We start from the raw sequence: 72,089 nt of genomic DNA on the forward strand, positions 1-72,089 counted from the left end.
AGCACAAACAATGAAAAAGTTAGATTTTTTTATATGTCCCCTTTAAACCAATAACAATAAACCAAAGTATTGGACAAAAGTTATGACCACGATGGCACTAAATGAAAAGTTAAGGGCTCAACAAAGTTATTACGATTCAGCCTGTGGGGACCACGAATGCCTAAATCCAAACGTCATGGCAATGTGTTTGTCCCAATCCGGTCGTTGAGACATTTCACTCAAAACCACAAATATTAACTTTAAGGTGGCCCAAGAGGAAAAGTCAGGGGATCATAAAAGTCACAAGGATACATCATCTGGAGACCATGAATGTCTTTTTGTGCTAATCCATACAATAGATGTTCAGACATTTTAATAAAGAAAAGTCAAGCTCATGGTGACGCTAGAGGAAAACTCAGGAGATTACCAAAGTCATCAGGGTTTATCCTCTGGCGACCATGAGTGTCTCTACAACATTTCTTGGCAATCCATCCAACAGTCGTTGAAATATTTCAATCTAGACCAAAGTGGTGGAACCACCAACATTGTCACCTTGTAAACTATGGCGCCAGCATGAGCAAAACTTTTTTTTTTAATCGTTTTTATCGTTTTAGAATGGTCTATAAGAAGGTCAGATCCACATCTATTTGTTGTCTTGAACGAGGCTTAATCAATATAGGCAAGTCTCTGACGGGTCCAAAAGTGGATCATAAATCAGACACAAGGTCTACAGCTCTGAAAAATCTTCTGTATGAATTCCAAACATGTACACAGTAAGTAGATCACCATGTCAAAACCTAAAACCAAGCCGCTTCGCCTTCTGGTTCCAATTACCCATCACATGACCTATCCATCCATCCTAATATCCATCCATTCATGCTCCTTCATTGCCTTGTGGCCCAGTCCTGCTATATCCCCCCTATCCCCGCCAAAAGACGACACATATGCAGCTCGTGATTAACTCCTTAGCACAGAGTTTCCACTGTTTTTCCCCTCATGAAAGGAGCTCTTGTGCCCCCATCCTGAAGGAGCCAAATGAACAGTTCCCTGGTTCCCTCAGGCTCTTTGAAGAACCGCTGTGACCGAGTGACTCTGGAGGACTCGCCGGTAGCCCGGAGTCACAGGAAAGGGTCAAATATCAATCAGCATTCGAATGAATCTGTTTGAAGAATACAATAAGAGATTTATGTGGTGTATTACCCAATACATCCCTTTTTATCATATTATTGTTCTAGCTGATTGTATGCTGGAATAAGACATTTGGAGAAGATGCCAAGGAGAGGTCATGCCCCAAATGTGGTCTTAGTGAATTATGATGACTTTGGAAAGCAATTAAATGAGGACGGATTTTTAAGTTCTGGTTTGACTAGGGCTACATGTATTGCTTTTTTATTCCAAAGAAGTAAATGAGGAAACACCAATTTAATGACCATACACAAATGGAAATCAAAGTTTCTAAAAAACAAACCACAAAAGACAAAAAATACCTTACAGTTGGTAACGGTTTTTGCAGCTTTTCAGGCCCTTCTTTACAAAAATGCACTGTACGCCTATAAAAACAGGCACGGGCCAGTCAGGTAAAAAAAAAGAAGAAAAAAAAAGAAATTGCCACTTCATAATTACACAATGTTATGGTTTTAAGTATATGCAATTGTTTCAACAGTGGTATCATAGTAGTATTGTACAATCCTTTCTGAATGAGTTAATCTTGTCTTTATGGGAGGCAATAATAACAACTGGACGGAGCAAGAAGGTTACAGATTTCCGGTGCAACTATTAATGCCATATAATTACACTCTGCGTCATGCAGTTAAGTGTTACACAAACAATAACATCAACAGAGAACAATTACAAAGCCAATGTAAACTTTACAAGATGGAAAGTACTCATACTGTAGGTTCGCTTCAGAGCTCAAAATAAGCAACGTATCAAAAAAAAAGCAAATACAACATGAAAGCCAGTTCATTGACACCGAGGAAAACAGAAGAACTAAAAAAGGTCATATAAGCACAGCTTACAAAGATAATAAAAAGTACACAATGTATACGAGTTGAAAAAATAACCAAAGAAATGAGTTGTACCTTGATAAAAACACATAAAACAGACTTTTTTTTTTCAAATTAGCTGTGTGAACGTAACATATTCTTCAGCACATACCAATGGCACATTAACATACATCATCCATTGTTCATAGCTCATGTTTTCAATGCTACTTTCAAAATAGCTATCCACCAATAAAAAGCTTTTTTTCCCTCCAGTTTAAGTATCCCACCCCACCACCCTTTTTGGTTTATTTCTTTTAGGATCAACACTTGAAATAAAGGTTGGCAACAACATTTAGGCAAACACGGCTTCTTTTGCTTAAACTGATCCACAGTTGAGGCACATCTTAACACTCGAGGCACGGTACCATTTAGCCTAAACAAATGAAATTAAAGCACCCTGTTAGTTCAGCATGACTCTACTAGCTTAAGATAATATGATCCTTAAGGCACAAAACATCCTTGACACAAGTTTTTTCCACACAATACCCCGATGGCATAAACAAATTCATGTGAAATGGGAGTAGCTCAGTTGGCGATATTGACCTAGTTTCTCGACTAAACTAGAAGAGCAGATAAAGACACATGGCAGTCTCCTTAGTCAGATCTGTAGAGAATCCTACCAACAGTCATTACCTTAACAAAACTATTTATTGCATCTGATTTACGGGGCTATGCAGTATGTTATTCTTAAACACGGCATAGGGAAATTGCAGATGTTGCTGTATTACAGGGAAAGTAAGTGAGTTTAAAGTGATTTATAAGCATGACATAAAGTGAGGCCATAGAATAGCTCGGGGTTTCATTTTTGGTTTAGTGGTTTAGCTGACTGAATAAAACGTACAGTAAGAGCACATTCTGGTGATTTGGTGTTAGCCGAAGTATGAAAGAGGTTTAAAGCAGCCCTTTTTACAGAAAGATCAAAGAGCTTGTTTGGGTTTTCGACAAACCATGTCTGACAGAGTCGGACAAAAGAGAGCTAAGACTTTAAATCCAAAAGTGTAACATTTCTGTAGGGAAGAGCCTCGAGACCAACGCTAAAGCTCAGTGAGGAATTAAAGGTGACTCACAGGCACAGAGGACAATTAAGCCCTAAATGTAGCGTAACTTGTGTACTCTGGGGTGTCAGATTTTGTGTTCCTTATAATGTGGTGTATCAACCTTAAACATGCCCTCGAGCAAAATAGAGGAGGAAAATAAAAAAGGTGCTTTCTTTGCTATAGAAGTTCTCCAATAAAAAAGTCTTGCTCCAAATTGACAATAATTAAGTAGACCGTCATCTGCAAAGAATAGCCTAGACATAAAGAATGAGGAGGGTGGCTTAAAGAGGACCTTTTATGCTTATTTTTATGTACATACTTGTAGTTCAGGTTTCTCCTAGAACATGTTTACATGCTTTAATATTAAAAAAAATGCTTTATTTTTCTCATACTGGCTGTGCTGCAGCATGTCTTTTCACCCTCTGTCGGAAACGCTCTGTTTGAGCTCCTGCCCCCCCTACCGAAAAGCTCAGTCTGCTCTGATAGGTCAGCTGGCCCACTGTTGTAATTGGTCAACCGAACAAACTCTTCGAACTCCGTTCCAGCTCCCCTCTAACTGGCTTTGTTTGAGGGCGTGCCAAACTAGCCGCTAGGGAGGTATTATAAAAAGAGAGTAACTCTCTTTGGCATGGACTTCGGGCTTTGTAACTTTGCAGAACTTTTATATGCACAAAAAAATATGTAATACTAAAAGAAAAGGAAAAGCACAAAAGCATAATAGGTCCTCTTTAAGGTATAGAACTGTATCTATGCATGTTGGTCCACAAACAAAACAAACAAAATAGCTTGGGATCCTCAGAGGATCTAATTTTCTTGTTATTTTTAGTACCCTTAGTACCTTTGGAGAGCGTACATAAAAACTAGCTATTTTTCCGACACCTGCAATGCAACTTACAGTAATGCAACCTCAAAAGCAATCCATATATAAATATAGTGGTGGACATACTGCAGAGGAATAGAGATGAATGAACTAGGGATTATGTCTGTGCACCATTGTTGTCACAGTTGTGTCCGGTTTAGCCACAGGTTGTGGTGTGAGCTTGATACATAGTCGTTACACAAAAAAAAGGGATTCTTGAAATGAAATACACTGGTGTATAGAGGTCATTACTGTATAATACAACTCACCAATACGACTCAACCGCGCCCTCCATTTTAAAGCATTTCTCACTCTTGACTGGTCCTGGAGTCGCAGCACACTCACACAGAAAATGTTAAAATTCCTTGATTGAAAAACTATGTGGTTCAAACAAATCCATTTTAGTCTCTTTGAAATCCATCACAAACTTTGGCCTTTTGTCTTTAAAAAAAACACTTATTTCACTACCTGTGGGGGCATAATGGCTGTCTTTTGCTGGGGTGTTTTAATTTCCGACGTATCCAAAGTACCTTCCTTGCCTTTCTTCCTGGGCGGCTTTTTTATGGGAGTCTTCTTTGGTGTAGCATCCAACATCGGGTCCCCTGCCCTTGAGCCGTTCAAGTCCTGCTTCTCCGGGCTCTTGGCTTCAGGGGTCCCGAGGTCGGTGGCGACGGGTGCCACCATCTTCTGGAGGCTGCTCGAGGTGGGCAGCATGGGCTTGGTGGAGCCCTGCTGGCTCAATCCACTGGAGGGGGTCCTCTTGGCTTTCTGCGGAGGTGTTGGCTTCTCCCGGTTTCCCTTGGGTGTGGAGAGACCATTGGTCTTCGTCAGACCCGTCCCCTCGTTCCTGTTGATGCTTTGGGTTTTCTCCTTGAGCTGAGCAGCCAGGAGCGTGGCAGCCTCAGAGTTCATGTGAGGGTGGATGACCTTGGGGCTCTTGGGTGGCTCCTTGGGGGTCTCCTTTGGACTGTCAGCGCTCTTCTTCTCAGACGAGGAGCTGTGGAAGTTACTTATCTTCTTGAGGGCATTCTGAACCACGCCATTGATGTGCTCCATGTGACTGGGGCTGCTGTGCTCGTCCCCAGACTTCTTACCTCGCAGAGGTTTGTGTTTGCTGGGGGAGCCATTGGCGTCTGCCTCCTTGACCTCTTGCTTCTTCTGTTGCTCACGACTCCTCTCCTTCATTTTCTGCCGCTCCTCGCTCTTGGCTGAGCCGTCGCTGGAGCTCCTCTTTTTCTCCTTCGGCACTGCGAGTGCCTTCATTCCCCCTTGCCCCTGTTGCTCTGGCTGCCCTGTAGTATTTCCGTGTATCCACGAAACTTTGGGCTTAGTGGACGGGTCTGGTGGCCGTGGTTTGGGCCTGCCAGGTGAAGGCGGTGGCTTTCCATTGCGCTTAACCTCTGGTGTAGGAGTGCGATCCCCATCCTCCTCCTTGGACTGCTTGGAGAGGCGGGCGATGCGAGCGTAGAGGGCCGCAGTAGTGGACTCGGAGCCACTGGTTGAGCCTTCGCTGTCGGAGGACTTGAGCAGGGGCTGCTCGCTGCCTTCTGGTTTTGTGATACTGGTGTCTTTCAGGGAGGTGTACTCCCCTGCATCATCCTCATTAGCGACAGCTTCTGGCTTCTCTGCTGCTGGGCTGGGGCTGCGCTTCTCTTTGCTCTCGTTCACAGATTCTGTGGATCATTGGAAGATCAACAGGTATTAGTCAAAGGGGTCAAATTAAAGGGGAGATATCATGTTCAGATTCATATTTGCATTTTGGGTTTCTAATAGAACATGTTTACATGCTTTAATGTTTAAAGAACACATTCTTTTTATCATGCTGTCTGTCTGAATGTACCTGTAATCAACCTCTGTCGGAAACGCTCTGTTTTAGTGCCTGTCTCCTTAAGAGCCTCTCCTGGAGCCAAATCTTTAAAATACATTTTAATTTAAACTAATATAAATAATGTAATAAACAGATAAGATCATTGAAATATCCATACACATTCTCAATTAAAGTGAGATTATGTAACTTATCATAGAAGAAGTATAGAAGAATCTTCTGAAACTTGTAAACAATGTGTTTTATCTGTGACCTTCACAAATAGCAGCAATTCATTGTTTTCACCTGAAGGAGACATTTTCTTATCTTCCCACCAGATAAGCACTAATGTTATTTAAAGACTGATATTTGTACCACTTCATTTGCTAATTTGTATACACATACTTGAGACTGGAGTGGCTCCAATGCAACAGATCCTATCGGCGCAACTGTAATTCAAAACCATTTTGTGATACGACAATTATTTTGCCCGAGGCTTTTTACTCAAAATCAATTGTTTCGAAGCCCTTGAACCATTCACGATAAGAATGAGAACTAGGAGAGCACTAAACACCAATCAATCACTCAGCACACACAAAAATCCCCCAAAACAAAACCTTGCACCGTCAGACTTCCAGAATAGAAACTGATGGAACGGGTGTTTTCCATCAGATTTCAAGGAGTTAGTCACTGTTTGGATTCGTGCCATGTGCTGACTTGACCATTCCATTTCCTGTTTATACTCTCCTTGTTCTCGAAGCAAAACCTGGGCCTAGATGGCATATGATAAAGAAACTATCTCCCTAATGAGATTTACACAAGTGGGTGAGTCATTCAACGGTCACACTGGGGATCTTAACTTCTTCAGAAACCTGTGCCTATCAGCATATGTGTGGATGACCGAAGGCTCCTACATGCCAAAGACAAATTAGGGATTTGCGTGCGTCATTCCAGATAGCTAAACTGTTTATTTATTCTGACGATGACTCACCTTCATGGGGCACACAGTAAACTGGCCCCTCGTCTCCGCTCTCAAAGGAAGAGAAGGACTCCTGGGACGACCAGGAGGAGGGGGAGGGCTGCTCGGCCACCGAGGGGGGCTCGATGAAGCTGCAGTTGAAGGTGTTCTCTGGGTCGTGGTGGGCTACTGAGAACAGAAAACAAACGCAGAAGCCAAAAAGGTCAGCCAGAGGGTATTGTACCGTGTTACAAGAACAACAGTCTGTTCTCACTCACTCTCACAACTGCTGCAGAGATGGAGAAAGTGTTGGTTTAAGTGAGTCTGCGGAATCATTTTTTTTTTTTGTTATTGGATTTGAATTTGAGTTAACAAAGGCTCCAACGTTATGGGGTTTTTGGAGGCGAATGAAGACATTTTTATGCATAAGCTGTTTTTATATTGTGTTGTCAAAAGCTGAAGTGATTCAGGTTTCCCCCAGAGTTTTATTATTCACAGGTTAAAAGACAAACAAGAAACAGCATTCTGACCGTCGGACGAGACAGAAATTCTCAAGCAACCCACGGCTGCCGGCGTTGTTTTTGGTGGGTCTGCAACTACTGGTTGACCCAAACAACTAAATAATTCATTCATTGATGAACGGATGAATTATTGAGGAGTATGTGAGCTATTATTTAGGTCTCAATCTATGAGATGCTAAATCATACATTCTAATTCAATGAGATGTAAGTGAAAATAAAGCAAAAACGCTTAAAAATATATCCTTTTTGGCTGGAATGCAGATGACCAGCTCTACAAAACGCAAAAGTCTGTCACCGAGTGATGAAGTTACACGATTGCTCGGCCAAGTGTTGGAGTTTTCTCATTGGCCGATGGGGAAACTGGGGACCAATCAGGTGCATTCAGCAATAGAGTACGTCACCGCTTGAACGGCCAGTTGAGTCAAAGTATAGAAGCAAAGCAACAAAACTCCGGTGTTTTTTTGACAACAGCAGATGCCGCCATTTTGGACGGAAATCGTCTATAATATTATTATTCAACACAGGCCATTTTGGTAGAATATGACAATAGGATAGAAATATTTTTTTTTACTTTTGTATGGTACTTTTTAGGCAGACATTTTACTGGCGTCCGGTAGTCGCTTTCAGTCAAAAAATGGCGGAAGCGTAGCATTGTTGCTGGGCGCTGATGTTGCAATGGAACAATTAATTGACTTTCATTTCTTGGCCATATACGTTCTTTGGTTGCGTGGAGCACCGCGTCTCCTAGTGTCCTGGACCTGGTGGACATGTACCGCTGGATTTAACATTATAGACATGACCACTGACTATATGTGTAACAATTTAGCCACAAATTCACAGACTGACCATACACGGTCCAGCCATATACTCGGCTTTGACCGAGTCTGCACACCTGCGAGCCTGTACACAATAAGCATATTTCCCAAAATGTGAAATATTCTTTTAAAATGTATAAAGCAATGTACGGTATAATATTGGATATATCACTAAAGTATTGACCCTAAGTAAAACTGTTGTGATGCTGATGTCATGCCATCTTTTTTTCTGGTCTTTCCTAGTAATAGGGTGTGAAGCAAATGGCTTCTTTCGTCATCTTCCACAGAATCCTCTCCCTTAACAATATGTAGGTCAAGTCATGTTCCTCTCTCACCGTCTCCCTCTCTCTCTCTAAGTCATCCTCTTCCTTCCTCCCCTTCACACTGCAGCTTTCTGCTGACCCTTCAGTTTTCAGGACAGCTGTGGTTTCTGAGGGACAGTTGCGGCTGATCTTCCCATCTGGCGTGAGTCTTGGCTTAAACCGTCCCGGGCGTTAACTCGACGTGACCGACCACATCAGATGCTCCTGTTTACATGCCTGATGACACATGGGGCCATCCATTGTTTAGACCTCCGATAAACCCTAAGTGGAAGAAATCCCCTAACTGTACCAGGACCCTGGCCAGGAGCAAATCTGAGCTCCCTAGCTGTTGTTGTTTGACTGTAACTAAAAAGATGAGCTACTTTAAGTGATCTATAGATGGATTTTTACAGACTTTGTGACTTGTAGAAGCACTTTCAGAGGAATTTACTGTATTTACATTTGCATAGTTTGTACTTCATCATGTAATTTTAGAGCATGGGGAGCTTATTTCGCACAGCTTTGTTTACATTCTCACTGCTTTAAAATGCTACAAAACAAGAAAATATTCATCTTAATAACATTCAAATACATACAACTTTATACAGATGATCTGTTTAGAGCTTCCTCTCACCATAACGTGTAAACTAAACATGTCTGGTTTATTTTTCATCTTAACCCGGTCTGATGTTTATGCTCATGTTTCCTGTGTCCATCTGCCTGCCTCGCACCATGTGACTCTCTGTTGTGCCTTCAACATTTTCTTTTTTTCAAACAACAACCAGATTTAGTCATGGTTCAAATCAGAACTGGCTCACAGGGGTGAGCGTGTGCGTGTGCCACAGATTTCATTTTTGTGTACTGACATGTTTGTACAAAGTAATATCAAGGACCCTGGTTTGCTTTTATGTAGTTTCCAAAATTATAGATTTGAACTCACCTCAGATCTGTTTAAATGTCTTGCTGACATGCTAAAACTCATTTGTGAATCTGTATTGCTAACTAGAATCATAGCTTTTCTTACATTTATCCAAACAAAGTCATCTAAACCTCTGACCTACATGTCAGAGTTTGGGAGTCTAATGCCTTTGTGTTGCTAACGTCAACACAGGTGCAACATGTCTACAATAAGCAAGTACAGATGTGTGTAAAAGGGCGGGAAAAAGACCAAAAATAACAAGCGTTATGATATGAAAGTAGAGGGGACTTCCATCCAAGGGCACCCATTTATGTGATTATATAAGGATATCCTGTTTACGAGAATAATGCCACCCTGCTCTCTCTACATGTGTAGTTAATGTTGGACTGTTGTGGCTACAAAAGTCTTACACGGCACTACTATTCTGATCGGATTAACTTTAAACAAAGAAATCAACTTTGTGTGGATGTGGTAGATTAATAATAATATACAGAACCCAGCAATTTATCCAGAGGTGTGGATGACAAAATAATATTTTTTCCCAAATTCAATGAGAGGAATAAATAAATGAACAAGACAGGGTGTGTTTTCTGTCTCCACTCCTGTTTGTATGCAGGGTCTTTACTGTGCAGCAGCAGCAGGCCGATAGGCAGAGACTCTGACTGAGGAATGTAGAGCAGCTAACCTATGCAAAGACTTCAGTTAAGTCAGTCAACAAGCTAACACATGGGTATTTCGCGACATTACTTGCATGCAGTGATGAACAACTGCTGCCCTTGAAAAGCTGCTCCCTCCAGACTGCGGGTGTAGTGGGGCAGATTGTTCTGCAGACTGGACGCCACTGTGATCCCTCCATACATGGAGGCCAACGCACAACAGGGCATTATTGACACATCCCAGCTGCACAGCTCCGCCACCACAGTTGCTCAGTGGGGGGATTGCGTTGACAGACCAGAGGTAGTCGAAAGGCTAGAAGGTTGCTAGTTCAAATGCCTGGTCCAGCTGTGGGAACCTGGGCATAGAATGGGGATTTCACTTGCCAATAATAAAAAAGAAACAATATGTTTCAGCCTGAAATAGCCTGTGTCAGGGTTACAGGACTGTCTACAAAATCTAAAACAGATAGAGTAAACTGAGTGGCATCTAACCAGTGTGCAACCTCTGGGTCAAGTGAAGTCAATGCAGAAGTGCCTTAAACTTGCATTCTTTCTAACAGCCAGCAGGGGGCGACTCCTCTGGTTGCAAAAATAAATCTGATTGTATAGAAGTCTATGAGAAAATGAGCCTACGTCTCACTTGATTTATTACCTCAGTAAACATTGTAAACATGAGTTTATGGTCTCAATCACTAGTTTCAAGTCTTCTTCAATACAGCATGATGTTCATTTAGTAAATTATAGTCCCATTTAGAGTCAAATAGATAGTTATAGTTGCAAAAAACCAAGATGCCAATGGCCAAAATGCTGAACTCGAGGCTTCAAAACCGTAGTCCACAAAGCAATGGGTGACGTCACGGTGACTACGTCCACTTCTTATATAGCATCTAACATGGCCAATTCAGAGCCTATTAACCAATAACTGATCACATTTATTTACTAATATTCCTAAATCTCAAGCTGCTCATTTCCCATTTCTTACATCTTATTTAATGCACTCAAGAGCGACTTCAGGGTGGGATAACGTTTTCTTTAGGCAGTTCACAACTGCATGGATGTAAAGTCGAGTGTTGCTGCAAACACATTTTGCAATCCCAGCCAACTTTCCCAGGAAAAATGACGATGAAAAAAGCAGGTGGCGCTGCTCTCAGCCCTCATCCGTGGGGAAGCATTTGGACACAGAGGATGCAAGGAATGCCGGACAGACGTGAATCTGTTGGGCGTGGAGTAAATATGCTTAGAATGGAATGCCAAAACTACAAGCAAACAGCTTTAGTTTTGCCAAGAGGCGAGTAGGTGACAGTGTGCTCACATTGCTATTTCTCTGAGGCTAACTATGCTAACAGAGGAGTAAATGTTGTCTTCCAAAACCTACTCCCCCCCTGTTCCTTTTTCATTTTGTCTTGCCACATCTGTTGCCACTGACCCTGGTGTGGATAAATCACAGTTCTGACACGGGCTGGGGTAAATTTGACCACTTCCTGTTTCCAGCCCCATTGGGCCCCCTCTGGAATGTGTGTGTGCGCAGGACTGTGTAGCCCCAGTCAGAGTTTGAGTTTCTAAATGTTGGCAGACCACGCTTCTGTGGGTAGCCCAACAGAAAGCAGAGTAGCAAACATTTGGATAGGACAAACCAGGAAGGACAAGAGAGACGCATACTAGTTGTAATGGGGAAGAGAGGTCTGTTCCAATGGTACATGGTAGTCTTATTTGTTGTCTGGGCATGTAGGAATCTTGATTGTAAAATAAAATATATGTTTCTGTCTTTGCTCAGACTGATCTCATGGGAAGGCGTATAAATAGCAAGACATTTTAAAGACATTCCGCGCGTCATAATGACGCATTTCAAGATTTTTTCGCACGTCATTTCACGCCACGGGGTTAAAGTTGTGAATTTTGCATGTCATTTAACGCCACGCAATTATTGTGAAACAGTTGTTAACGTAACATCAAAATAACTCAACAAGTTTGGGACATGAACACCGGTCTCCTGTTTGGAAGTCCTGTGTTTATTGGACCCATCCACCATAAGCAGTCTTTCTCACTTTTTATTCTACGGCTAGCTCTGAGCGCAGCATATTCACGTGGATGCATTAACATTGTAGTCAGTACAGACTACATGGTGTACACATGACACGCCAAAAGCAACAAAGGCATTGTCATTGCACGCAAAATGACTTTCAATTCAATTCAATATATTTTTATATAGCGTCAAATCATAACAGAAGTTATCTCAAGATGCTTTTCATAGAGCAGGTCTAGACCGTACTCTATAATCTAGAGACCCAACAAAAGAGCCCCCATGAGCATGCATTCTTATGCAACAGTAGCAAGAAAAAACTCCCCTTTAACGAGTAGAAACCTTGGGCAGAACCCGGCTCTGGGTGGGCGACCATCTGCCTCGACCTTACAAATTGCCGTGTCACTCATACGTCATGGCTAGACCGGGCTGCTTTGCTTACAGTGTTAACACATCCCAGTGTCTTTCTGTAAAGATGTGAAATAGATTATTTGTTTAAAAAAGGCATTTGGTTAAGATGACGTTGCTTTTTTATGCCTCCGGCACATTGCTTCACATGGTTAAGCCCTTCATAAACAAGCGTATTAATGTCCACCACTGTGATGACAAAGGCATCTCTGTCCAAGTGTTGTATTTTGACCGAGGCATAATAAAGACAGATTCTATCTCAAAGAATCTGCTGAATAGCTGAGGAGGCACATGCTGCTCCGACATGGAGAAAAAAACAGGTCATCACTGACTTCAGTAGAGGACTTTTAAAGAACCAAGTTACAGTGTTTCATAATGATGCTTAAGTTGAAGCATAGTTGGGAAACTGCTGTGCAACACCGCTGTGAATACATATATATTTTTTCAAACAATCAATCATTGAAACTATAAATGTCAGAAAATCGAGAAAGATTCCCAGAGCCGACTCCCATGGCTTGTTTTGTCAGACCAACAGTCCAAAGATTCACAATGACAAACGGGCAAAAGCAGCCAATTTGACAAGCTGGAGCCAAAGAATGTTTTTGTTTTTTTTGATGAATGACTTTTAACAATAAATCGATTAGTAAAATTGTTGTGCATTAACTTTCTGTCAGCGGACTAATTCATTAGTTGACTAATTGTTTTAGCACTACTGCAAATGTCACCTCTATATTCTGTCAATGTTGTTAGCTAAACATTATTAATCTCCTACTTCAATTATAAATAGAAACATTTGCATAATTAATACAAATGGGCTCCAATATATGTCTTGAAAATATTGGATATATAGAAGTTTGTGAAGTGCAAAGAAATATTGCTGTTCTGATATGCAGGAAATGAAAATACATTTACCCTGCAGCTGCATGTATTGTCGCAGTAGCCGTGTTTTCATTCAATTGTCAAGCAAATTTAAGTCAATTCAGCAAAAGCAAAACTACTTCAGCAAACTTTTGAAATGTTGCAAATGTTTAACAATGTTTAAAAGAAATGTGAATTAGGCATGTTTTAATCAACTGGTTTGGAGTGAATAAACTCGGGTATAGCATAGTTTGGCCAGAAATTGGCGCTATAGGCTACGCGTGACTGTAATCTACCAGTAAACAGAATAGAAGAAGTAAAGGTTGCAAATTGGAAACCGTAGTCTTGGCCATCTAACCAGCTACAAGAGAAAAATGGAGAGAGGTCTTTATTTTGTTTAAATTGGGCAAGTTTTAATTATTTTTCCATGTCAGCTAGTATTGGCCATGTTTCATGTTGTCGGAGACAAAGACAAGCATTCACACATTATGGGAATATCCAGTAAGACGCCGTAAATGTTTGCTACGTCAGAACTTATACAGCAAAGGCGTTTCAATCAGGTAGCAACCTCCGGGTCTGAAAAGTGAAGCCAATGCTGAAATGCCTTAAACTTTCATTCTTTCTAACAGCCAGCAGGGGGCGACTCCTCTGGTTGCAAAAAGAAGTCTGATTGTATAGAAGTCTGTGAGAAAATGAGCCTACTTCTCACTTGATTTATTACCTCAGTAAAATTGTAAACATGAGTTTATGGTCTCAATCGCTAGTTTCAAGTCTTCTTCAATACAGCATGATGTTCATTTAGTAAATTATGGTCCCATTTAGAGTCAAATAGACCATAAAGCAGGGTATGCTTTAGGGCGTGGCTACCTTGTGATTGACAGATCGCTACCACGGCGTTGTCTGGTCTGGGAGTTGTCCGTGTTTATGACGTAGAACTTTAACCCTTTCACAGTGTGTTTTCAGTTCATGAAAGTTAATTATAACCTTTTTGGTCGCCTAAAAATGTCTTATTCAGCATACGCTTGAACTTAGCTCCGCCCTCTTGTGTCCCTTCCGGTTGCAAAACAACCAAGATGGCAACAGCCAAAACGCCAAACTCAAGGCTTCAAAACGGCAGTCCATAAACCAATGGGTGACGTCATGGCGACTATGTCCACTTCTTATATACAGTCTATGGTTTCAATAACCCAATTACTGCATTTACTGTTTTTCGAAAAAGGAAAAAACCACCTCAATCGAGCGTAAAAACTATTTTTTTCACAACTGAGGAAGTTTTATTGAATTTTGCTGTTTCCATTCAGCTTTTCTATTGTGATACTTCAAGATGTGCATAAAATATATGAATGTAAACACAACTAGACGGCTATCTGCTTATACAAATACTTGAATTTGTAAAGAAATTCAGATGGCTAAGTGTGTATCTTTAAACTGTTCAACCCATTTTTGAATCCTAAACAAAAGCAGCCATGTTAAACTGTGTGTGGTGGAGTTTAAAAGATCATCATATCTCCTCTGTCTACTTAAAAAAAAAAAGACTGGGGTCACAGACAGATCTGTCGCAGACCACGAGACCTCCGCATGGAGCAGCAGAGCCACAGCGTCCACCCAAACAGTGTGGCCTTTGATAGCGCGTCACTCAGCACCACCCGGGGCCCCCCGACAACCACTGGCCTTCTTTTAATAACACAGCCTCCTCCTCAGCCCAAGAAAAATTTTACTTGGGGAAGAAGACGATGGAAACGGGTAAAGAAAATGGGAAGAAAAAAAAAAAAAAAGGCCCAGTTTAGGGTTGTAATAATATGAACACATGGCATTTGAGGGTGCCAAGAATAATAAGGGACTCTAAAACCAGCGCATTCCTTTCAAATGAAACCCCATACTCGCCTGGCAGCCGCCATACACTTTTCAACCCTATTCATCATCTAAGAGGAAGACTAAGGTAGCACTGAAGAAAAAACGCTCACTCATGTCATTCATCGCTGTCATTGTCCCTGATGTTTTAAGAGGAAGACATATAAAAGCACTGAGCTTTCAGATCATTTGACACCTCAATGTCAAAATCTGAATATCATTTGTGTATTAATGAAGCTATGAGTGAGACTGTGTTGTACGAGCACCAGAGAGGATGATTACATGAAACACAGCAGCTCCTGGCAGCACTGCGGTGGGATATGAGAAAAAGAGTTTTGGGGCTTACCGACTACTTTGGGCAGTTTCTGTCGCCTCAGTGGAATACGGGGAAGTTTTGTGCTGATTCGGCTGAATCGTCCACACAGGATCCGCTTGGCTTTTTTGCTGTTGGTATAGAGTTGTCTCGGTTAGGGTTGAGAAGGGATGACGCCATGGAAATCCAAATGAATCATTCAAAAAGAGGCATATTAAACCTGGCCCCGTGCCTCTTTTGAGGGCTCGGGGGCCGCTCACATTGCTGCACACGCTGTAATGTCAATATATAAAAAAGTACTTAAAATACTATTTAAATGCATTTATTCATTTAACAACCTGGTACCTGCGAGAGAGAGAGAGAGTAGAAAGAAAAACATTTTCCTCTATTTTCATAACCAGGGCAAGCCTCCTATACTAGGAGCCCCCCGTCACGGACCGTTAGAGGTGAAGACACCTATCTGTCACTCACTTGTGGTCGTCTTTGTGTCGACACAGGCAGCAGCAGCACAGCAGCGAGAGGAGGACGATCAGCAAAAAGGAGACCAGGGTTCCAGCCGCGATCACACCCATCCGCTGGTTGGGCTCTGAAAGACGAGACACAGGGAATTATGGGTGTGCCACATTAACGTAGTGTGCCAGTTTCAACAAATCTCTCTCTCTGTCATCGCTAACACTGGAGGACCTTGGCATATAGCAGATTATTATGATTTACTGCGCAAGTGAATGCAAATGACACAAGGAGAGGCCTTAGCTCACTGTATGTAATCTTTATTAATGTGATAGTTAGCTTTGATAATAAAGATGGAGCTCGACGTGAAGCATCTCTGAGGAATATTGCAACAGGCTGAAATTAAAGATTTCACTATTAATCTTATCTCCCTCAACGCGGGACCACTTGCGCTTTCATTGCTGATTTCCTGCAAGCAACTTCCCCTCTTTACTACACACACCCCCCCATCATAACTCATCGATGATTTATCAACACCCCTCCCTCCTTCAAGTGGGATCCACCCCAAAGATAATAAGTGCTGTAATTGCGTAAGCATGGACGGCCTTTTGGCGCTCGCAAGGACGGATGACACCGGAGGAGAGGCAAACCATCAGTTAAGGGGTAAGTAGCGGCGGCCCTTGGGTCTTTACACTATCACATCAGGCGGAGATGGATTGTTGGGCAGCCTGGGCGTGGCGTGTTGTCATTGCTCTGCGCTCACAGCTGGATAAAGATGATGTCCACTTGCCAAGATCCCTCCTACCTTTGTGTCCTAAACAACAATATTCTCCTCGCCTGCCTCCAAATGATCTCCTCTTTCCAAACACTTTTTCCTCCATTTGCTGTCTCCCTTCCAAGTACTCTTTTTCTCTCATATTTTCTCCCTCTTTATTTCTTCTTCTTCCTTCCTCTCTCTCTCTCTCTCTCTCTCTCTCTCTCTCTCTGGCTGGACAGGAACTTAGCCAACAAACACAGCCATAAAAAGGACACCGGTCTGGGTCTGGAAACACTATCAAGGCCTCGCTACGTTAACTCTCCCACTACACACACTGACCTGAATAGACGTGTTTGTTGTTACTTTGTGTGTACAGCCAACTATTAGACATTTAATACACAGGCAGCGCTAGTGGCATCTGGCTCTTTGGACAAACAGTTCAGAGGGTTATAAGTCTTTCTGGTATGTGCAGTTCGAGTAAGAAATAACTGTTTGTCTCTGAGAAGAATTATTTAGAAAAACACTAGTTTCTGACAAGTGCTGTTCACTTAAAACCCTTTAAAACATAACTACAAAGCATGTGCTTCAAAGAAAGAAGATTTGCTTACGGAGATAGCAAGCGCCAGACACGGGATCACAGTTCTTGTCATTGCAAGAGCAGGTTTGGTTGCAGTTCACTCCATACTGGCCGGGTTGACAGGTCATATTGCAGCTTGAGTACAGAAAAAAACAACATCTGTTTAATTTTCATTCCAAGTGACAGATGCATGAAATAGGACACAGAAGAAGGGAAAAGGCATAAATGGGATCAGGTTTTTTGTTCCAGGCAAAAAATGTTCCTCTAATGGAAGTTTGTAGGAATTTAACTTTTCTATTTCACGTGTTCAATTTGTTCAATTCCCAAGAAGTGTTTGACAAAAGTAATAAGAAAGCCATCAACCATTTTCACGGTGTATTATAAAGCATAAACATGAGTTTTTTTGTGAGGTGTCTCAAGACTTACTATGTGCCATAAAATCCCGGGTCACACAAGCACTCTCCGGTGACAACATGACAGATGCCGTTAAAACAGTGACTGCAGTTGTTCTCGCAGTTCTCCCCATATGTGCCGTTGGGGCAGCGCACCTCGCACCTATCGCACACAAGAGGAATGTCATGATTACAGTCATTTTTCAAGTTTAGCTGTATGAGTCACAGACATTATCACAGTATGGAAAATAGTACAGTAACTATTAGTTAAAGGCACAACTACTCTTTTTAAAGAGGACCTATTATGCTATTATTTTCAGGTTCATACTTGTATTTTGGGCTTCTACTAGAACATGTTTAAAAAACGCTTTATTTTTCTCATACCGGCTGTGCTGCAGCACCTCTTTTCATCCTCTGTCTGAAACGCTCTGTTTGAGTTCCTGCCCCCCCCCTCTTCTCTGATTGGTCAGCTGGCCTACTCTGTTGTGATTGGTCAAATTAATCAAAGTCTTTGGACTCCGCTCCAGCACCGCTCTAACTAGCTTTGTTTGAGGGCGTGACAATCTAGCCGCTGGGCAGGTATTATGCAAATTTGGTACTTAGTGACATCACTATGTTACAGAAGAAAAGGCAGGACTTCAAGCAAGGTGTTTCAGGCAGTTTAGGATCAGTGTTTCTGTGGGGGATAGTAACTCCTTTTGGACTGGACTTTGTTATGCCTTTGTTTAGCCCTGATTTTTTCTCTCCCCGACAGTTTTCGGAGCTCCCCGACAAAAGCCCCAGATCAGAGGCGAATTGGCCTTTGGCTCGCCGCTCGCACATCGGTGCTTGAGCGTCATGTGTCACAAAAGCATAATAGGTCCTCTTTAACTCTGAAAGTGCTAAAGTGCTACGAAAAAGAAGTCTGACTGAACAACAAAAATATTTTTTTCATATTTCTTTTACACATTTCTAAATTGTATCGTGTGTGTTTTCGTACCTGTCCCCAATCCAGCCAGGGTTACAGTGAGAGCACTTGCCATGAATGGGGTCGCAGTGGTGACCGTCTTTGCAGGTGGGACACACTTCCTGGCAATTTTCGCCAAAGAAGCCTTTGGAGCAGAGCTGGTCACACCGTGTCCCATTCCAGCCCCTGTCACAGGTGATGCAGCGACCCTCTGTCACCTTACAGGGCTGCTGGCCCTTGCAGTGTCCACACCTGTGGTCAGCCAAGGAAAACAGAAAAACAACTCTCATTTATCATGTTTATATGTCGTCTAAAGGTGATAAAACGGTTTAAGGATCTGAAACCTGATGGGAAGTATCTGTATTTGTATGCTTTCAATTGGTGCTTTAATGATCATTTAAAGATGCAGTGTGTAGGATTTGGCTCTCTCTGGAGCCAGTGTTTGGTTTGTCCGTTCTGGGCTACTGTAGAAACATGGCGGACTCCATGAAAAGAACCTGCTCCCTATGTAGATATGAAGGGCTCATTTTAAGCTGACAAAAACACAACAACTCTTAGTTTCAGGTGATTATACACTAATGAAAACATAGTTATGAATATTATATTCCATTTCTGCTAATCTCCGAAATGTTATGCACTGTTCCTTTAAAGAGGGAGACAAACCATATTGAACTCTAACCATGTTCTTTTTTAGTTTATAGCTGTATGTAACTGTATGGTGTGAGAATGTCACAGTCCATGGAAGGTAAAGCACTTAACCTGAATTGCTTTTACATGTTGGCTGATGATTATGGGATAATGGGAATACCAACTCCCAAATCTCGCTTTATTATTGCTCCATTAAGTAACACGGTCAAATATTTTAAGGGTTATCAGCTGCAGCATATATCAAATCTTATTTCCTATAAAAACCACAAAATTGCACAATAAGATGGATCAGACAAGGGAATTGAACATTAGGCATCTGTGAAACTGCATGTTTCCTGTGTGTTTTATACGGTACATTTACTCTGTGCCAAGATTTTTTTCCCCACCTGTTCCTGCAGTTTTGACCATAGAACCCGGCCGGACACGGCTCCCTGCAGAACTTCCCACGGTACCCTGGCGTGCAGGTACACGAGCCGTCCGCCTGGTTGCACTTGCCGTGGATGCACTGGCAGTAGCGTTCGCACCGCGGGCCCCACAGCCTCTCCCGGCACTGGCAGCGCCCCGTGAACTGGTCGCACGGTGAGTTGTTGCAGTTGCACTGGATTGCACAGTTCCTCCCCGTCCAACCGGGATTGCACATGCATCGCCCCGTCATTGAGTCGCAGATAGAGTTGATGCTGCAGTAGCAGTTGTTGTTGCACTGGGGACCCCAGACGCCAGGGTGACATGTGCATCTGCCCGTCTCTTGGTCGCATTTTCCCTTTTGGCATAAGCAAGCGTTCTCGCAGTAAGGGCCCCAACGATTGTGGTTGCAGGTGCACTCGCCGGTCAAGTCATCGCACTGGCCGTTGGGGTAACAGTTACATTTCCCCTTGCAGTCAGGGCCCCAGAACTGGGCAGGGCACTCTGTTAAAAGATAATTGCAGTCATTAGGGAATGGGAAAAATGATTCTGACTTGTCAAATATCTTTATACACGAGTAAGTGTCTGCAACCAAGCTAGAAGCTCTGTGAGGATCAGTGGTGCTAAACCCTGACATTGCAACATAATCACAATGGCATGCTGATGTTTTGCAGGTACAATGTTTACAATGGTCACTATCTTTGTTTCGCATGTAAACCAACATATGCTATGCTATATGAACTACAGACAGAACTACATTGCCATCCCCAAAGCCAAGTCTAACGATATCAAAGTGCAGTGATTTCGACTTGTGCTGTAGTTTTTGATTTTTAATGAGAGCTGAAAACTGGCATATAACATGTAAAATATTTTCTATTCATTTGGCCTCTGTAGACAAGAGACAAAAGGTAGAAATGCTCATAAAAATGTAAGAAATCCCTTACTGGTGTCACAGCTAGCTCCAAAGTATCCATGACGACAGCGACATTCATTCGGCCTGACACACACCTCATTCTCCTTGCAGGTGAAGTTGCCTTCGCAGAGAGCTTGGGTGAACAAGAACAGACCGTATTATTCAACTGGCTTTGCACAAGGAGCCCTGCTGATATTTGATGTCTGTGTGGTACATACGTGTCAGGCATTCATCCCCTAACTGCCCCCATCCACCGCAGCACACAGATCCCGGTGATCTGGAAAAGAAGTTACGAGGTTGAGAATGAGAAGGGGGGAATGATGAAGAATCTGGCTAAAGTACAGCGAAACAAACACATATCAAAGGCGGCAGCTTCCACACCCAACACTTGCCTCTTTGATCTCACACTTCTTATTGATGTGGCTGATGCCAACTCCTGTGAACGTATGCGGGGCATTGTACATGACGCATGTGTTTAGAACAGGGTTGTATAATTATCTGAATATGGGTCATTCCCAGCCCTTAAACCCTTGAATCTGTGTCATTTTCTTTAGGTTTCCTCAGCCTTTTGGGGGGAATGTGGATATTCAGAGACAATATTTTAGCAGCCAAGTTTTAGGCCTGTCAGGAAAGGACGGATGCGTCTCCTCTTCCTCCCACGCCTGTGACCTCTGTGGGGCCCCTGCAACACGTCAGCTTCCCCCAAAGTGTTTGAAGATGGCAGTTTGCTTTCAGTCAATGAGCAGGGAGCAACGCTGTTTTTTTAATGCTGCCAAAACAGGCGCGTGGTGGAGATCACAGGTCTACACTCTGTGTGCTTTCACTTGTTACGGAAGGAAGATGATTTCTAAATAAGCCTTTTACCATTTTATGCACATAACATGACACTGGAGTCAATTTTTTTCCAACTGTGCTGCTCCAAATTCGACATGTATGGCGTTAACCCTTGTTGACCTTTTGACACAATCCATGTCAGCACTAGAAAGAGAGATTGCATTCACTGTTGTGTAGAAAATAATTAGGTGTTTAGAAGCACAGCGGCACTCCTGTTTGCCTTTCATTATTACATATAATGTTATCATATCGTATCAACTACCTTTTGCTGAGAAATTCAATAGCTGCTCTTTAACTGATTCAAAAAGCTGTTTTTCGGCATCGGTGCTGAAAGCATCGCATTCAAGTCAGAGAGAAACATGATGGGGAAAAAAACAAGTGAGTGGTGAGTGGAGAGTTCACTGCAATGAATGTTGAATACTGGAGGGAGGGTAAAGTGTCAGACTTTTAGAGCAGTGAAAGCCAGTGCTATTTATATATCACACTGGAAACTTCACAAAGCACTAAAACGGGCTATATGTTTGTGGTAAATGACTGATTTGTTGCCCTGTGAAGCAAAGAACAAGCTATGAGATCCTGACAGCACAACTTCAACTTTTGAATAGCAGCTCTTGACTACTTTCCATTTCATTCTGACTGCACGAAAAGATGCAGCGTGTGGCTTTTGAGATATTTCAGATTTGCTCCAAAAACGTTGACGTTACAAGAAACAAAATAAACCAAGCACATGATTTCCTATCACACATCTTTTATGGCATGTTGGAGAACGAGCCCTGGACTACGTTTGCTGCCAAAATTTCAAAACTCTTCTTAGACATCAATCCAACAAGTTTGGATGCTGCAGTCAGCAATTGTGGAGCTTTGGTTTGGGTTCATTGGAATCATTCCACAGGCTCAGCTGTAATCCTAGAGGTCAGGAAATGTTTTTTGGATGCTTTAACTTTTGAGAGAAAGAGAGAGCTGTCTAGATATGTGGATTCCTAGAATATAATTCTATTAGTTTTCAAGTATTGTATCTTTATTTTGAAATATCAACCAACATGTTTCCCCTTTAAATATTTTATAACCTTCATTATCACTCAAAAAAAGTGTAATTTAAAAGTGCATTATGTGTTATCAAACGATGCCACGAATACTGTTAAGGTTAATGAGAGCGCCCCCTACAGAGCGATGAAAACACTCCTGTTCCAGATGCACACATCTGTATAGCTGCTTTCTTCAATGGACTCCTCCTCCTCCTGCTGCTGTACAGCGGACTGGGAACACGTTATATGTAAAAAAGAAAGTGAAATGAAATAATATATCGAATATATCTGTATTAATGTGAATGCTTTATATAAAATAAAAGTTTAGAGAACAAAGTCAGTGGTTGATTTTAAAGATTTACAGTGATTTTTTTCCACTTTAGTGAAAACCGTTATTCGTGCATGAGGCCAACACTGCAAAAAAATGTTATTGATGTCTTATGCTCAGTTTTAAAACCCTGTTATTGTTCCAATCAACTGGAAATTACTTGAGGAATAAGATGACATGTATTTAGTGCAATTCCAAGACTCTTTTAACGAAAACCTGAAGCAACAAGGAACAAAATGTCACAAGGAAAACTTCTAAACGCGCAACCAGTGGAATAAATACCCTATATTATGTTCTTGATGCTTACCCAGGTGCTTTGCATACATTCCTGCCTTTGGGGTTGAGTTCTTGGCTGAAACCGGAGCAAAAGAACAGACAAACCACCGCAACAACAGCAAAAGAGTTCTTCACTTCCATTGTAGAAGCAGCAGCATCCTTCTAGACGCCGTTTCCACTCCGCATTTCCCCTCTCCGGAAAGTGATGATGGTGGCTTTTTCACTGGCTTTTTAAACACTCCGATTTGGTTTTACGCACATAATAATCCTGATGTATCTGCTTGGTAAAGACCAAAATCCTTGTCCCCCAAAAAAAGGTGATTAAAAAACTTCTTGCAACCACCTACGCCATCGAGAAAGTCAGCAGCAAAGAAAAGTGACCAGCGACTGCTGCTATCCAAAACCGAGCAGCTGGAAATAAGTCATAAAACTTGCAAATCACAGTATTCTTGATAAACTCTGTTCTCCTGCAGTGCGCACTTTATTCCATAAAAGTTGCTAAAAGAGTTCATCATGCAAAGCCCGTGTGTCCAGACTCATGATGAAATAAAAAACTTTTTTCCAAAACAATGCTCTTTCTCTACGCGCGTGGAAACGTGTGGATATATGATGATAGTCTTGACAAAAAAGAAATGCAGAGCGAATTAGCTGCCTTTCGCTTTTTTCCTCTCGGAGGAGAAGAGCTTAATCCGTAACTTTTGTCCTCTCTTGCGCTCTCAGGAGTGGCAGGAGGGAAATTCCTGATTTGTTACTCTATCTTTGGCTTTGTGCGCCATGCGTGCGCCACCAAATTTACATAGGCCTGTGTGTGTGTGTGTGCAACAGGGTCTGTTTCAATGGCATTGCTTAAAACAATGTCTGGTTGCCAAGTCTGTTATTTTAACAAATAAAAAGTTAATTAGGACAAAAAAACATAGTTCTAATGTATGATGAAAATTGGCACTATTTATCATTCTTATCAATAATAGTTGCGCATTTTACGCATCTGTGAATCGTTCAATTTTAAAAGACAGAATTGAAGATGTGATTTGTATTTTCAGTATTCTACTTTTAAAAAAGCACTAATTTAAGGTAGCTTTTTAATTGATGCATGGGGAGAGTGTGTGTGTGCCTTTATGTGTGTGTGTGTGTGTGTGTGTGTGTGTGTGTGTGTTGTGGGTGGAGGGGGCAGCAGTGTTATAACTGTGTTAGACAATAGCTCCCCCATCTGTTAACACCAACGAAGTGATTGTGGCATATGGCACCTCCTGCACTCAAAGTGCAAGGTCTCTTATTAATAGGCTTTCATGTTTTTTTTTGTATCCATTAAGTCAGATGCATCATAACATCCAGTCCAATGCCTTTCTCCACTAATGGCTGCACAATGCCTGCTTGTTTTTCTCACAAGAGCACATCCCATTGTGGATCATCAGGGGTCTTTGAAGGGGTTTAGGACCAAAATAAAGTATCATTAATCCTCTACAAAATATTATGACATGAATGTATTTTAATTACTGGCATAATCCATAATTATCCATTTGTCAACTAAACCCACTGCCAAAATCAAAACAGAAAACTGCTACGAGCCCAAATTATTTGACAGGTTTTTTTTTTTTATATAAATGGCTTAACATTAGATTAATGAATGGTTTCTGGTGTTTTGACTGCAATTCAAATGGTCAAAAAAGGACTTTAAGTTATGTAATTCATGTGCACCGAGAGTTATGCATGACAAACATGTTCCAGAGGTGAATTGTGGGTCATAGATAGCATGAGATTGTTTGTCCGCAGAAAGGTAAAGTACTCAGAGTCATTTGTTGCTTATGTGGCCAGCATGTAAGGGCAAATTATGTGGCTGACTATCGGCCAATTCCATGGTGAGGTATTTTTCCATGTAAGAAAGTTTTCTGAAATGATTGTCAAGTTGTGTAAGACGAATAGGTGCAAGGGTGCTCCCTTTAAAAGGGGGTATATCATGAAAAACATACTTTTCCAGTGCTTATGCACATCCATTTGGGTACCTGGAGTTCCTACCAAGCCACAAACTGGGAAATAAGACAACAGTATTTGTGGACTGCAGAAAACATGTGATTCATCAAGCCATTCAGATTTGTCTCCCCTTCCTATGTCACATGCAGGCTCATTAGAATAGACCGCCCACAGATTGAGACCTACCTTTGCAAAGGTGCACCATATTTTTCTCGCATGCCAATCAGAGCAGACTGGGCTTTTTCAGGGAGGGACGCTTAAAGAGACGGGCACTAAAACGGAGCGTTTCAGACAGAGAGTGAATACAGGTATATTAAGACAGACAGCATGAGTAAAATAATGTGTTTTTAATATTAAAGCATGTAAACATGTTCTTGTAGAAACCCAAAATACAAATATGAACCTGAACATGAGCATGATATGTCTCCTTTAAGTAAAAGTATCAATGCCATAATGGATAAACACATTACAAGAAAAAGTACACAAATTTCACAAAGTAAAATTTGGTTTTAATCAGCCAGATGTAGCCTATACTTAGAACATTCTGTTGAACATATTGCTTCTGCACTATTGTGCAGCGTAGCCTATAGTCTTTTCTCATAGGTATGTTATTCTAGTTAATTTATTATTTAAAGGGCCAGTGTGTAACTTTTTACACGTATAAATCAATCCGGGTCGGTGTCCCATGTGCGCTCGTGTGTGACTACGCTGTTAAGACTCAGACTCCAACAAAAACTACACGGAAGCACCAAAACCGTAAAGTTATATCTAGTGAAGCCCGTCTTGCAAAACAGTGTCGGCCGCGGTCGGAGGACGCGGGGGAGACCGTAGCTTTGGTCTCCAGGGCCGGAGTCTCTGCTGTACTCTGCTCCTCTGCGTGCTTGCCTTCACTCAGCTCGCTCCACCTCACGTGCATGCGCGCACACTACCCACTGCAGAATAGTTAGTTTAGCTCTGAGAATATCTAGTGAATGTACAGTGGACGTTTGTGCAGAAATAACTGCTGCAGCTCCTCCAGACCAACAGAGGTGTCCCATGTCTTGTGAAGTGACAGGGCTCCGCAGCGAGAAACGTTATCGTCTCCGACCGGTGCCGGTGTCTTCCCTGTTCCCTCCGACCGCGGTCCGGAGGCTGAAGCAGGAAAAGCCAACACTAGGATCAGCATTGATTCATGGAGAGACCTTCGTCTGGTCAGCTAACATTACTGCCAAGCAGGTGAAATATAGATTGATATTGTGATTTTAGCTGATGTGTGTCGCCTCACTGTTTTGAGCGATGCTCGTTCATGTCTATGTAGAGCGAGCAAAAGCCCGACGCTGACATTCGTTGACTTAACGGCAGCAGGTGTCGCTGTTAACAAGCAATTCTGATTCTTACAAACAGTCCCTTTAATTATGCCTTATCATTTGTTTTTAAAAAATCTTTACTGCTGTAACACTGCAATTTCCCATCTATCCATAATCGACTTATCTTTCTGTGGAAGCTGGTCGATGTAGATAATGGCATTTAAGCGGACAGGAAGTAAACATGGACCCACGCTGTTGCCTAGCAACGCAATTCCATTTAAACATCTACTTGTTTTTTGTTTAAAATGTAGCCACAAAGAAAATAGACCTACACCAACAGACTGCTTGTTGTCTATAACGAGATATAGCCTTAACCACTGCTGCAATGTGCTGAAACTATGGATGTATAAAAGGCTGAAACATAGAAGAGTCTCACAGTCACACTGGGTGTACACCTGCTCAGGGCGCATGATATGAATATACGGTTTGGGAGTGTGTTTGTTACGTCACAGACTCTCCACCAACCAGGTGATGCTCCTGTCTGGCTCCGGATCTGTTTACACTGCAGCGTGCGCAGCTTTGCACTAACTTGGTAGTCTGCGTAACTTTACACTGGCAGATGGTTCTGCGTTACTTCACTGACATCTACCCACCTCCTCCAGGCTGATGTTTCATGTTAAAGCCGTGCCAGCCCTCCTGACACGGGCAGGGACGGACATCCCCTTCAAGCGGTTTGTCCTCTGCAGCTCTGGAAGACTCCGGTCCCCTACGACCTCGGCGACCCGCACGGAGCCGCGGGACGATGTCAGCAGCCGGTCGGAGTTTACCGGACAGCCCGGGAGAGGAGGAGGAAGAGGAGGAAGAGACGGGACCAGCATCTCCGTAGACTTTGGCCAGTCCCGGGGGGCGTATAAGAGCAAAGACTCGTTAGAGCTGCTCAGAAGTTTGGTGGTTTTCAAACTGTGCTCCTATGACTTCCTGGTTGATAAGAACACAGAGGTAACTAGGTGCTATCTTACCTGTCTGACCTATTATATCTCACCTGTCACACCTATCTTACCTGTTTCACCTATCTTACCTATTATATCTTACCTATTATATCTTACCTATTATAGCTTAACTCTCTTACCTATTATATCTTACCTGTCTCACCTGTCTCACCTATCTTACCTATTATATCTTACCTGTTATATCTTACCTGTCTCACCTGTCTCACCTATCTTACCTATTATATTACCTATTATATCTTACCTATCTTACTTATCTTACCTATTATATCTTACCTATCTTATCTTACCCATCTTATCTTACCTATTGTATCTTACCTATTATATCTTACTTATCTTACCTATTGTATCTTACCTGTCTCACCTATCTCACCTGTCTGACCTATTATATCTCACCTGTCTCACCTATCTTGTCTCACCTATATTACCTATTATATTACCTATTATATCTTACCTATTATATCTTACCTATTATATCTTACCTATCTTATCTTACCTATTATATCTTACCTATCTTACCTATTATATCTTACCTATTATATCTTACCTATCTTATCTTACCCATCTTATCTTACCTATTGTATCTTACCTATTGTATCTTACCTAATATATCTTACCTATTATATCTTACTTATCTTACCTATTATATCTTACCTGTCTCACCTATCTCACCTGTCTGACCTGGCAACCCGCCGGTGCTATATGTGACGTTTGACTGTCATAGTTTAGGTGGGAAAAAGGAGTTACCATCAAAACAAAAACAGGTGTGTGAAGTTTAAAAGGCACGAAACGCAAGAAAATGTGTCTTCAAATTAAACAGTTATTATCACTGAGTGATATAGCACTACAGTATATAGTGGTGGGCACATTTAAGTTGTTAAACCTGTCTTAATACATACATTATTTGTGAGAGTTTTGTTGTTAAGAAGCGGCCTACTGTAACTTTAAAGGCCTTAAGTTGAAGACAAACAAAGCCTCACTTAGCTAGCTGTATATGTTGAATGTGAATCCATAGGGTAAAACTGTCTAGGTGCCTCAGGCTTAAACACCCACAACCTGTATTTCCTAGCATGCAAGTGAACCTCTCTGCAGCCCATGTTGCCTAACCATGTTTCCTAACCTTTAAAGGCTTGATGTCAGATCATTTTATAATATTAATAATGTACATCTGGTAATGTTAATACACTGTATATAAATGGATTGGCTACAAGACACACTTTCCCTTTAAAAAAAAAAAAGGCAGTTTCTTTCAGCCCATGTTGTGATGCACGGTGGTACAGTGCTTTAATATACTTGCAGCACTTATGCCTTCAATGGAATCTCAATGGAGAGCATGTAGCTACACCAAACGTAAAGTAGTGATATAAAATGGCATTACTCTCGTTTTCAGTTTCATCCTTTGTCCCTGTTTTTGCAGACAGCTTGGGGGTAAAAACAGGTTTTGAATTCCTCTGCTTATGAAAATGAAAATACTTTTTTGGTCACGTAAACCCTGTTGCTTTCAAAACATGCCTAGACACAGCCTGTCTTTTCTGGGACAGCATGATTCACATACTAGGCTAAATTACATGTTAGGATTAGTTATCATAGGTACATAATATACCTGACAAAACCATGAACTGGTTCTAATGTCCCCTCCCCTCCCTTTCTGCTCAGATAATGGATCTAGGTAAGAAGATCCTGGGCCAGAGAGCCTTCGACCAGCTCATGAAGATGACGTTTTATGGCCAGTTTGTCGCCGGTGAGGACCACATGGCCATCAGGCCTCTGATCCAGAAGAACCAGGCCTTCGGCGTCGGCTCCGTCCTGGACTACAGCGTGGAGGAAGACATCAGCCAGGAGGAGGCCGAGCAGACAGAGATGGAGTACGGTATTACCACACATTTCAGTAGATATCGCATACAAGAAAATATATTTTTGCGTCTTTATTGTCAGTGGCTGAAGTGTGTTTTTCAAGATTTGTATAAAGTTAGCAGGAATGGTGTACAAACATACAATCAGTTCAGTTATAGAAAGATCAAAATTGGCCATAGAACTGCGTAGATCTTGTCCTGTTTTAATTCTCTAAAGTAGACTGACCTCTCTATACTGATTACACCACCTTGCCTGAGTATTTTCCACTTGTCTGATGCCAAAAATAGGTTTATCTTAATAGGCATCACAACCAGGAAGTAAACAAACACTTTGTACAGTATGATTTGCTGGCTCAGTCATGGCCCCTCGCCCTGGATTGGCTGGCTGGAGAGAATGTCTCACTCGTTAGGAATCCTGTCACATGGCAAGGCAGCGGCTATTTGATCTGGGAGGATGACAGTACAGACATTATGCAAGCAGTCTCTCTTGGGAGAGGCAGCAGCAATTTTACTTTAGTTGCAGCTCTGGGCATTCATGCATTATGAGTAATTAGGACATGTCATAGTCCAAAATAAAATATGGACTTTTGGCCCATTTAGGAATCGCTTCAACATCAAATCAGTGAATAAAATAAGTATACTTGGAGCTTGTTTCACTGAAGTGAAAAAGACAAATGCACTTGTCAGATTGGCTTAGCATGAGTATAATACGCAGCCCAAAAGGACTGACCTTTTTTAGACTGACCTTTTTTTATCTCACACAACATCTGTAGGTTTATAAAGGTCAGACGTAGTGAATAAACAAGGCTGTTCGGCAGTTTGTTTAAGTATCGTGTGTGTGTAAATCTGTTGACGCAGAGCAGTGGTTCTCAAACTTTTTCTGTCATTCGCCTCCTTTGGAGGAAGAAACAATTCATAATAATGAAAAAATGCCTTTTCAATTATAATAAAATGCCTCTTTCATAAGGAAATGTGTATAAAGAGGGTTTCAATGAAACAAAATAAAGCCTGCTGGCGTTATCGTTAGGCAAGCACAAACTCTTGCACGTATAGCACTAAGACTAAGATGATGCAGGTAATATTAATATTTACTCCAGCTCAAAAAATCACCCTTAATCAGAAAAGTTAAGACAGCAAAGAAGTCTCGAAAGCCAAGTTCCGACTATGAGACTTTCTAAATTGTCAGATTGCTGTACTGTTCACACTACACAACTTTCACCAGTAGTAATCCATGATGAGGTCTCCAAACTACGTTTTGTCATAAAAACACACGAGAAATACACGGTGAATGACGTGATACCATACATACACATTGCGGATGTTGTCGTTGGCACGTGTTTATAAAATAGCCTGTTTCCACACTCTTTTTTCACTATTTATTCCTATCGGTGCAACAACAACTTTGCTCCGTGTTGCCAATGCAGCACACACATTAAGTTACTATTGTTTCCCCTCAACCCGTGTTTCTCATTGGCTGTAGCTCGTGGCCAGAGTCCCCGACAGGTACAGATATTTAACATGCTATACATCTGCAATGTGTCTGCGAGTCTCTCGGCTCGCGTCTCTGAGCAGTTCACACGTGACGCTCGAGCACCGATGTGTGAGCGGCGAGCCAATGCCGATTTGCCTCTGATTTGGTTTTGTCGGGAGCTTCAAAAACTGTCTGGGAGCAGAAAATGAGGGCTAAAGTCATGTAGTGTGAACTCGGCTTAAAAGTGCCCAAAGACCAGAGTTTCTGGTTGACAGTATCTGCTGAAATGAGGTCTGCATTCAGTGAAGGAAGGATCAGAGTGCCCTGAGTGTGTAGTTCCCCACCTCTCTTAAGCCCTGCAGAAAGGGCGTTGTCACACCCTGATTGGCCGAGAGAGGAAACACACCAAGCTGCTCTTATTTGTTAATTAGGAGCTGGTCCTCACATCCTGCACAACAGGTGACCTGAATAACCTCCAATCAACTCAGGGGAGTTGTGACATTCAGCTAAAATGAATTCGGAAAAAGGGAAATTACCAAAGAATGAAGGACTGCTACAACGTGACTGGGGTGTAATGTTTTCTTAATTTGTTTGTTCTCTTTGTCAGCTGCCAGAGTTTTCAGACATAAAGTACACACTGGTCAAGAGCAAGATAGGCTTCGTCATAGGCCTATTTACTTCTTGACTTGTTTTTTGGTTGATTACCGTCAGCTGAGCACATTGTCTTGTTCGTCTCGGAAGCATCGCCTGTTTTTCTTTTCGTCCCTGTCAAATATCTGTCCATTCTGTAAACGACCCTCCTGTTTTATTTATGTTCTTGGTTTGGTCGGCTTCAGCCGTATTACTAGTTCAGGTTTTACACCGTACAACATCTTTCACTCACCGCATAACCACTCATCCGTCTGCTGACACACTGACAAACACATCCCAAATCTTCCGTATGTCTTTTGGTTATTATGTAAAAGCAGCAGTGGGTAGAAATGGAGGAGCTGGGTAGCGACAGTACAGACTGTCTCGTTTACTGTTCCGCTGTGAAAAAGATTCCAGCATCAAAACACTAGTTCCGCATCGCATTTCCTCCCCCGGTCACGTGCGCCCCACCTGTCACGCCACATTTTGAGACGTAGAGTGACAGCTGACTGCAATGTCAGCTTAGTGCCAGACACAATGTCCTCTATTGTTGTTTTATTATGTTATCAACACGGCGATAAAGCTCCCAGGCAAGCCCTTTTGCACTGACTTTTTCCACCCTTCTTGTATTTCAACTCAGTGTATGTTTTTTTTTTATACCGTATCACTAGTAACAAGATATCACTGCACGGCTTTGATATACTTTGTCTTGAGGATGTCTGCTTGGAAACATCAAAAGAAGCATCAAACCTCAGCCTAGAAAGCTTTTGTTTGGTGAACATACACCTTCAAACCGTAAAGCAGGAGGACAAGGCACTTTAAGCCAGCTTGATCTCAGGCAGCATGGTTTGACAGGCACTCCAATGATGTGTCAAGATAGCAGCAACAACAACATTAGTTTCCTGCAATAGAAAGAAGATATATAAGGAACAGAGGCCTGGCGTGATGTTGAGAGCATGATACAATGCCAGGTTGCAGTTGCGTAGGCCATTTAAACTTAAAATAAATACCCTGGTTTTATAGTTAGGATTTCATTAATGCATGCCTTTGAAGGCCCGTACTGACGTTTTTGTAATGAAGCTGCCAAAAAGCAATAAATTGTGCCAGTAATCAAATTATATTAAAATGTCCCTTTTCATGCCAAAAGATTACCAATAATCAGTGCCTCTAGCTACATTTTATATTGTTGGCAGTGTAACAGAAAGCATTTGAAACGGAATTTAAATCATGGCACACTTAAAACCTCAACTGGAACCAGTACTGACAACAGGGTGACTTACCCCAGCTGCTCAAGGCTACGTAAAACTCTAGGATTGGTTTCTATCTTTAAGGGCTGCATTATAGAATAATCTATTATTTTTTTTATCATCAATTGATTAATTGTTTAGTCTAAAAAATGCCAGAAACCAGTGGAAAATGGCAATCACAAGTTCCCAGAGCACAAGTTGATATCTTATAGTAATATGTTTTATCCAAGCAATGGTCCAAAACCCCAAAACATTCCATTTACATTGATATGAAACAGAGAAAAGCAGGAAATTCTCACATTTTGAGAGGCATTTTTCCCTAAATAAACAACTTAAATGTTTATTGGATTATATTATCAAAATTGTTGACAATTAATTGTATGTCTTATGATTAATCTGACTGATAGTTTCTAACCTACTATTTTTAAATTAAAAAATAACAAAGAAAACAGTACTGAACTAGTGGCTGAAGTCAGTCATTCTCAAAGACTGGGTCGGGACCCTCAGGTGGGTCGCAGGAGATTTTATTAGGGTCGCCAAATAAATTTGTTGAAATTCTTCTTGTTGAATGTTTTTTATTTAACATTTATATCTGCAGTACACCTTGAGCCACATGAGGGAGCCTGAATGTTTGTATTGTTCTGAGAATTTTAGTCTACGTCTAACATTGAATCTAATATGAAAGGCTAGCGTGCATTATGTTTGTTTTACTGATGAGAGGAAAAAAAACAAGAGCTTGTTAACTCCGCCTAAATACATTTATTTTTATTTAAATTTATAAAGTATTTAACGTGTGTATGTTTTCAATCGCACGTCTATAAAACCAAATTGTTATTTATCAAATGTATATCTCTTCCAAATGGCTGGTTTACCTATTCAAGATAATATGAGGTGATGCGGAAATGGCATTAAAAATTATCAGAAGCATTCATTTACGCACAAATTTGCTCTTCTCGTGATTTATAGATAAGGCCTATTGTGAATTGGGTTGCGATGGTTTGTCATTTTTAAAAAGTAGGTCCCCAGAAAAAAAAAGTTTGGGAATCACACATAATGTTAAAAGAAGAGAACTCCCCTCAGTAGCTGGCTTTGAATCCTATTGACGTCCCTAATGTCAAGCACGCTGAGTGTTCAGTCATCCGTTTGCTTACATGAGCTCCCCAGTTCCCTGTGATGAGGGGGGAATAGGTCAAGTGTGGTGCGATGCTACAACTGGCCTCTCTTGAGGCGGGCTGACAGCACGACAGTTCAGCATAAATAGGGTCACTAAACACAAAGTCAGCCTCTGGCACGCCATCGCCACAAGGCCAAAATGTTCACATAAAGAGTGCAAGTTCTTAAACTGAACAAAAAGATGCCAGACGTTTGCTGTATTTCTGATGAAACTAATTTTTCTAATGCTGCCCGGGCAAATTAACACATTTGTATCCTTTTGTATTTCTTCTAATCTAGCTCATGTGTATCCGCTGCAGAGAAAGAGAAAGAGAGCATAGGTAAGATGCCTTGTTTTGTTCTCATTTGTGGATACAGTATATGATGTAATTAGAAGCAATATGCATGCAAATTTGTTTTTCCCCCGCAGGTGAGGACCACAGAGAGAAAAAATATGAAGCACACAAACAGTTCGGGGACCGTCGCGGGGGTGTGACTGGAGCCCGCACGTATTTCTACGCCGATGAGGCCAAATGTGACCAGCATATGGAGACCTTCATCAAATGTATCAAAGCATCTGGTAAGTAAACAGAAATTAAAGAGGACCTATCATGCTCATTTTCAAGTGCATACTTCGTATTTTGGGTTTCTACTAGAACATGTTTACATGTTTTAATAGTCAAAAACACTTTACTTTTCTCATACCGGTTGTGCTGCAGCACCTCTTTTCACCTTCTGTCTGAAACGCTCTGTTTGAGCTCCTGCCCCCCTCCCTCCCGAAAAGCCCAGTATGCTCTGATTGGTCAGCTGGCCCTTATGATTGGTCAACCAAACCAAACTCTTTGGACTGCGCTCCAGCTCCACTTCAACTAGCTTTGTTTGAGGGCGTGCCAAACTATCCGCTAAACAGGTATTATGCAAATGTGTTACTTGATGACATCACCATGTTACGGAAGAAAAGGCAAGACTTCAAGCAAGGGGTTTCAGGCAGTTCAGGACACACAAAAAACAGCACTAAAAACTACATAACACACTAAAGGAAAGGGAAAAAGAACAAAAGCATAAAGGTCCTCTTTAAACTACATCAGTAATGCAACTTTACAATATGTCTGTTTTGACACATTGTGTTTAAGTTGTAACTCTATTCTGGCTCCTATATTGTCATCCTTCAACCAGTGGAGATCTGATCCAGTTCTGTAATCCACTACATTTATTACATGCAGACTTCAAGCATGCATTTACCATCATATTAATATTTTTGTCTTGACATAATTTGATTTATTTAAAAACGCCCTCTAGGTGGGAGTTCAATGGACGGCTTTTCTGCCATCAAAATGACGGCTCTAGGACGACCTCAGTTTCTGGTAGGCAGTAACGGGTGATTAAAAGTCCTAGTTTAGCTGATACTCTTGTGGCGGTGGACTGACATCATGATTCTTTTAAGCTCCAGTTCTCAGAGGTCCTGTTGAAATGGCGGCGATTTTTCAACTTCCTGGCATCACAGCAGGGGAAAGATGGCGAGGAGGCCTTAGAGCAGAAGCTGGAGCTCAAACAACTGCAGGTGGAGTTTTTTTTTCTCCTCTTTTCTCCTGCTGGACATTTATAATTACAGTGATACATGTGTACCGAACGTTACATCCAATGTTATCGATCATCTTCACACTCCCATTTAACACATAATATGAGGACTTTGCCACACTGTGTGCCTTGCAGTACTCTAAATCTTTATGTCCATCTAGGAATTCCTGACCAAACTGGGTGCAAAAGGTGACTTTTATGACTGGTTTACTGGAAGGAAGGAGGACTCTTCAGGGTAAGAATGAACACATATTTGCCGAAATAGACAGGAAATAGCTGTAAAATAATGTCAGCGTTGCACACAGGGGACATATTTCATTATATTCAAGGCAATTTAGAGGAAATTAATTCTATGAAAATGTATTATGAAAAGAACAAATTGTACCCCAGTGGATTGGACTTTTAATATAATTTATTCACGACATTAAATTACAAAACAATCACCACTATTTTCCCAACATGCAAAACAAAATACATATTTTATTATTATGTTTTTCTTGATTTATGCATCGTCATCGTTCACTTTGCAGTACATGCAAAGTTTAGTACTATATATTTGTTTTTGCAATTTCCTGTTTTACAAATTATTTGTTTAAAAGTAATGAGTGAATATACAATGACTACCTTATTAAGTCACACCACTTTTCATGAAAAAACTTTTTTATATTTTATATTACAAGTTCATCTTTAAGGAAATACTTAGTTTCAGGGGCTAAAATAATACAAAAATTTGCCAAGATACTGGTAATATTTTACATTCACTAATACACTGTTGCCATAACATTGTGTATCTCCATCCTCTGCCATGACAGAACCATCGACATGCTGGACTGGAACAGCCTAATAGACGACAGAACAAAGATATCGGACCTGCTGGTCGTCCCAAATGTAGAGGTCAGTAGCATAAAACACTCAAAGAGAATTTTACTGTAAATAAATGCAGTTGAAAGAATCCCCCAGAATGTTTAAATATAAATCAAGACCCAAACTCACTGGACACAATAATTGAATTACTCTTTGCATTTCCAAATGTGATGTGTATACAATCTACAGCAGGCAGGAGATTTGAACAGATGAATGCACATCTGCTGTCGACATCTGTCATGTGTTAGTGTTGTACCTGAATGCATTAATGTGTTTATTCCCTCTTATGTGAACAAACATGTGACACGTGTTTTGTCCATACAGTTTAATTTGACATGTTTTTTGTAATTAAATTGTTCATTTGAACTCCTTTTGCCATAAGAACACCTTGAACCTAATAAGGTCAGTGGTGTACGAAATGCATCTCTTGAAACACCACAGCTATTTGTTACTTTTGTCAGCCCCTAAATTTGCCATTATAGATTTTTTATGCCTCTGAGCCGGCGACACCCGTGGCCGGAGGCATTGTGTTTTTGGGTTTGTGAACACGATATCTCAGGAACACCTGGAGGGAATTTCTCAGATTTGTCACAAACGTCCACCTCGACTCAAAGATGAACTGATTAGATTTTGGTGGTCAAAGGTCTCTGTGACCTCAGAAAACATGTTTTTGGCCATAACTCAAGAATTAATATGCTAATTGGGACAATTTCAAACATGTCTAATAGGATAAACTGATGAAGTGATTGCATTTTGGACAGACATGGATGTAAACTGCAACTTGACTGATTGGCAGAGGCATACAACAGTGAGGCGGTTATTCTAGTTTAGGGTTGCACCCAATTCGGAGTACATTTAGTAAACCTTTTCTGTTTTAAAACTGGGATTTCAAGTGTGAATCACTTGGCTCTGAGCTGCCTGGTTTAATTACATGACTACAAAATCTTAGCAAGTTACAACATATATCTGTTGACCTTGGTCTAAAGACAGCTGAAGGGTGGATAAAGTAAGAAGCACTAATAGGTGCCACGCTGTGTGATATTTGGTTCATTAGCATCTCATGGTGCGCGCTGACTGACTCTCCTGGGTTGTTTGCCCAGCTAGGTGAGCTGGAGCCTCTGCTGGAGACGTTCACTGTAGAGGAGGAGAAACAAATGAAGAGGATGTTGCAGCGCATGGACGTCTTAGCCAAGGTAAACTCACATTAACTACTGAGAGCGATCGCAAACATACACACACTTTGTAGCAATTGCATGTCTTGTTGATCTGCAAGTAGCAGGCACTTAAAGTTTAACCAAATGTGGAATGATCATGAACACAGTGGGATGTTTATTGGTTAAACATGCCTCCGCAGTGTGATCATTTATAGCAAGCTGTGTGCTCTCTTGGTTGCCACGACATTTTTTTGGTGTATAGCATCTGATAATCTATCTTGTTTTTGTATGCTTATACACATACACCTACTGATATGAATAGATCTTTTTCCAGTGTGTATAAATGTGTGGCTAGCTATTGTGTAAAGGCCGTATAGTATTGTTCAACAGTGCTGTTTTTAATATGATCAAGGCCACTGCAGTGCTGCTGTTGTAAGCACAATCACAAATCTATGGTATTCAAAGTCACAATGTATGTGTAGACAGAAACAGTAATCACATTCATTTAATAAAAGAATGTTTCATTAATTCAAATCTTTTAATTCAATTATAGCATTAATGAATATATTTTTTTTAATTCCAGCATGCCATAGAGAATGGTGTTCGCTTGATGGTGGACGCGGAGCAAACCTACCTCCAGCCGGCCATCAGCAGACTGACATTAGAGATGCAGAGGATCTACAACAAAGACAAGCCTGTCATTTTCAACACCTACCAATGTTATCTCAAGGTCAGAATCCACAATTGACAAAAAGCTCCAGAGATCGTAAAGCATGCATCCGCACACAAAAGCGTGCAGACACGACAGATACAGCTCTTTTGATCGAAGAAGAGCACGCCGCTGTGACAAATCGTGTAACTCCAAATGTCAACGTGTAAAGAGATTACCGTGAGTCAGCTGTGTTGAGGATGAAACAACGACGTGGCCAAGAACAGGATAATGTTGGAGGGAATTCAGGGGCTTTATTTTTATTTTCTTCAAACACACCGTCTCAAATGAAAAGCCGTTAAGTCACAGTAGAGTTTCATTCATGTGATTAACATCCTTTTTTAAACCTTATTATTCTATCAAACGCACATAGGCTATTATATATTGTCACCAAAAACATACAGTATTGTGAAGTAAAGATAACAAATACTACCTGTCGGATGAAATATATATATAGAGAGAGATTATTGTGGGTCCCACTTTGTCACAATTAGTTGCTGTGTGTAATAATACACCACTGCGTTGTTGCTGACGTTGCTAATACCAGAGGAAGGCATTCTTGAGCAAGTTCTCAAAAATGTTTGTTTTTTACCTTTAGTCATTTATTTGGAGCCATAAATAGAAGTCAGCATAACCCTACTTGACTGATTATGGAAGAGATATAGAAATATATGGATGTTTTTAGGTGATTCTTCTGGATTTGTTTCCCATAGTTTCTTTATTTTTGCTTGCAAGTGGCAGTCATGGTGTCTGGTTGGTTATGCTAGGTGGCCTAGGCTAGGTCTGATAGACCCATATATGATGTAAGAATAATCTAACTGTATTGTGCTGTAACGAGTGGGCTTCCTTTGGGTATGAAAAGTGAAGCCAATGCGGAAGTGCCTTAAACTTGCATTCTTTCTAATAGCCAGCAGGGAGTCTAAATGAAATGTGTTACTCTGTGCAGCATTTAAAATGATTGCACTTTTCCTATCTAAACTTGAAGCACTTGATTTGATTAATCTTTGCCAAAGAGTGAATCATCCTCTTCTTTTGCTCTGCAGGAAGCCTACGACAACGTAACCATGGATGTAGAATTATCTCGACGGGAGGGTTGGCATTTCGCTGCCAAGCTTGTGCGTGGAGCCTACATGTATCAGGAGCGAGAGAGGGCCAGTGACATCGGTTATGAAGACCCTATTAACCCTGATTATGAGACTACCAATATAATGTACCACAGGTAAGAGCCAAGGCTTGTTTCTTTGTTTATTAACTGTTGACAGCTGCCCAAATCTGCAAAGTTTGATACGTTTCAGCCAAGCCAACCTCTCATTTCTACATATCCACACTGAGGAGCTATGCCTACTACTAATAGCCTTTGCTATTGGATGGATGTGAGATGAGGTGTCTTGCACACATTTTTTTTAAACTTGTGCTACCCCAATTTCCCCATGTGGTTCATCGTTTTAAACTGGCCACCTTCTAGGCACAAATCTGCTGCAATGGACAGCACAGGGATTTAATTTTGAAGGAAGCGGTCTTTCAATTGGACTTTCTGGGTTTAACATCTTGTGTCAGCAAGCTTCCACCCTGTTGAGTTGTCCCAGTACAAGTTACAGAACATCATCCATCTCCAGAGGCGCTGTGTTGTAATATATTTCTGACTTTCCCACAGAAGATTAATGCAAGTTTAAAGAAATCACCCCATGGAGATCAATATGTTTTGCACAAAAAGAGCAAAGGCCACCCTCAAGCATTCGATTGGATTTAGAGGTAAACATCAACATCGGAGGGAGGCAAAGTTTAGCCGATTTGCTACAGCACAGCATGAGGTGGGGTTCAAAGTATGCAGATGATGGTAAAGCCCATGCATATTAAGTTACACAGCTACACCAGCGGGAAAGTAGAAGTCCTCCCTGGATGGATTGGCTCAGATTTTTGGTAAATATGTTCAGAGTTTAGGGATAATTTAGTAAAGTTAGTCCTGCACCACACAACAAAGCTTACATGCTAATGAGAAAGATGACTTTGGATGAGTTATGAAACAATGTATTTGGGAATTAGGGCTGTCAGTCGATTAAAATATTTAATAGGGATTAATCACATGATTGTCCATAGCTAATCGCGATTAATCACAAATTAATTGCACTTTTTTATCTGTTCAAAATGTACGTTAAAGGGAGATTTGTCAAGTATTTAATACTCCTATCAACATGAGAGTGGGCAAATGTGCTTGCTTTATGTAAATGTATGTATATATTTATTATTTGAAATCAATTAACAACACAAAATAATGACAGATATTATCCAGAAACCCTCACAGGTACTGCATTTAGCATAAAAAAATATGCTCAAATCATAACATGGCAAACTCAAGCCCAACAGGCAACAACAGCTGTCAGTGTGTCAGTGTGCTGACTTGACTATGACTTGCCCCAAACTGCATGTGATTATCATAAAGTGGGCATGTCTGTAAAGGGGAGACTCGTGGGTACCCATACAACCCATTTTCATTCACATATCTTGAGGTCAGAGGTCAAGGGACCCCTTTGAAAATGACCTTGCTGGTTTTTCCTCACCAAAATTTGGCACAAGTTTGTAGCGCTAGTATGACATGGTTGGCACCAATGGATTCCTTATGTTATATAGTTTTGTATGCTGACTCTAGCTTTAAAACTGAGCCTGCTGTTGCATTAATGTGTTAAAGAAATTAGTGGCGTTAAAACGAATTTGCGTTATCATCTTTAACTTTAACAGCCCTAATTAGAATGTGTCTGTGTATTTGTGTAAGGTGTCTGGACTACGTGCTGGATGAGATTGCGCTCAACAGAAATGCCAACGTCATGGTGGCTTCCCATAATGAGGACACAGTGAAACACACCTTGTGGAGGTACGCTTTTAATTACATCCAAACACACTGTTGGAAAATACACAATCATTTGTTTGTTTTTTTAAATACCGTTTGCATCTGTCCAAACCAGGTTATTTTTGTCTCTCTCTTTCTCATTCAGAATGAATGAGCTGGGGCTCGTACCCACAGAGAACAAGGTGTACTTCGGCCAACTCCTGGGCATGTGTGATCAGATCAGCTTCCCACTGGGTGAGGAAAACACACACACGAACACAACCAACAATGACTCGGCTCGATCGCTCCTGCCCTACATAGGGATGATTTGACAGTTTAAGGTCAGCCTCTGCAGGATCTGTATCCACTGCCCTCCTCTATAACTCTCAGCTGTGTCTGATAAGACCCCTTCGGCTACACATACGTACCTCACAGACCACTTGGACCGCATGAAGTGCACATGTAGAAGTCAGTCCGCGGCCCATAACGTGACATATGAACTGAGACACCTCAGTATTGACGAGCTGTCTGAACGAAGCTCTGCTGCCGGCTCTCACCACTTTGTTTGTCAGCCGGAGACAGACGCAGCGACGGCAGGCAGTTGTCTGTCAATGTGAGGCTCAAGTTAAGACGGCCTTGACCGGTATTGATGCAAACAGACACACATGTTTGTTTGCGGTTTTCTCAGGGGATTGAACAGCCAGCGCTCTGCCTTCGAATCTTGAAACAATAAAAGAAGTCGGGAGTTGAGATCTTCATTATTTGCCTATAACCTACTACACCCATTATTTATTTTTTAAAGGTGCGATATTCAGTTCTCATTCTTTTGTTTTCAGATATGCTGTGGCTGAGAATGTTCTTTTCATGCCTTTGTTTTTATCGTATTGTGTTTTGATGGTTTGCTGGTAATTGTGGATCAGTTGAAAGGACATTTATTTCAATGAGTAAGCCCTGGCAAAACAGTCACAGTATGTGAGCCTGACTGGCAGACAGCAGCAGCTCTCCTAATTCAAATGCAGCAGACTGAGGGTGCCTGTGCAAATGCTGCAAACCTGCCTGATTAGAAGGATTGTAGCGATCATTCAGTGGGGGAGGGAAGCCAATCGAGATGACGTCCAGTGGTGATGTGCTCTCTGGAGCTCGGCGAAAATAACCTGTAAAAAATGATGTTCCCCTGAAACTGTCAATCAAAATAAAAAAGCACATATTAACATAAATAGAGAAATATTATAATTCTGTATATCTACATTTATCTAGGGCTGGGATGATGCTGAGTATTATCTCCCCATAAGATACTATCACGATACTTGGGTGCCGATTCGATATGTATTGCGATTTTTAAGTATTGCGATTCGATATTACGATTTATTGCGATTTTTGTTAACTTTCTTTACTTTGGAAAATATCTGATTTGATAGAGTAAAATGTTTGATTTTCAGCATGCATGTAGTCAGAGAAGTCCTGAAGTCGAATATATCAGTCATTGTCAGGAATTTTTTTTTTTTTTTTTCAGCAACCCAAAAATCCAAGAATAAAGACATTTCCCTCACAAATTAGTGGTATTTTCTTTTTCATTTATAAGGGACATGTAATGTTTTATACTTCTGGTGAATATAATCCAATCAAGCTTATTTCTATATATGTAATTTGTATATACAGTTCCCTTTGATAACACCTTATTTTGAAAACCGGACGTAGTCATATGTGTATACTTCCTCCAACTTTGTTAAGTCCGTCTCTAGCTCTCCCGTCAGCTCTGTTCTCTTTATACATCCATGGTCAGCTCCATCGGGGCCGTTTGAATGCATTTAACATAAATGTCAGTCAGTATATTGGTGCTCTACAGTTGTAGCATTGGCCAATTTGACCACGGAGATGAGAGTGAAGGCTGGCTTGACCGCACGTTACCGCAATACGATAACGTTACCTGTCCATGACAGAGTTAGCATGCAGCTTCAACCATGATGTCTAACTCTGCTTTTCCTGGAAATGTGTGAAAGTATTTCCATAATTTACCATATGTGTAATGTTTTAAGTGACTTTTAAAATGTGAGGGTGCAGGTCGTATTCACGTGGACCCTCCGCTGTTTTCTCATTTTTACTTGCTGCGGCCGACTGTAGTTTGTTTTGGTTGTCGGATACGTAATGGATATTACGTCACGTTACTCATGCTACCTCTGCATAAACTCAAATGAAGTAAAAAATATATCAATTCTGGCGTTAAAAAATAATAATTAAAAATCGTAAAAACAAAAACGTGCTTCATAGGGAATCCATTTTTTCCCCCACTCTTAATTTATTCATTCATATCATTCTACAAAGCTTATTTTTCTTGTGTTTCCTCCCATCCCATCCACTTCCCCCCCAGCCCAGGCAGGCTTCCCCGTCTATAAGTACGTCCCCTACGGGCCGGTGAACGAGGTGATGCCCTACCTGTCTCGGAGAGCCCAGGAGAACCGAGGCTTCATGAAGGGTGCCCAAAAGGAAAGGGATCTGCTGTGGAAGGAGCTGAAACGCCGACTTGCCTCTGGGGAGCTTCTCTACAGACCGGTGTACTGAAAACACAGAAGAAGAGACAAAGAGTGTGTCAACGTGTCGAGTTTTTTTATTTTTCATCTTCTCTAGTTGACGGCTGCTGCTGTGGCTGTCTGTTCTTCCTCTCCCTCTGTACAGCTCTCCCTGGATGAACATCTCCTGTTCTACCCTGTCCTGGAGTTTTCGTGCTGATGGACTGTTTCGGCGTGTCACTCTCTTTTATTCCGTCTCCGCACTTGTTATTTTTCCCCCATTCTGTTCCTCGCTGTTCACCCCCCCATCTTTTCTTTTGTGTACTGCCCATGTCCTCTCCATTTCTTTACCTTATCCGCCCCCGCATCCGTAAGCATTCCTCATTTTGTCTTCCCGTTGTCTGTAGAGCTCTGGTATCCATCAAGTGGGCATCTTTACTGCTCCAAAAGGACTCCCTAAAATGTCAACGAGACCGGGGCGGGCGTCTGTTTTTATCACCCTATTCATCTTTGGAGAGGGAGGGACAACAATAATAAAAATAACAGTCTTGATTTAAATGGTAGTAAAGGAAACATCAATATTTGCCTCCTATATTATGATTTTTTGACTCTCGGACAACCACGCAGTCTCCGGGGGAGGCTTCTCTGCACTGTATATTTATTTGCGTGCTGCGTTTGAGGTTGTATTGCTTGTTTGAAAATTATGCCTGTTTATGAATCAATGAGAAGGTATAAACGGCTCCTCGCAGCACATCCCTCTTCTTCTCAGAGTGCAGCGCTTTTGTTATTGTATTTACCGGAGGAAGCTATATCCTTGGTCACTGAGGTGTTACAAGAGAACATGCAGCGTTCAGTATTCAGCGAGTGAATCTCCTTTTTATTACAGACGCCTGCGAGTCTGGCAGGTTGTTTTTATTTTTTTCTTGACACGAGATAATATGCGGGGGAATAATAAGTTGCCGTTTGGTCTCATTGCAGGCTGATGGATTAACACTGTTTTTATCTTTGACAATGTAAATACGTTTGAAGCAGGTAATTCCAAGTGTTGGTTTTACATGTCTCACTTCATGGACCTGTGAAATTGCTCAGTGAATAAATATGCACTGTATGAATAGCAAAAGTCTACTTGTTTTCTTTTGTGAAGAGGAGGACTGGGTGTTATTGACTGCAGTATTGTAGCTGTGAGCTGTTTGCACAGCTTGGGTTGTTTTGGGGTTTAATTCTGTGACATCTTCCACTTGGTTATTGATACACAATTAGTATTTGAGTCAGAGGGTAACCAAGCTTCATGATAATTATGGCCTTGTCATTTTTATGAGAGCAGTCGGCGCTCTGTAGACCATCATTTAATTACCCATGATGCTCGGCTCAATACAGATCACAGAAATTGGATGCATTAATCATTACTCAGAAGAAACTTTAGTGGCTGTTAAGTTTTACTGAGGCAAAGCGCCACAGAGCTGCCACTGCTGCTGTATTCTATCGGTTTAATTAAGAATCAAGTCTACTTTTGATTAAAGATGTGCCTTTGGGTATACATTTGCCAACAAATCCCTTCTTACAGGGCGCTGGAGTTTTCCTCGTTAGCTACACTTGCAAAGATGATTTAGACGACACATTATAGGGTGAAAAAATTCGACATAAGTTCCAAGTCAATCAAAACAAGCTCATCATATTCTTTGGTGCTTATCAACACGTCTCTCTACTTTAAAGCTCGCAGGCGTGGACTAGAGCCAGGGCTAATTTACTTTACGTAATGAATGTTGACACTGTATTAGCACTTAGACTATGTAGAAGAAGTGGATGTAGTCACCGTGACGTCACCCAGTGGTTTGTGGACTGCCGATTTGAAGCCTTGAGTTTGGCGTTTTGGCTGATGCCATCTTGGTTTTTGGCCGTTGCCATATTCTGTGCCTTCCAATACCCATACTACCCTACTATTTTGTATGATAAAAAAAAGATTTAGTAACGTCCCAATACATAGCATGTCAAATGCAGTATGCCAAAAAATTAGGATGTCGGTATTACAACTTCTATGTCCGTCACGTGATGCCATTGGGCCCAAAAATACTTTACGTACGTACTTTGTAATGGCAGCTGCAGTATGTACTAAAAGTGAAAAGAAAAAGTATGCAATTTGTACCGTAGCTCTTGTTTATTTGCAACCAGAAGTGACACGAGAGGGTGGAGCTAAGTACAACCAAATGCTGAATAAGATATTTTTAGGCGACCAAAAGGTTACAATTAACTTTCATGAACTGAACACGGACAACTCCCAGACTGGACAACGTTGTGGTAGCGACCTGTCAATCACAAGGTAGCCACGCCCTAAAGCATACCCTGCTTTATGGTCTATTTGACTCTAAATGGGACCATAATTTACTAAATGAACATCATGTTGTATTGAAGAAGACTTGAAACTAGCGATTGAGACCATAAACTCATGTTTACAATATTTACTGAGGTAATAAATCAAGTGAGAAGTAGAGTCATTTTCTCATAGACTTCTATTCAATCAAACTTCTTTTTGCAACCAGAGGAGTCGCCCCCTGCTGGCTTTTAGAAAGAATGCAAGTTTATGGCATTTCAAAATTGGCTTCACTTTTCAGACCTGGAGTTTATTGCAGCCTCTTTATGCAAGATGTGAAGGATGGCGTACGAAACCAATTCCTTTGGGCCACTGGTTCCACATGGTCTGATGTCTTGGATTGTTTGTTTGGCTGTGCCCTTGGCTTAATGGTTTCATTGGAACCTCACAGCAGTCCGATGCTTTTCAAATCACAGCTACATTATGCTGTGACAGGCCCTGATTTGAAAACATACTGAGCGTTTTTTTTTCAGGTTTAGAAATTTGAAAAGATTGTGCTTTCTCTGCAGCACAATGGATGGATTGGCTCGCTGCTGCATTCCAGCAGGCATTTAATCTCTAATCAGCGTTTGTGTGCCAATAGATGAACTGACAGAAAGGAGTACTATGGTTTTGTGCCGCCCAGGAGTATTGTGTATTTTTATCGTCTGACAGCAAACTGAGAGATTACTGGCTCACAGTGCACAAAACGGAAAACTGGGCCCCGTGCTCATTCAATTCAGGAGCAATCATACCCTCAGTAATTAGATAATGTTAAAACTTTATTTCACAAGAGGGTTGAGAAAGGTTAGAGAAATCATTTTGCAATATACAGTAGAGGGATGATTCATTAAATCAAAACTGCCCCTTGCTAAAGTGGAAAGGGAGTTTTCATACGTCATCACAATGTAACCACACCTAAAGATTTACATCAGCAATTTTATCTTCTCACTTCACCAACACAGTTGGAACCACAGATGAATAGTCCATCAGTGTACTCCTTCATGTACATACGACTGTAGCAATGGTTGTAATACCAATAAGTAACAGTAATACATGATGCAGGTTGGCGGAGACGTTTGAATCATTTGGCTCTTCTGTACAAATATAATTTCACTACAGTGCAGATGGAGGGGGAATTCAAACAGACCTTCAACAATACACAGTAGACTAGATTTCCCGACATTGCAACATAATCGCAACATCATTTCTACATGGCCAGTCAGAATGACAAGCACAGTATAACTCAGTAGCTATATTGGCATCAGTGAAAATGCTGCAAGACACGTTGTCAATATTTAATAACAACATCTGAGGCTAACCAGGCTCAAATGTCTAACAAGGAGAAACAAGGAGAGAGGAGGTTGTTAACTTTCTGCGAGACGCTGACATTTCCCCGGTAAGATGGGCCTAATTGGCAACACTCTATACTATAAGGTACACAGAAGATCCAAAGTAATCACAAAAGAAATACCGAAGAACAAACAGAAACTAGGTGCTAATTAACGATAGTTCCTGAATGATTGGAAATACTATAATCTATAGTCCAGTAGTTCCCAACCTATTTTTCTTGAAGCACTTGTATCAAAGAAAAGCTAAACAAAATCCTGCTTGAATGAGGTGAATCAGTGTATTTAATGAGTTAGTCTTTTTTTTATTATTAAATCAAGTTTCTTTAATGAATATAACTCGTCAGCTAAACGCCACAAAGATGGATTGAAGCAGAACATTTGGACTTTTGAACAACGCTCTGGAGTGATTGGGAATGTTTGAATCACAGGAGTTGGAAACAATCCTACACAGCCACCAATGGAGTCTAATTTTACAAATAGTATAATACTAATATAATATTAGCCTGATCTTTCTCTGCAACTGTGCAGAAATACTTGTTTTAAACAGAATGTGGCCTACTAAGTAGCAAAGAAACCATCTTTTTAAATAGTTTTATAGGCTACAGACTTTTGTATAAATTATCCAGTGAGTGTGTTTTTATGATTTTAGTTATAAATGGGCAAATCTAAATTGCACAATAAATATGAAGCTATAACCAGCAGCTTAACAAGACTCCAGCAAGTCATCGCACTAAAGGAGACATATCCTGTCGAATAGTGTACTTTAGAGATGCTGATAGGCGTATTTTTTCAGCTACAGACGGAGCCAAGTTAGCTGTTTCACCTCGTTTCCAGTCTTTGTGCTGAGCTAAGCTTAACCAGCTGCTGGAAGAAGCTTCATCATTGTCGAACGATTCCTTCAGTGATTTGTTACATAAGAACAGACAGTTATAGACTCACCAAATAATGTTGATACACAGAAGGAAAGTTTAAAGTAAGACTGCAGGAATGGATCACTTAAGCCCCGCTTCCACTGCAGGAACTTTCCCCCAGAACTAAGAACCTTTTGAAGACATTTTCTGGGGCCTTTTTACCCCACAAAAAAGCCCTGATCGGGGGGTAGTATTTTCTGAAAGTACTGGAACATTCGGGGTGGAGTTTGTAGGGATGATTGTCGTTGACTGTTTAAACACACATAGCACCGCTGCTTCAACTTGCGTACTGCTTCATTCATAAACAAGGAATAACTCTAATATCGATTTAGGAGCATTTTAGGATGAGGGGAGGGCATTTGATAACATCGAAAGTAAAGTTAGGCTTTGCTGTTGGCCTCCCGACACATAAAAAAAAAGAAAGAGAGAGAGATCGCGACGGCGGCTGGTAACGTCAGAGACATCGCGGCGGTGCTGTGAATTAGAGAAAAACTGTTATATTGTCATTGTTTCCCAGCGCTTACGTTCTAAAGCACAAATAAATAACCCTCAAACACTCAACAGATGATTTAATGTGGAGACAGACGCTCTTAGCTTCATTTTCCTCTGCTGCATTTCATTCATTACATCCAACGTGCATCAGTAAATATATGCAGCAGTAAATATTGTCGCAGTGAGACAAAACCTAATGAATATTTTTTTTTTTCAACGTGTTTTTTTTTTTATGAAACAGGCGGACACGCTGAACTGCAGGCTGCTGAGTGTGTTTACTGCTGTGACAACCAGCAGCTCTCGTTGCTTTTCCATACGTCATACGGACTAATTTGCTAAATCTTAACGCAGACAACAGTGGGCTGAAGGAACCGTTTAGTTTTTTGAAAAGAAGTTCCAGGGACTAAAAGTGGAAACCCGGCTTTATACTACAGGCTCATTAGAATATATCACCCACAGCTTGAGAACTACCTTTGCAAAGGTACACGCCAATCAGAGCAGACTGGGCTTTTTATGGGAGGGGATCTTAGAGAGATAGGCACTAAAACGGAGCGTTTCAGACAGAGGGTGAATACAGATGTATTCAAACAGACGGTATGAGAGAAATAATGTGTTTTTTGAACATTAAAGCATGTAAACATGTTCTTATAGAAACCCAATGTACAAATATGAACCTGAAAATTTGCATAATATGTCTCCTTTAAGATTATTTATTCATGTAATCTGCTTTCACTCGTCTTTTGTGCTACTGTAGCCTGAAGCTGTAGAAGCTTCGACTGTTCTGCACATGAAGAACGTGACCTCTGACTGAGGATTAGCCTCTTTACTAATGATATTCCAGGCTATAAAATGTGTAAAAGCAACTGATGTGTGAAGATGATCCCATATAACATAATGAATGAACATCAGAAGCTTCCTGTGATCCCGAATTGGTTCAAGCGGGGAATTAAAAAAATAGATGCAGGGATGGACAGACAAATTGCGAGCCGGTGGAAAACAGCTTCGACAAAGAGCCAATTTCCCGTCTGGCATACATTAAAACATCATGGTAGACAACTTTGGGTTTCGGCAGAGTTTTATTTGGCTGCGAATGACTCCCGCTGTTTCTCTGCTGCTCATCTACATAATGTGAAGCTATTGCAAGCTTGCTTCCCATCACCACCTGTCCTGTTAAGTTCGCAGCTATTTCCCTGTAGACCACAAGCAAACTTGTCTGGTAAATTGTCACTTAGTCAGTTCATAACGTAGATCCACAAGTAGTGAAATAGTTGACTGATCTGACTGAACTTGCATTTTGTGTGCAATTCTCCTTTTGGCTCCGTCACGTGGCATTTTTCCATTGCTTTGCCTTTTATTATGTTCAGAAATGAAGGGAATATGTGTTGTTCATCACAGCTACTTAGCGAGAAACGTGATGAATCACTGAGCTAAGTTGGCCTCGGAGCCCGGACCCAGTCCTGCACTGAAGGAATCCCCATGGCCGCAGTGCGCTCTGATGTGAACCAGCGAGTAAACAAATGAGTCGTAAACACAACAGATGGGACAGGCGATGATGACTAATCTCATCGGCCCAAATAGAGTGGCAGAACGGAGCACAAATGATCAAAAGCCGAGGGAGAGCGGTAGAGAGGGGAGAGAGACGGAAAGTTTGTGTTTTCCGTCCTGCGCGCTGTCAAGCGTGCAGGACGGGAAAAAACGCTTTTATTTCACACACCAAAGCGTCGCATTGTGCCGCCTCCGTCGGTGTCATCACCGTGCTATCAAACACAAATCACTGAAATCATCTGCCAAATCTCCTGAGCGGATGAGCGTGGCAGAGCGTTGTCATTTATCACAGGCTTTGTGACAGGGAGGAAAAAAAAATGCAAATAACATATCACACGCCTCACACACCCCCTGAAATTAATTTGTATAATTTCTCTTCCAGTCAGTCTGTCATCACTGACTGGTTGGTGTTTTTAGTAATCTCATTTTGGAGGCGAGTAAAGCTGTCCAGGACGCATTAAAAACACAATGGCCATGACAGCGGCCTCCCAATCCTCGCCCTCGAAGTCACTAAAGGTGGATGACAAAAAATGGATCTTGTCTCAACTTCTTACAGTCTGCCGTTTCTCCCCCAACACCTAAACCTTTTGTTCTGTGCCAATGAACGGCCCCCATGTATAATAGATCATTAAGCCGCTTTCATCTCTTCTCTTTGAGATGCACGCTGGTTTCCCTTTGAAAGCGATAAGCGTGGTGCAGCACGAATGAACCACGACTGGATGAAAAAAAAGAAAGAAGACGAGAGGTTTCTCTGTGTGTGTGTGGGGGGGTGTTCAAGAGGAAAGTTCGTGGAGAATGCCACCTGTGTGGAAAAGGAGCCGAGCAAGCGATCCGTCACAGCCGCTGACCAAACAACCTTGTTCCAATACTTGAATACGACCCTGAAGGCCTAGATTTCCCACGTTTGGCCCCAGACACACACAAACACATGAAGGCACCCATGAATAACTCAGCCCAGTCGCAAGGATTGTATTGTGCATTGTATGTTTCTGTTTCTGACCTTCAAGATGGCGCCTATTCATTCCAGTGAGAATTGCTCGCCTGGAACATACGCCAAAAAAGTTTTCCAGCTTTCGGGTTTACTTCCAGGTTATGGATCAAAAAGTTCATAATACAAAGAGTCATAATCGACCTCGTTTGCAGTTCGAGGTGTCTTGTCAACAGTTTTACAGACGTCTCTTTTACAATGGTGGTCTATGGGGAAAATGCTTTTTGGGCCGCTGGACTACTTAACATTGTTACGTTACAAAGTCTGCTAAGACCGGTTGTTATTTATTTATGCTAGTTACGTTCTTATTTTAATTAGGGCTGTCAAAGTTAGCGCGATAATAACGCATTAACACAATTTCGTTTTAACGCCACTAATTTCTTAAACGTATTAACGCAATCGATCTTGCGGAGGTTGTAGCGGGCTCAGTTTTTCGCGAAGGAGGTTAAATAACGCTCCAAAGTTACACTAAATTTTGACAAGGAAAAACTGGTGTGGCCATTTTCAAAGGGGTCCCTTGACCTCTGACCTCAAGATATGTTAATGAAAATGGGTTCTATGGTTACCCACGAGTCTCCCCTTTACAGACAGGCCCACTTTATGATAATCACATGCAGTTTGGAGCAAGTCATAGTCAAGTCAGCACACTGACAGCTGTTGAGTTTGCCATGTTATGATCTGAGCATATTTTGCATGCTAACCGCAGTACCTGTGAGGGTTTCTGGACAATATGTGTCAGTGTTTTGTGTTGTAAATTGATTTCCAATAATACATATATGCATACATTTGCATGGAGCAAGCATATTTTCCCACTCCCATGTTGATAAGAGTATTAAATACTTTCTCCCTTTAAGGTACATTTTGAACAGATACAAAATGTGTGATTAATTTGCGATTAATCGCGATTAATGTTTTAATCGATTGACAGCCCTAATTTTAACACAAACCATGATGTTTTTTGTAACCTTAACCAAGATATTTTGTTGTTTAAACCTAATCGTTTCACAGTGTTAAACACACGTGATATGAGGCTGGTATGAAACACTTTTAGGAAAGCAATTTTTTCGTTCAGAAACGTCAACATTCAACATATCCTGTGATTTGCAGAAACGTACAATGCCGAAATTTTTTTCTGCCGACTGGGTTGCACAACCACGTGCACATGCAGCCATAGGCTACAGAAAACACGTACTGTAGATGTGGAAGCATACATGCATACACAGCCACACATTCATGCACCGACAGCACAGGCTCACACAAACACATCCTTCTGCACCCACACACAGTCTTCCTCCCATCAGTTCCCATATCTATCAGTCTGGGGTGAGAGATGATTTGGAGCGGCTCAATGTTTTGATCATTAGTTTGGACTCATGGAGTGCAGCAGCGGTGAAAAATGAGACTGCTATCTCATGGCCACCTGTTCTTTTAATAAGAAAAAGAACAATTACCCATCACAGGATGGATTGGCTACCTGATGCCTGGGGAAGAAAACCATGTTGGTGTGTGTGCGCTTGGTTGAGTGTTTATTTGCTCCTGTATGCGTATACACCGCAATTCAATTCTGCCTATAGGCCTATATATGTCTGTGTGTATATCGTATATAAACAACAGAGTCGGAATAAAGGCAACACATAAATCTTCTTGCAGTACAGAGATCATACAGCAGATATGTGTGAATATATCAGGTAGCAGAGTGTGCAAGCCACATTTCCTCCAGGTTGCCTATTTTTCACAGAGTTACAGCTGAGAAGACAGTTTCGCCCCTTGGTGAGAAATGTTTGATAATTGGATTGGGTTTATAACACAATGTTCCAATTTAATTATAATTTAGTAGCCCCCTTTAGTCTGCAAGTAAGTCAGACGTGCGCCAGTTTAGCATTGTTCCTCAGAAAAGCTTCTGCAGTTAGCTCAGGAGCAAAAGTAACAGTGTGTGTTGGGTAACACTTTCTATGACGCCCATGTCTATAATGCATTATAAACATACTTATAACGTGTTACAGTATAATCACAATAATACTTATTACATAGCTTTGTTGAATACTCGATTCTGACTGCTCAATCACAGCGTTCTACGGTCTGTTATTTGTTTATAGCAGACCGTTGCTATGGACCATTTGTGTGTCAAATTATTGATTTCTGAAGTAAGTAGCCGAGTATGTAGAAATAAACATTCATTCATCACCCTCAGTGGTTTATTTCACAACAATGACCTGCTAGCTGTACATTATCCCTCTAATTACACGGCTACTTACTTAAGTCTAACATCAGAACTGCGCCCATAGCCACAGTCCGCTATAAAGAAATAACAGACCGAAGAACGCTGTGATTGACCAATCAGAATTGAGTATTCAACAAAGCCGTGTATATTACACGGCTACAAATAAGTAGCCGTATAATAAGCGGGATAATGTACAGCTAGCGGGTCATTATTGTGAAATAAACCCCTCCACCCACTCGATGTACATATCCCTTACTTATATCACTGTATAATTATAGTTATAAGCACACATAAATATTCATAATGCTTTATAACCATCATGACACATTATAACACATTTTATAATCATAATACTAATAATTGCTTTAACTTTTTTGCAAGGATCGTAGTATATTATAATTTCAATAGTTGTAATACATTATAATATTTTTATAATGCATTATAATCACTGTTATAATGCAGTATAACAGTGATTATAAGTTACTCTAAGTGGTCATTGTTTGCTTTAAGTAAGGTGAAAAAATACCATTAAATATACGCAAGATCCAGGCATGGAACATAGTAACTGGATATGTGTGTAAGTATGCCTATATGGAAAGCAGCATTCTGCCAGGCAGCGCGGCACGGTGCTCCTTGGTTTGGGGTTCCAATTGTCTTGCCAGAACAGTAGGATGAACATTTACCAGACCAGTGCTGCTGAGATGAAAGCAGAGAGAGTGGAGCAGCCAGACTGCTTTTCTTGCTGCTCTGCGGTGAGCAGACAAACAGCAATTGACCAGATTGGTGTTTGGCTTTGTTGGAGATATTACTGAGGAGCTTTTGTGAAGGCAGCAGAGCTAAAGCAAAGTAAACCAAGTTAAACCACTTTCAAAATGCCTATCCTTATTCTTCTTTCTCTTTTTCTTGCTGACATATGTTTTAGCTTCATATTTGTTTTAAACTCTCTATTATTTTCAGTGTCTTCAAACCTCAGTTTATATCTGGCCATGCACATAGTTTTAGTTTTATTTGTCCAGGTTTCGAGATATCTTTTGTGATTTCTTCCTTTCTTCCTCCGATAAAATGGAGATGAATTTTTGCTTTTTCAGAACAAAACAAGATTTCTCAAAAACTCCACAATATATGCATGGCTACATACCATAGGAGAAAAAGTCAGAAAATGTGCATTTTAATTTGGGTAAACCGACCCTTTAATGCAATCATTTATACTTGAAATCAATAAATTATTTTTCTGTGTCTAGGTACATTACAATATGGCAGAAGTATGCAGAATTATCTAGAGATGTTACGCGTTACAGCGAACAAAACTCCTCATGTGCATAAATCAAAAACTTAAATTACTAATTTTGTTAATTATTTAAACTTGCAATAACTGATTTTTATTAATTATTTTGCCAATATGGAGCAACATTAGCATTAATTTGAGGTTTTGTATACCTCCACCTGACCTGATAATTGTCTACGTCCAATTTAAACTATTTTTAGCTTTCTTTTGGTCTTCACCAACTCCTGAGAAAAAAAAATATATCTGTCTCTTTAGTTTAAATGCTACAATATGTTCACCAGCTAGTTGCTAGTTTTGTCTGTCTGCTGTTTGGTGCTGGGCAGGTAGGTAGGTTTGGAAAAGCTGCCTGCTGTAGATGAAAATGACTATGAGAGCGATGAAATAGTTAAGTAGTGGGGCGTGAAAATCTAAACAATGACGCTAAAATACTACATGGAGCTGAGGGAAGTGCACACTCTGTGGGTTCATCAGAAAGCAACAACTTTCACATACAAGGAGTCATGTGATCCATTGTTAAAGGTGCAATTGATAACATTAATAACATTCAGCCACTAGAAGTTGCATTCCCTCTAGAAGTGGGAACCAAACGTCAGATATCTACCACAGAGATAAACAAAACGTTAATTTTGGACCCGCCAAAATCTTTAAAGTGATTAATTCACAATCATAATCATTTTTTTTTAGGAAAAGCCATACTTGTATTTGGCACCTTTCTAGAAGCTCATGTGGATTTATTAATTTTAACAATTTATTTGTGTTCATAAAATGTTACCAATTACACCTTTAATTATTTTATTGACATTCCATGTCATCTACTGCACGGTACAATAGCACTTAAAGTTGATGAGCAAAAAATAATTCTCGTTCATTTTCTAGCATTTTTCTTTTCTATAATGAAATATGAATGCTTAACTGGACATACTTTTTCAATCCAATATCTTAAAAAAAAGAATAGCCTGAATAAAAATCCAATTGGATTGAGCCGTTCTTTTCAGAACACGATGAATAAATGAATTAATTTAATGGCCGACTTGAACGGACTGGAACTGATTTGACACTTTAATCACAGGTCTGGTTCCACATTGTGATGAGATTGTATAGAATGAAGAGACATATACAGTAGATACATTGAATAGAGTTAACAAAAGAAGAGCAATTGGAGGGGGGGAGCTGAGAGCCGTGTCAGCAGTATTAACTTATTTGATTCCTCCCCAAACAGGATATGAATAATTGCTTGTTTTATTTCAGGATGATGACTCAGAGAGAGAGCGCCTCCCTATTCTTACACAACCCCAGGCTGAATGTGACGTGGCAGCCTATAAGAGCACTGATTTTCTGGATAAGGGAGCCAAGTCTGGCACATCCTCATTGATTTCTCCCTCTCACTTGTGTTTGTGTAGGCTCTGGATTCTGGGAGCTGCAGAAAGAGGGCGTGTGAAGGGGAAACAAAATGGACATCTCATCCGTTCTCCTTCAGCGTTCTGGACACCCACATCTTCATTGAAGCCGTGATCATGCTGCTGCCCATATGAGGAAGCTGAACCCACACGTTTTGGTTTCTTTTTGCCTCGCCAAATGCTCAGTAGAGATGAGCCTCTGGATGCAAGTGAGAAAAAAAACATGTTATCCCAGTGGCAAACACAGGGGGGCAGTAGTAGTCTGCACGGCCCTTCCACGAACCTCGACCCAGCTGTGTGTGTGTGTGTGTGTGTGTGTGAGAGAAAGAGATCCTCAGCAGCATCTTCTCCTCCACAATCCTCAGTCCTAAAAAGCCCCTTTTAAAAGGCTGTATGAAAATTCATCGTGCTTTCAAACTGACCTATTTTGGGAGATTGGTTGCTTGGCTCTTCTGAATTTTGTTCCTCCCCCCTATATGCTCTCTTATCGTGATGAGGATTTTGAGAAGAAATATTGGCAAGTTGCTGGGGCAGATTTTTTTAAACACGCGAAAGCACCAGCAATAGTTTTGAGAGGCGTTGGGTGCTAAAAATAGAGCCATAATGCCCGATACGTCTCTTCATTTCCCATGAAGAACATATGGCAGCTACGCACCCACGCACACAGCCGGTCACGGAGAAACACTTTCTTTCTCTTTCTTCTTTTTCTGCCATTTCACAAAGCTCCTTGGAAGTCCAAACATGCCACCATCACTGGGTGAGAGCACTCCATTTCCACAGGCATGCATCGTAGTAAACACAGTAATCCCCTCCTCCATGTTTTAAGGATTAATATCATCTTTATTCATAAGCGTGGCGGGAAGACTGCTGTGAAGGGACAACACACACACATAGCATGCACAAATAACCATGAAGTGTCATGCGGGCCGGCTCGAACACACGTGTCCTCGTCTTCTTTCCCGTAATGGCATGACCTGTGGGTGGCAGATTGATTTGGTCGAAAGAGAGAGAGAGAGAGAGAGAGAGGGAGGGAGAAACAATCAGATCAAAGAGGAAGAGGAAGTGAGAGAGTAGAAGCAAGAGGGGAGGAGAGAGAGAGAGCTCTTCCACTTTCACTTGATGGATTTAACTCTCATTCAAAGGGACAGACTTATGACACATGGGAGAGAGATTCGCTTTTCCTTCCTTTTATCTGCGCACACACACACACACACACACACCCACAGCACACCCACACCAAGGGGTTGTAAGAAATAGACACCCGCACTGGAAAGCGTCTCTCTCTCTCTGTCAATCCCCTGATGAGAGAACTCATCAAGTGAAATGGAAGAGCTCTCTCTCTCTCTTTCTTTCTCTCTCTCTCTTTTCCACCTCCCCCTTCTTTTCTCTCAGATATGGCTCCGGCTAACAAGCCCGGGCTCGGGGGTTGCATTAGCGAGGTCCTTTGGTCCACGGTCCCCATCACTGAGCTGGAGGAAGGGTTTCAGAGCACCGCTATCTGACTGATTGCCTGTGTGATAAAAAGAATGGAGCTGTTAGGAGAGGAAGAGGAGGAGGAGTATCATCATAACAGCCTTTGGGGGGCCCACGGGTTCGGCTCTTGGGGGCGAGATTGTGCGACTCTGATTTCCCCTGCATGCTCTCTGTAGCTAGACTGATAAGACGCAGGCAAAGAGTGTTTGCGAGGTATCTTGGTGGCATTTTGTGCGCGAGCGCGGTGTGTGTTTGTGTGGTTGTCCCAGGCGAGGATTACCTTAGCACTCATTATCACTCATGGTGAAGATCATCATTATAGCCTTGCCTTGCCCCGAGTGGCTCCCACTACCTCCCTCCAGTAACTCACTGCTAATACCCACACTGGTCTGAGATGCACCGCAGGCTGAAGCGTGCAAGCAAAGGGCACCCACTGCACATACAATGAGGCTCGCTAGCAGGGATGCTTTGCTTCCATCAGGAAGAAAATGGCAAGATAACACAAAGTATTAGTTGTTCACCCGTAGAGAGCACGCATCTCGGAAAAAAAAAGCAGGCAGGCGTCTGCCGCTGTTGGTATTGTTTCGTCTGAGTGAAAGCTGCTTACAAGCTGCTCCAGCGGTTTACAAATCTGCCTCTAGAAAACAATTTCGCTCTCGCAGACCTCCCTCGCGCCCATTGTTCTCGGTCTTCTGGGTCCCATGTGGGCATTCCAGCCAGCTCACCCCTTGATCTCACTTTCTGCATCGAATGCCTTGTTTCCCCCCGCCCCAATGGATGCTGCATTGTAGATCTGCCGCTTTGTGATGGAAATGCTGCATGCGCTGGATGCACTGCACATATGTATTAATAATGGTTACATGAATTCAGCGATATTATTGTTGTTTATTTCCATTTCTGGCGAGAAGTTGAAAACATTCCAACAGTGATTCACAGACAAAATGTCAGATGGAGATAGACTTACACTTTGCAGCAGCACAAATGCATTAAAGGGGACTTATTACGCTCATTTTCAGGTGCGTATACTTGTCATTTGGGTTTCTACGAGAACATGTTTACATGATTTAATGTTAAAAAACGCTTTACTTTTCTCATAACGGCTGTGAAAAGCACCTCTTTTCATCCTCTGTCTGAAACGCTTTGTTTGAGCTAATGGCCCGCCCTCTCGAAAAGCCCAATCTCCTCTGATTGGTCAGCTGGCCCACTGCTATGGTCAACTGAACCAAACTCTTCGGCTCTGCTCGAACTAGCTTTGTTTGAGGGCGTGCCAAACTAGCCGCTTGGCAAAATTTGTTAATTGGTGACATCACCACGTTACGGAAGAAAAGGTGGGTCATCAAGCAAGGCGTTTCAGGCAGTTCGAGAGTGTTTCCGGGGAGGAGAGTAACTCCTTTTGGCGTTGACTTTGGGCTTTGTCACTTTACAGATCTTTTACATGCATAAAAAAAAGAGTATCACAAACTAAAGAAAAGGGTAAAAGCACAATAGGTCCCCTTTAAATCATGAATTCATGAGGCTACAGTGCACACATCATCCCATTTTGACCCTGACTACTATGACTAATGCGATTGTCCTAATACGTATCGTGCTAATATTCAGTTTTTCTACAAAAAAATACCCCTACTATTTAGTTTTAGATTGGCAAGTTACACATTAGAAGCATGGAAGAGGAAAAATACTATGAAATCGTGAAATATATGCCACAGAGTAGCAAAGCCAGGCTTTTGTCACAGCAACAAAGTGAACCTTTTTCCCCCCCTTTTCTCACTATTTATCAAAAAGTAATCTTGAAACGCTGAAAGCTGTCATCTAGATCTCATTGCAAGTTGAAATATAGTCCTTAAAAGTACAACTGTATTATTATTCATGAGTGACATCAAATAGCATTTCACCTACATTTTAATGTTGACTGAGGAAAAGTGGTGGGTTGTGGATAATGTCATCTCAGACTGTTAAATTCTGATTATCTCGCCGCACGCCTGGAGAATAATAAGTCAAATCAGCCCACATGAGCAAGACAGAGAAATACTGATGCCTTTCATGTGCTTTCAACATTGTTTAATGAGAACTTGAGGTGTTAAACATACTGTTTTTACAGCCTGGCTTGTAGCCAATAGAACTTTGTAGACCTCCTTATGCTGTATGTACTGAATCTGATGGATGAACTTCAATCACTCATTCAATAACATCAGCATAGAAACACATGCTTCAGGGGAAACGTTCTTTTCTCCTTTTAAATGCACGGAAAACAAAAAGAAACAAAGGCCTTCTTGGTTCTTTAAATGCTATTTTGCTGTGTAAGAATAGAAAAAAACCCAAAGGGCACAACGAAGGCAACAACAATGGTTATTATCTCAGCTCATTTGACAATGACATATAGAGACAATCCTAGACGGAATGTGTTTAAGCACTTTTCAAGTTGTTTTCCCCCCTTTTGTAGTTCTCCTTGACAAAGAACCTACGCCGGGAAATTTCTCCTGACGCCGGTGCGGCTCCGGCGGGAAGGAGCGATGAGGTGTGGCTGAGTTGAAACGAGACTATTTTGAAATGTAAACAGAGGCATTCGCGACCGTCGAGTCGCATCTGTCTTTGTCTGCGGATCTGCCTTTTCCACACATAGACCCCCAAAATATTCACCGACACGCACGCTCACACATAAATTCATCTCGCTCTCAATCCCATCATCCCAATTCACGCTCCCTTTCAGTTGTTTAATCACTGCGGAGGATTGTGGGACACAGCGCTGATAGAAAAAAAAACAAAAAAAACATAACAGATATTGAGACAGCAGATATTGGCTGGGCAGGAGTCGACGCAGGTTCCAGCCTCAGCAGACGCAGCCTCAGCCGACCTTGAGGTGGTGTTCAGGGGAGATATATAGAGAGCTGTCTGGCTCAGCAATGGTCTCTCTCTCTCTCTCTCTCTCTCTCTTTCACACCGACACACATGTGCACACACACTCATTTTCAATTCAATTTCCCTCTCTCAACTCGGCTTCACATAAACGTATACAGTGTTGTCTCTAATCCGTCCACCTCTTACGCCGTCGCTCGCTCTCCCTCGCTCCATCACACACACTCATACACACACACACACCAGACTAATCTCATCAATTGTAACACCTAGCGGAAATGAGTCCCTCCCTGCCATTACCAGCTGCCACATGTACGAAAATCTATTACAGAACATGTTTCTTGATTATAAATTAACATTTTTACTTCTCTCTATTATCAGTTGATAGACACAATAGTGATTCAACCTACGGCCAGTTCAAGAAAGCTTCTGTATTTTCTGCTCTGTGCACCTGGGCTGCATATATAAAGAAGTGGACGTAGTCACAGTGATGTGACTCGATTGGTTTGTGGACTTGCCGTTTTGAAGCCTCGAGTTCAGCAATTTGGCCGTCGCCATCTTGTTTTTTTTGCAACCAGAAGTGACACGAGAGGGTGGAGCTAAGTACAACAGAACACTGAATAAGACATTTACAATTAACTTTTATGAACTGAAAACACACTGTGAAAGGGTTAAAGTTATAAGACGAAAACACGGACAACATAACGCCGTGGTAGCGACCTGTCAATCAAAAGATAACTACGCCCTAAAGCATACCCTGCTTTATGGTCTATTTGACTCTAAATGGGACCATAATTTACTAAATGAACATCATGCTGTATTGAAGAAGACTTGAAACTAGCGATTGGGACCATAAACTCTTGTTTACAATGTTTACTGAGGTAATAAATCAAGTGAGAAGTAAACTCATTTTCTCATAGACTTCTATACAATCAGACAGAGTCGCCCCCTGCTGGCTATTAGAAAGAATGCAAGTTTAAGGCACTTCCGCATTGGCTTCACTTTTCAGACCCGGAGGTTGCCCGTTGCCTGGGCCCTGTTTCGAGAAGCAGGTCCATTGAGTTATCTGGTTAACTTTGCTCAGTAAAACCCCTGTCAAATCAGGAACATGGGCTGATGCTCTGTGGGTTTTAGCCAGGAAATGTATTCAGATAGGCTACCTCAATAAACCTGTTTCTCTACTGGTACTGGACTCCAAGTTGCATCTCATTCATTTAAATGAAAGCTCGCAGCCCCAGGTGCATATGCCAAAAAAATAAATGAAAAGTGTTTCTCTTTTGTGTTCTCTTTTGTGCGGCCCACCACACATGCAAATTATCTCTGATCCCACCGGCCAGCACCGCATTTTGATTATGTCACACTCAACAGCATAGGCTTTAGGGAAAGTACTAGAATTATTAAACCTTCATGGTTGGCAAAGTCATAATACAAAGAGTAGTAATTTGTCTGGTTTGCTTTTTTTATAGATGCTTTCTATGGGGTGAATGCTTTTCTGGGCTGCAGGGGCGTTGTGTTGCAGTACCACGTTTGGCCACTGCGTCAAACTGGCAGTATATGGTTGATTTACTGAACTGTATCTGTTTCTCTGAAAGGGAAACTGCACCGATTCTAGACATCAAAGTGTGTTTACAGGTCCTGGGGTGTACAGTACTACTGCACATGTGAAAAATGTTGTATAAAGCCTTCTGTGGCTCCAGAGGAAAATCTGGGAGTCAGAAATAAGTGAGCTTACCAGACCTCTGCAGCCAACTCCTCATCTCTGCGTGAGGCTGCTCTGCTTGAGGCTTCATTAACTGCTACTCGCATAATACACCCGAATCTCTGACTGAACTGTCAGTGGTCGGGTTGCATCGTGGGTAATGAAGGCGCCAGGTTTCGACAAGGAAGAAGAATGCATGGAATAAAAACAAGATATCTGCATCGATTTGTATCCGAATCAGTAAATCAGTGCTCTTTTAATACATTCATGAAGTGTTTACTAGAAAAGTAAAAGCACAGGAAATGATGCATCTGCTGTATCCGTGAAGCGGCAGACATGAGAAGACAAGAAATTAGCACTTAGAGCAGAAATGTAAATAATGTGGGCAGAAAGTTAAAAGGTGTCAGACACACTATTGTTATTGTTCCAAAAGCAATAATACCTGAACATAAATAAATAAGGAGAGCCTTGCACATTAAAGCTATAAATATGCCATATTTAAAGGCTGTAACAGGGACTTTGATTTGATGTTTTTATTTGGGGTATTAAAAAAGAAGACTTGCTTAGTCAGACCTAGAGGATAGCACATACATAAAAGCATAATGTAACACTTATTTCCAATGTGGACCTCGGTGTTAAGGCGAAATGGTGTTTCTTAGCCAAATACATACGTAACTTAATGTTTACGAGTAGCGCTTCTAGGATATCCTTCACACAGTAAATTCACACATATCCCTCTCAGCCTTATAGAGTAGCCTACAGTGCCTATAAAGATACTGATTCTTGAATTATGTTTGCTCCAACTTCATATTACATATTTGGGGAAAATTAAAAAAAACAAAAGCTTAAACATATGTTTAACACGTACCTATAACCTATGGGGTAGTATAACTAAATAATGGTAACCTATAACCCAGCATGATTAAACTCAGATCCATTTTGATGTAAATTGATGTGGAGACTAAAATCTGGTGGTGGTTACATAAGAGAATTGGCAATAACAAGTAACAAAGTCTGAAAAACAGGAAATGTTATGGTACAAATGTTGGGAAACAACCTCTACTGCATTCACAGGACCTCAGCTAGCAGATAATGTGAGCAGGGAAAACATCTGGAAATAGGATATGAGAATTTCGGGAAAACATCTGGATGGTGGGTTCAGCAATAGTTAGGACATGCTGAACTAATGACGCTCTTGGGGCGGTTATGAAAGATACATATGAAAGAATTACTATTCTCATAGTTTAGTTTCTCTTGAAACTAACAGTTTGTTGTACACTCGATAGTTAGCAATAAACCTATTGATGGACCAAAGCGCTGACTGACTGCTTATTATTGTGTAGTATTTTGTGTATTTGAACACAAAGTTAATATGTGGTAGAAGACACAATATATATTTCCATATGTTTATGTTATGTTTTGTTTTCCTCATCCTCAATAATCCATAGGGGTGTGCTGGGAACAACGCGATAACGGCCGTTTGAGCGCAGTGCAGAGTGGTTGTGATTATCTACACTCAAAAAATAATTCATTGTATGAACGTAATTTAATCTTGCCACCTTTATTCCATCTAAACCAATCAAGTAAAATCAGTCTATCTTGAATGTGTTTTTTGAACACAACATACATTTGTGGGTGTAAAGTAATGTTAATATGTACATTCAATAATTGTTCCTTTCCCGAATGAACTGATGCAGGTTTTGTCTGTTATACGGATATCAATCTTGTTGAATGAAATAATATGGTTTTTAATGGTTTCACTAATATCAATCTTGTTTCAATTAATGTTGTTTTCAGTGAACTAGTAAACATTCCTTTTAATTAAATTACCAAATATCCAGAGACAAGCATAAAAAAAAGGACAAGATGTAAAACTATTTTGGTTTATTTAACATTTGGCCCTTGTTCTTATAGTTTCTCACTCTTCTTAAACACATTTGCAAAATGCATTAAAATGGACATTGGAATCTACGTTCTTGGCCCATGACAGTAAAGGGCACAACAGAGAGACTCACATGCACTAAATTTCAACGTGCGGCCGGCCCGGTTATGTCAACAAAGCAGAAAGACAGAAAGGCATAGAACCTTTAATGTTTAATCTATCTGTTTGTTGAACAACATTTTGCATTTGAGTGTTTGGAAAAATCATCTTTCGCTCTTTTTCAGCTGTCTCCCTTGGTTTTCAGGCACTGGTAGTTTTTGATTCAGAATATCGACTGGGTTCTGTTCACTTGCATGATGAATTTATGTTAATGCCAGTCAAAAAATGAATAAAAACAGTGACCACTACAGATAGAAAAAGAAATACATAACATTGCCTTTCACAGCTTTGGTAACAATGGGTCTAAAATGGATAACTAAGCGGTGGCATGTTGAAGTAACCTGACAAAAAGAAACACGGACTAAAAGGTCACCTATTGCCTCGACTTCAGTGAAGTAGAAGCTGAAGAACAGTCTGACGCAGAGAAAGAGAGGGATTAACCCTCTCCTCCAGGACAGCGGGATACCGTACGTGTCTGTCTATGTGCATGTTTGTGTGTTTAGGGATGGCAAATCTGTATTCTGCTCACTTCCTCTGTGCATGTGGGATGCAGCCGGTAGGTGGAAGGTGGTCTGGCATTTAAGCGTTTGACACTATCAGCGGTGTGTGAGTGAGTGTCAGGAGGAGTGTGCGGGTGTGCAAGCGTGGGCGAGAAGAGGAGGAGGAGGGTGGGCAGAGGAAGGGGGTGTGTTTGTGTGTGTGTGTGTGTGTGTGTGGGCTGCTGGTTGGGAGGGTGGTAGGGATTTCCACTGAGCCACACAGCAGATGGTGCAGATGTGAGTGGGTGTTCTCAGTCTCAGCAAGACCAGGTTTATCCAGCGTTCGTGTTTAAGGCCAGGGATTCATCTGCGTCTCACTCTCCATTGAGGATTCCGCATGCTTACTAGCTCATTACCAGCCTCAGGATAAACTGTAAACATTTGTACATATACAGCAAATGGCACGCTGCCAGGCCACGTATTGTGGCAAAGTTTAGCTTGGAGAAAGTACAGGCGTTTGATTCTGCGAGGTGTCAAAGCGATGCATCATCATCTTGCATTGCTCATCACACGATGGAGGAGAGGGGTTAGGTGTAGGATGAGAAAAAAAAAAAAAAGCTTTGTGAGATTGTATCTATTTCTAAAAGAGGTGTTGAGGTGTGATGCTGCTGACAGCTTCTCTGTATGTGTCATTGTGCTTTATGAAATAATATGAAAGCAGCGCTACATTATTCCTCCGTGTCTTGCGTGAGCAAACGCCTTTCCCCCAATATGTTTGGTTAACATCCTTGACGCCATGGTGGTGGAAATACCCCCCACATCATTAATAAATGTATGAAACAATTACTCCTCAAGTTAATTATTCACTTCTCCCATGAATTAACCATCCGAGCAATCAGCCACATATGAGTCAGTCAATCACTGTTGATCCTCTTTTCTCCCGACACCATTCTGCCCTTCTCCCATCTCAGTAGATAATGGAGATGGGAGAACTACTGTAGATGCAGCGACTGTTGTTCCTGCCTACAGGGTAGCCCGGGGCCAATTTGCATCATTACTTCCATGTTCTCAAAGTATTCTACCGTGGCCTGTGCTTGACACATTGGTGGCATTTGCGATATGTCAGGCATGAGCCTGTAATCAGCTCAGACATAATGTGGTGTCAAGAAATCCCATCTTTGCACAGGAGTCAGGCCTGGCTCACCTGGCTTGAGCTCAGATCAAAGTGTAGCAGGTGAATTATGGGCTCCTTCCATTAGATTGTATCTGGTGGCATTTAGTAATGTGTCACATTTAACCTTTACTGACCAGCAGAACTTTCCGAACAATCTAGAGTATGGTGTTGCTGGAATGAACTTTTGCAGTCTTTAAGCTGAGACACTACAGGCAAAGACATCGTTTCTTTTTTCATGCACAGGTCAATTTTGAGATTTTGGGCTATTTTGCTTCCATAACGTGTCTTCTTTCAGACTAGTGGAAAGAAAACAATCAAAATACACATTTAGGTGTTTGTTTTACTACTGTTTGTCTATTTGCATCTGTAGATTTCTCCTAAATTCACAAAAAGTTACCACTAGATAATGCCTCATTTGCATTTTAAACATAACATTTCAGAAAACTTGTATTACAAAATGTTTTTGTCTTAATTAGGGCTTTCAAACGATTAAATATTTAATGCGATTAATCGCATGATTGTCCCATGATTAATCACAATTAAAAATGAGTCACACATTTTTTATCGGTTCAAAATGTACTTTAAAGGGAGATTTGTCAAGTATTTAATACTCTTATCAACATGGGAGTGGGCAAATGCTTGCATTATGCAAATGTATGTATATATTTATTATTGGAAATCAATTAACACAAAACCATAACACATGTTGTCCAGAAACCCTCACAGGTACTGCATTTAGCATAAAACATATGCTTAAATCATAACATGGCAAACTCAAGCCCAACAGGCAACAACAGCTGTCAGTGTGTCAGTGTGCTGACTTGACTATGACTTGCCCCAAACTGCATGTAATTATCATAAAGTGGGCATGTCTGTAAAGGGGAGACTCGTGAGTACCCAGAGAACCCATTTTCATTCACATATCTTGAGGTCAGAGGTCAAGTGACCCCTTTGAATACGGTCATGCCTGTTTTTCCTCGCCAAAATTTAGCGTAAGTTTTGAACGTTATTTAACCTCTTTCACGACAAGCTAGTATGACATGGTTGGTACCAATGGAAAACTGAGCCCACTACATCCTCCGGAAGATCGATTGCTTTAATGCGTTAAAGAAATTAATGTCTATTGGTTCATTTTTTTACCCAATTCTCCTGAGTTTTCTCCGCTTAATTATGAAAAATCAACAGATTCATTAAAAAACATCAATTACATATTAATTAAAAAGTACCATGCAGAGTTTTCGACCACTAGTTGGGCAAAAAGAAGAAGAAAAATAAAGAAAATGAATGATACTAGCTGATGCAAACCTGAATGTATAAACAATGCAGATTTTAAAATAACAGGAAGAAAATGGTTTTGCCAATGTTTCATGAGGAAGGAAATGCATTCAATTTGTTAGAGCTTTAGAATACACAAAATGTGTTTGGGTAAAAAACACTGAATGTAAACATTGACTGTTTGCATACAAGAAAACCATCGGGGTAGAGCCGTGCTCAGACTACAGGGGCGTTGGGCTGATTTATCCCCGATTCACTCCTCATTTAAACACTAAATAATTGAATTATTAATTGGCAAATGTGATTATCTTTTTTATTACATATTCCTTTACTTGGAGTTTTTTGATGCATTATTTAAACGAAAATGTAATTTAATTAGCTATTTAATTTAGCCATTTATTAATTGACTATAATTAAACACTGAATACGTCTATAATTATTCTGGTGTCACACTCCAGGCTTCATAGTTTTACCTACGCAGCAGAAACTGCACAAAAAGTGAATTACACAATCCTGTAATGACATACACAGAAGAGTCGTGTTTTAATATCCAAGAAATAAAGTCGTGTTTTAACTAGAGATGAGTCAGCTCCCTAATTAGGACAAAGATCCAACAAAAACATGTCAAAAGGAGGTAATTGCTTAGTTATTTTTGGGGGTGTTTTCTGGCTGGAGAGAAAGACAGCGGAGCTGAGTTAGCAAGGTGCTTTTCTTCCGAGCCACAAAAGAGGCTGCAAAGTGAAGGCTATCATTGTAATTTCATAAAGTAATTGAATCATCGGTGCTGATCAGCAATCTACTGCACCCCTGCAGATAAATTATTCATTTCTTTTGCTATGGGGCAGGCGAAATCTTACTGTGTTTTTAATTGACCCAGTAAAAATCTATCTATATTACAGCCACATTACAACATAATAACCAAACTGATTAACCCACTAAATTGCGCTTTAGCACCATCTGATATGCTTCAGTGTGTGTCAGATTACGTGTGGCCACCGCTGCAATATTCCCCTGCTCTATCAAAACTTCACCCTGTGGTCATTCCTCGCTTTCCTTCCTTTCATCATCTCGGTCTCATTATAATTATCCTCCTCCATCCTCCATTTCTTTTTCTGTATTTTTCATTTCTCTTTTCTCTATATCTTCCTTTCTCCCCTTCCCTCCCCCCTTCAACATATGACTACGCTCTCCTCCATTCTCCATCGTCTCCCCTCCTTTCTCAAACAGACTACCACAATCCCTCTCTCCCGTGTCTAATGAGAATCGCTATGACCAATCAGAAGGGCTCCTGTGGTCCAGGGGACAGTGACCGAAGCCTGCAGAGCATGTTCATTTGGGATTGATTAACACACAGTGCCCCGCCTCCCATCCACCACCAGTGGCCAGCCAATGAAGCATCTGATTTGACGAATGAAATAGTGATCGAAAAAGAAGCAAAGAACTGCACACGCTCACACGAGGACTCAATGGATGTCGATCCAACCTCTGACAAGCCAGAGGCACTGATGTTTTGCATGCAACATTTCAAACTGTTTCGGCAACGATGTTCTTTGACCTTTTCACTATTTATACAAACTGGTGGAATTGGAGGGTGGGGGGGTTGCATGGATGCCCCTATGGTAGATAAAATATGATGAAATGCCCTCTGAGTTGCCCTTATATGAAGAAAATATGATAAAGTGCCTTGCAGGGTGCCCTTCAAGTGGAGAAAACATAATGAACTGCCCTGTAGGATGCCTTTCCAGTGGAGAAATTAGATAAAGTGCCCTCCATGTTGCCCTTCCCGTAGAGAAAACACAATGAAGTGCCCTCTAGGGTGCCCTTCAAGTAGAGAAAACACGATGCAGTGCCCTCTAGGGTGTCCTTCCAGTGGAGAAAGACAGTCTGAGTCTGCCACAGTTTGTACACATATGACACATTTGTCCATCTTTATTATGGCCTCAAAATACCCAAAAAGAGCCCTGTATCTTTAAAAATATTGTTATATACTACTCCTTTATGTAATTGCTGCCTGGATTACATAAACTGGCAACGTTTTCTACAATCTAGAAAGTGTGTCATTCTTTTAGTTTTTTTTCAATAACTTTATTTTTCAAGATGTGAGATACTATCGTGACATGTAACCAAGGTAGACAGGAAGGAAATAAATCAACAAAATAAAGGATAAAAAGACACATAACAAATAAATAAATAAAAAACTTAAAAGGAAGTGTATCACTCTGCAAAGAAGATCAAGGTGGCTACTGAAAAATTAAATCACATAAAAAGAAATAAAAATGCTTACACTCACGCTTGAAAGTCTGTTTGCTTTTTCAATATTTAACCAAAACCACTTCTTAAACTTAGTGCATTATGTTCAGAAAACATAAACTATAAAAAGATGCACTAATATTTTTTATATAAACAATTAAGCCAAAAGCGATATGTGTAGACTTTATTTGCATTAATGCAAATTTGAAAAATAAATTACCACAGTAGTAATATGTAATTGATGTGAAACCCTCCAGGGTAATGATGCTACCTACATTTTTTTTACCAATTTAATTACAAAGCAAAACAAATATCTTGTGCTCCTGTCTTTACTGTATGTCTTATGTCTGTATCACTTGCCAACAAAGGGACCACTAAGAGCATCTACAGGAAATACAGACTGAGTGCCTCTCCGTGCACGGGGCTTTGATAATATGATTAAGAAGATAAGTCTTAGTCATTCAAAGGATACAAACAAATCATGCACTTCTTTATATTTCTTCCTCAGTCAAATGCAGACAAGGTCCTTATTCCTTTGTTTCCATGTAGACCTTTGTAAGTTCAAGTCGCTGCCAAGTGTGCCGCTGGTCCAGAACACAGGATTGGACAGTATTTCCAATGTCAATGAGGTTGATTCACTTCGTTAAAAGCATCCGAGTCTTAATGAGTGTGAGAGCTTCAATGGCAAAAAGACACCCAATCAGGTGATATGACACACTTTCTCCCTGCCATATGATAGACCCAAAGCTCTCGGGCAACAACAGCTGGGAACAGCTGGCTGTGTTACTAAAAATATGACTTGGCTCTCATTCAACTGAGCCGAGTACACACTTCATTACCGTGCTCTTTCTGACTGGGAGCTGATCATTTCACTATCGACGCATCGAATCAATTTCTGCTTCTTCAGCTTGTTAGCTAGCTTGTATCAACACCGTGTTGTGTCTGCATCTGATTAGTTTCCAGGTAGTTGTAGAAGCTGTTGCCTGGTTGGCATCGACATCAGGGCTGATTAGATACAAGCCGAACGCATTATAGCAACGAGCAGGTTGTTTCTTTGAGGTGGAGCATCAGCGATAAGGTTTAACGTTCGTCTGCATATGATGGAACTTCAAAGAAGAAAACAAATTGGTGATAATTTCTTCTGTTCAGCACTCGCATTCATCAAGTGCACCCTCTGGCAAACTCACTCATTTACCTATTCATTACAAAGCCATTCAATCACCTTTTTATTGTCCGTCGTAAACTCTACATTGACAGTGTCTCTTGCGGCTGTAACATCTCATATGTTCGGCATTCCCCTTAATAAAATTTAATTTTGAGTTGCTATTTTTATTTGATATCCATGCAAGGGAAGGATCATTGCAACCAATAGGAGAGCTGGAAGGGAAAGAGGTTATATGTTAAATGACATGCTTGCATAAGCATATGCAGTTCAGTGATAAAGACATATCATGAAAGTAGACACACATAATGTCTGTATCGGAAAAGGAAAAAGTGGAGCAACTCTTAATGGTTGGTTACACCTGCACACCCAATTGCCATTTTTATTGAATTCAGCGCTCTCATGACTAACACTATCACCTACTGTAAGAGTTCATTTAGCAATTTTATGTTTACATATTGATCATACGTTTTGTTTTACCACTACAACTTTGTTTTTATTGTTGTCCTTCAGGGCTTTTGACAATCTTGTCTTAATCTACTTTTTAAGACACGTCTCTTCAACACCGCGTGGAAGTCGGTGACAGTGCCTAAGGAGTGGCAGACCGGGGTGGTGGTTCCCCTTTTCAAAAAGGGGGACCAGAGAGTGTGTGCCAATTACAGGGGTATCACACTGCTCAGCCTCCCTGGTAAAGTCTACTCCAAGGTGCTGGAAAGGAGGGTTCGGCCGATAGTCGAACCTCAGATCGAAGAGGAACAATGCGGATTCCGTCCTGGCCGTGGAACAACGGACCAGCTCTTCACTCTCGCAAGGATCCTGGAGGGGGCCTGGGAGTATGCCCATCCAGTCTACATGTGTTTTGTGGACTTGGAGAAGGCATATGACCGGGTCCCCCGGGAGATACTGTGGGGGGTGCTGCGGGAGTATGGGGTGAGGGGGGCACTTCTCAGGGCCATCCAATCCCTGTACGCCCAAAGCGAGAGCTGTGTTCGGATCCTCGGCAGTAAGTCGGACTCGTTTCCGGTGGGGGTTGGCCTCCGCCAGGGCTGCGCTCTGTCACCAATCCTGTTCGTGATATTCATGGACAGGATATCGAGGCGTAGTCGGGTGGAGGAGGGTTTGCAGATCGGTGTGCTGAGGATCTCATCGCTGCTTTTTGCAGATGATGTGGTCCTGTTGGCATCATCGGTCTGCGACCTCCAGCACTCACTGGATCGGTTCGCAGCCGAGTGTGACGCAGTCGGGATGAGAATCAGCACCTCTAAATCTGAGGCCATTGTTCTCAGCAGGAAACCGATGGATTGCCTACTCCGGGTAGGGAATGAGTCTTTACCCCAAGTGAATGAGTTTAAGTATCTCGGGGTCTTGTTCGCGAGTGAGGGGACGATGGAACGTGAGATTGGTCGGAGAATCGGAGCAGCAGGGGCGGTATTGCATTCGCTTTACCGCACCGTTGTGACGAAAAGAGAGCTGAGCCGGAAGGCAAAGCTCTCGATCTACCGGTCAATCTTCGTTCCTACTCTCACCTATGGTCATGAAGGTTGGGTCATGACCGAAAGAACGAGGTCGCGGGTGCAAGCGGCCGAAATGGGTTTCCTCAGGAGGGTGGCTGGCGTCTCCCTTAGAGATAGGGTAAGAAGCTCAGTCATCCGTGAGGGACTCGGAGTAGAGTCCTTGCTCCTTTGCGTCGAAAGGAGCCAGTTGAGGTGGTTCGGGCATCTAGCACGGATGCCTCCTGGGCGCCTCCCTTGGGAGGTGTTCCAGGCACGACCAGCTGGGAGGAGACCACGGGGAAGACCCAGGACTAGGTGGAGAGATTATATCTCTACTCTGGCCTGGGAACGCCTCGGGATCCCCCAGTCAGAGCTGGTTAATGTGGCCCGGGAAAGGGAAGTTTGGGGTCCCCTGCTGGAGCTGTTGCCCCCGCGACCCGATCCCGGATAAGCGGTTGAAGATGGATGGATGGATGTTTACATATTGAAGGGTGGAGAAAATCGATGAT

General features: G+C 41.4%; 2 protein-coding genes across 2 annotated transcripts; one reads left to right on the forward strand and one right to left on the reverse strand.

The window, feature by feature from the left end:
* Window positions 1–1,326: 1,326 nt before the first annotated feature.
* On the reverse strand, window positions 1,327–23,673 carry scarf2 (scavenger receptor class F, member 2). The gene is made up of 11 exons (XM_074638994.1): window positions 22,925–23,673; window positions 20,649–20,707; window positions 20,462–20,563; window positions 19,502–20,021; window positions 18,501–18,719; window positions 17,556–17,684; window positions 17,161–17,264; window positions 15,817–15,931; window positions 15,379–15,476; window positions 6,716–6,871; window positions 1,327–5,593 (listed from the first exon to the last, which is right to left on the reverse strand). The coding sequence occupies exons 1-11, from the start codon at window positions 23,032–23,034 to the stop codon at window positions 4,377–4,379; spliced, it is 2,829 nt and encodes a 942-aa protein (XP_074495095.1). The 5' UTR covers window positions 23,035–23,673; the 3' UTR covers window positions 1,327–4,376.
* Window positions 23,674–26,672: 2,999 nt separating this feature from the next.
* prodhb (proline dehydrogenase (oxidase) 1b) lies at window positions 26,673–44,263 on the forward strand. Its single transcript, XM_074638995.1, has 14 exons — window positions 26,673–27,146; window positions 28,811–29,019; window positions 33,808–33,848; window positions 33,938–34,087; window positions 34,807–34,871; window positions 34,952–35,068; window positions 35,247–35,320; window positions 35,898–35,979; window positions 37,050–37,142; window positions 37,687–37,833; window positions 38,856–39,031; window positions 40,583–40,681; window positions 40,803–40,891; window positions 43,005–44,263. Exons 1-14 carry the CDS (start codon window positions 26,814–26,816, stop codon window positions 43,193–43,195), a joined length of 1,866 nt encoding a protein of 621 aa, XP_074495096.1. The 5' UTR covers window positions 26,673–26,813; the 3' UTR covers window positions 43,196–44,263.
* Window positions 44,264–72,089: the final 27,826 nt, after the last annotated feature.

The sequence above is a fragment of the Sebastes fasciatus genome, chromosome 6, assembly GCF_043250625.1.
Source record: "Sebastes fasciatus isolate fSebFas1 chromosome 6, fSebFas1.pri, whole genome shotgun sequence".
NCBI lineage: Eukaryota > Metazoa > Chordata > Actinopteri > Perciformes > Sebastidae > Sebastes > Sebastes fasciatus.

Coding starts and splice junctions, on each gene's coding strand:
- prodhb (XM_074638995.1), top strand. CDS start 26,814: ATGTTTCATGTTAAAGCCGTGCCAGCCCTCCTGACACGGGCAGGGACG. Junction 29,020..33,807: donor GCCGAGCAGACAGAGATGGA/GTACGGTATTAC, acceptor CTTCTAATCTAG/CTCATGTGTATCCGCTGCAG. Junction 37,834..38,855: donor CCTACCAATGTTATCTCAAG/GTCAGAATCCAC, acceptor TTTGCTCTGCAG/GAAGCCTACGACAACGTAAC.
- scarf2 (XM_074638994.1), bottom strand. CDS start 23,034: ATGGAAGTGAAGAACTCTTTTGCTGTTGTTGCGGTGGTTTGTCTGTTC. Junction 18,720..19,501: donor GGTCAAAACTGCAGGAACAG/GTGGGGAAAAAA, acceptor GGCTGACCACAG/GTGTGGACACTGCAAGGGCC. Junction 17,265..17,555: donor CCGGGATTTTATGGCACATA/GTAAGTCTTGAG, acceptor TCTGTACTCAAG/CTGCAATATGACCTGTCAAC.